The 72,089-nt window shown below is 39.9% G+C and overlaps 1 protein-coding gene and 1 non-coding gene across 8 annotated transcripts; both read left to right on the forward strand.

The window, feature by feature from the left end:
* Window positions 1–7,450: 7,450 nt before the first annotated feature.
* C1D (C1D nuclear receptor corepressor) lies at window positions 7,451–28,130 on the forward strand. 7 transcript variants are annotated; one of them, XM_055400341.2, is made up of 6 exons: window positions 7,513–7,553; window positions 9,065–9,164; window positions 22,116–22,262; window positions 23,017–23,083; window positions 23,393–23,448; window positions 26,278–28,130. In XM_055400341.2, exons 2-6 carry the CDS (start codon window positions 9,138–9,140, stop codon window positions 26,440–26,442), a joined length of 462 nt encoding a protein of 153 aa, XP_055256316.1. In that variant the 5' UTR covers window positions 7,513–7,553; window positions 9,065–9,137; the 3' UTR covers window positions 26,443–28,130. The 7 variants fall into 7 exon arrangements, with proteins under 7 accessions (XP_055256317.1, XP_055256316.1, XP_088697417.1 ...); XM_088841291.1 differs by lacking the exon at window positions 9,065–9,164 and adding an exon at window positions 16,759–16,831 and having other exon boundaries at window positions 7,538–7,553; XM_055400342.2 differs by lacking the exon at window positions 9,065–9,164 and having other exon boundaries at window positions 7,451–7,553.
* On the forward strand, window positions 21,546–21,617 carry TRNAC-GCA (transfer RNA cysteine (anticodon GCA)). Its single transcript has one exon. It is a non-coding gene; the product is annotated as a tRNA-Cys (tRNA).
* Window positions 28,131–72,089: the final 43,959 nt, after the last annotated feature.

The following is a 72,089-nucleotide window of genomic DNA, read 5'->3' on the forward strand; positions in this document are numbered from 1 at the left end:
TCTAGTTCCCCAACCAGGGATCGAACCTGGGCACTCTGCATTGGGAATGAGTAGTCTCTGGACCACCAGGGAAGTCCCCTAGTCTTTCTTTGGGAAAGGGCAGGACTCAGCACCTTTTCAAATATTCACTGTGATTTATAATCCTATAAAACAATCTGCTTGATTAGGGTGACTGTGGCAAAATTCCCCAATAAATGATTAAACACTTCGATGGGACACACTCCCAATCAAGGTATGTTTCAGTTCAGTTCAGTTCAGTTCAGTCGCTCAGTTTTGTTCGACTCTCTGGGACCCCATGAATCACAGCACGCCAGGCCTCCCTGTCCATCACCAACTCCCGGAGTTCACTCAAACTCATGTCCATCGAGTCGGTGATGCCATCCAGCCATCTCATTCTCTGTCGTCCCCTTCTCCTCCCGCCCCCAACCTTTCCCAGCATCAGAGTCTTTTCCAGTGAGTCAACTTGTCGCATGAGGTGGCCAAAGTATTGCAGTTTCAGCTTTAGCATCAGTCCTTCCAATGAATATCCAGGATTGATCTCCTTTAGAATGGACTGATTGGATCTCCTTGCAGTATAAGGGACTCTCAAGAGTCTTCTCCAACACCACAGTTCAAAAGCATCAATTTTTCAGCGATCAGCTTTCTTCACAGTCCAACTCTCACATCCATACATGACCACGGGAAAAACCATTGCCTTGACCTTGGTTGGCAAAATGTCTCTGCTTTTTAATATACTATCAAGTTGGTCATAACTTTCCTTCCAAGGAGCAAGCGTCTTTTAATTTCATGGCTGCAATCAGCATCTGCAGTGATTTTGGAGCCCAGAAAAACAAAGTCTGACACTGTTTCCACTGTTTTTCCATCTATTTCCCATGAAGTGATGGGACCAGATGCCATGATCTTTATTTTCTGAATGTTGAGCTTCAAGACAACCTTTTCACTCTCCTCTTTCACTTTCATCAAGAGGCTTTTGAGTTCCTCTTCACTTTCTGCCATAAGGGTGGTGTCATCTGCATATCTGAGGTTATTGATATTTCTCCCAGCAATCTTGATTCCAGCTTGTGCTTCTTCCAGCCCAGCGTTCCTCATGATGTACTCTGCATATAAGTTAAATAAGCAGGGTGACAATATACAACCTTCACGTACTCCTTTTCCTATTTGGAACCAGTCTGTTCCATGTCCAGTTCTGACTGTTGCTTCCTGACCTGCATACAGGTTTCTCAAGAGGCAGGTCAGGTGGTCTGGGATTCCCATCTCTTTCAGAATGTTCCACAGTTTATTGTGATCCACACAGTCAAAGGCTTTGGCATAGTCAATGAAGCAGAAATAGATGTTTTTCTGGAACTCTCTTGCTTTTTCCATGATCCAGCGGATGTTGGCAATTTGATCTCTGGTGCCTCTGCCTTTTCTAAAACCTGCTTGAACATCTGGGAGTTCACGGTTCACATATTGCTGAATCCTGGCTTGGAGAATTTTGAGCATGACTTTACTAGCGTGTGAGATGAGTGCAATTGTGCGGTCGTTTGAGCATTCTTTGGCATTGCCTTTCTTTGGGATTGGAATGAAGACTGACCTTTTCCAGTCCTGTGGCCACTGCTGAGTTTTCCAAATCTGCTGGCATATTGAGTGCAGCACTTTCACAGCATCATCTTTCAAGACTTGAAATAGCTCAACTGGAATTCCATCACCTCCACTAGCTTTGTTCATAGTGATGCTTTCTAAGGCCCACTTGACTTCACATTCCAAGATGTCTGGCTCTAGGTCAGTGATCACGTTATCATGACTATCTTGGTCGTGAAGATCTTTTTTGTACAGTTCTGCTGTGTATTCTTGCCACCTCTTCTTAATATCTTCTGCTTCTGTTAGGTCCCTACCATTTCTGTCCTTTATTGAGCCCATCTTTGCATGAAATGTTCCCTTGGAATCTCTAATTTTCTTGAAGAGGTCTCTTGTTTTTCCTATTCTGTTGTTTTCCTCTATTTCTTTGCATTGATCACTGAGGAAATCTTTCTTATCTCTCCTTGCTATTCTTTGGAACTCTGCATTCAGATGCTTATATCTTTCCTTTTCTCCTTTGCTTTTCGCCTCTCTTCTTTTCACAGCTATTTGTAAGGCCTCCTCAGACAGCCATTTCACTCTTTTGCATTTCTTTTCCATGGGGATGGTCTTGGTCCCTGTCTCCTGTATAATATCACAAACCTCCGTCCAGAGTTCATCAGGCACTCTATCAGATCTAGTCCCTTAAATCTATTTCTCACTTCCACTGTATAATCATAAGGGATTTGACTGAGGTCATATCTGAATGGTCTAGTGGTTTTCCCTACTTTCTTCAATTTAAGTCTGAATTTCACAATAAGGAGTTCATGATCTGAGCCACAGTCAGCTCCTGGTCTTGTTTTCGCTAACTGTATACAGCTTCTCCATCTTTGGCTGCAAAGAATATAATCAATCTGATTTCGGTGTTGACCATCTGGTGATGTCCATGTGTAGAGTCTTTTCTTGTGTTGTTGGAAGAGGGTGTTTGCTGTGACCAGTGCGTTCTCTTGGCAAAACTCTATTAGCCTTTGCCCTGCTTCATTCCGTGCTCCAAGGCCAAATTTGTCTGTGACTCCAGGTGTTTCTTGACTTCCTACTTTTGCATTCCAGTCCCCTATAATGAAAAGGACATCTTTTTTGGGTGTTAGTTCTAAAAGGTCTTGTAGGTCTTCATAGAACCATTCAACTTTGGCTTCTTCAGCATTACTGGTTGGGGCATAGGCCTGGATTACTGTAATATTGAATATTTTGCCTTGGAAACGAACAGAAATCATTCTGTCATTTTTAAGATTGCATCCAAGTACTGCATTTCGGACTCTTTTGTTGACCATGATGGCTACTCCATTTCTTCTAAGGGATTCCTGCCCACAGTAATAGATATAATGGTCATCCGAGTTAAATTCACCCATTCCAGTCCATTTTAATTCACCGATTCCTAGAATGTCGACGTTCACTCTTGCCATCTCCTGTTTGACCACTTCCAATTTGCCTTGATTCATGGACCTAACATTCCAGGTTCCTATGCAATATTGTTCTTTACAGCACCGGCCCTTGCTTCTATCACCGGTCACATCCACAACTGGGTATTGGTTTTGCTTTTGCTCCATCCCTTCATTCCTTCTAGAGTTATTTCTCCACTGATCTCCAGTAGCATACTGGGCACCTACCGACCTGGGGAATTCCTCCTTCAGTATCCTATCATTTTGCCCTTTGATACTGTTCATGGGGTTCTCAAGGCAAGTATACTGAAGCGGCGCAGACGCGAGAGACGCCGGGACGGCGCAACGAACCACACAAAGAGGCACGGCCGTGAGGAACTACCCCACGTCCAATAGGCGGTGGCTGCTCGGGTGCAGGGGGGCCAGAGGAGCTGCTCCACGTTCAAGGTCAGGGGTGCGGCCTTGAGGATACCCCTCACCCAAGGTAAGGTGCAGTGGCTGCACTTTGCTGGAGCGGCTGTGAAGAGATTTTCCACGACCAAGGTAAGAGAAACCCAAATAAGACGGTAGGTATTGCGAGGGGGCATCAGAGGGCAGACACACTGAAATCATAAACACAGGAAACTAGCCGATCTGATCACATGGACCACAGCCGAATGTGGTCCACTGGAGAAGGGAATGGCAAACCACTTCAGTATACTTTCACTGTATAGCACTTCAATATCTTGTAATAACCTATAATGGAAAAGAATATGAAAACGAATATATAGATCTGGAAGCTTGGTAGCTCAGTGGTAAAGAATCCGCTTGCCAATGCAGGAGACACAGGTTTGATCCCTAATCTGGGAAGATTCCACATGTTGTAGAGCAACCAAGCTCATGTGCCACAACTATTGAGCCTGTGCTCTAGAGCCTGGGAGTTATAACTACTGAGCCCAGGTGCTGAAACTACTGAAGCCCTCACCCTAGAGTCAGTGCTCTGCACCAAAAGAAGCCACTGGAATGGGAAGCATGGGCACCACAACTGGAGAAAAGCCCAAGCAGCAACAAAGACCCAGAACAGCCAAAAATAAATAAATAATAAAATTTAAAAAATTAAAGCCTTTAAAAAATATATAAACCTGAATCCTTGATCATAAATCAAGAAAACTCAGGTTATTCTTCACGTGGGAATGGCAGGAGATAGCTTTGAAATCAGAGAACAGAACTACATGCAATTCACAGGAAGGGTTCATTCTGAGTAATAAACAAATATATTTATATATATATTTTTCAGTATGTCTATAAACATTGATTTTTTTTTTGAAGAATGCTATTAAACAGCTAGGTTTAAAGGAATATGACAAGAATAAATTTTTTAAAATAAGCATTGCTTAGCACAATTATTTTTTCAAGTGGCTAATTCTAGGAAAGTTTCCAAATCCTGTCTTAGCCCATTTTTTGTGTGTAAATCTTTTAGGATAATAAAGCACAGAGAGATACAGATGAATGGTATGGTCTGGATGTTTACATATTCCCCAAATTCATACATTGAAAATCTAATGCTCAAGGTGAAGGTAATTAGGAGCTGGGGGGGCCTTTGGGAGATGATTGGGTCCTAAGGGTGGAGCCCTCATGATGGAGTTAGCTCCTTCATAAATAAGGCCCGAGAGATCTCCCTTCTTCCTTCCCCAAGTGATGATATTCATACAAGAAGTTGGAAGTCCTCAACTGGAAGATAATCCTCATCTGACCATACTGACACCCTGATCTTGGACTTCCAGCCTCCATAACGGTAAGAAACAGATGTCTGTTATTTTTAAGCCACTCAGTCTATAATATTTTGATGCTGGCATAAAGGGACTAAGACAATAATGGAACAACTATCATTCTTCTGTTTTTAGAATGCCTTATGAGCTGACAACCTATTTAGATATTCCGATCTCACCAGAATGTTTCTGATCAATGAAATACTCTAACACAGGGCATTAGGGTGGGGAGAAGGAAGGAAAGGGACCCGGCAATAGAAAGAAAAAGAGGAAGTGGCTTATATACTGAGGTCATTTAGGCAAACAGCAGAGATGGTGAAGTATCAATTCCTCATCCTCTAAAAACTTCTTTTGTTGGTTTCAAGGCAGAAAATCTCACCATCTGGGCGTTCTCTGGCAGCAATACTCAGCCATGACTTTGGAAATTTTAAATGTTGAAATCAGGAATTATAGGGGAAAAAAGTGTGGTGAAGGAAACGAAGAGGGAAGAAAAGTGGATGAAAAGGGAGGAAGAGAAGAGGGGGAGGTATTCCCAGCTGTAAACTTGAATCTAAGCTCCATACTGTGCAGGGTCTTTTCTTCACTGCTCTATTTATAAGATGTAGAATAGAGTCTGTCATTTAATAGAGATTCAGTAAATATTTGTTGAACAAATCATGGGATTGTGGTGCTACCGTGATATGGATGGTTGGGTGTACAGCAAGCAGTTCAGGAGGTGCACCCCTCAGATCTCCCTTTAAGAAAGAATTTATCATTAGGTTGTACAAGGGCACAACTTGTACAACTTAACTGAGAATCACCAATTGGCCGAATCTTTAGGCTCTGCTTCCGTTTTTAAGTTGAAGGCACAATCTTGCCAATGACAGACCAGAGAAGTGGGTGCCAGTTCCTGGACATCTCTGCCCAATGTGATCTCCTCTGGGGAGTTCTTTGCTCTGGAACTTATTGTTGTTGGGGTGGCTGAGACCCTATCAGATGTACATCACGGTCTGAGAATCTGCTCAATCCTGCTTCCTCCCTCTTTATCTTTCAGAGACATCCCTACTTACCCCAATCCCAAACCTCTTGTACTAACTGCATTTCAGTGTTTGCTTCCACGACTTAGACCTAAAAGTGTGACATTTTGCCTTGAAGTCTCATTATCACTTTGGTGCAGAATGAACTGTCAGGTTCTGAGTTATTCTGGGTGATGTTTCAGTTTTTCCAAATCTCAACAGTCTTCCTGGTAAGGTTATGTACCTAACTTTCAAGGATAGTGCTACTGAAAATGTGATTTCTGGACTGGTGCCAATCCCCAAACTATTTGCTATTACCTGTCCACAATAAGAGGAGGGCAAAAACTGATAATAATAGTTTAATTTTTTTTTTGACAATTTGGCATCCCTCCAGCAACCAAGATCAGAGAACTGGTTTTCTTGAGTACAGTATGGGTTAGTCTGGATGTTGTTGAACTCACACTGTGAGTTCCATGTTGTGTGAATTGTGTACTAGTCATGTGTTGTAGGACCACACTACAATTTGTGATATTTTAAGGTTAGTTTGTAATTATGACTCTAACAATATATAAAATCTGTAATCTTTCGAGATAATTCAAAAGATAAATTGTTTAAAGAATAAATTGTTGGAACTGGCAATAAATGAAGAATTGAAGGATTTTGAAAATGTCATAATTTGTTTTAGTTAAAAGTTAAAAATGAATATTCTTAGCTTGCATAAATTGATGTGAAAACTCTTTCTATTCCCATCAACTTATTTCTGTGAAACTAGTTTCCCTATTGAGTGTGAAAACAAAACAGAGTAACAGTTTGGATACTCAGCACCCTCAACCAGAAGCCTTTTTTTTTTTTTAATTTCTCCCACTAGATAGGAATAACAAATCAGAAGAAAGCTCATCTGAGACTTAAAAAACTTTAGATATTGATACACACCTCGTTTGTTCAAAGTTCCTTTATAGGCGTCTAAAATATGCAATCGCTCTTTCATACATAGTTAGTCATGATTGTGGAATAATGAAATCAGGAGTGTAAGAATGAACAATACGTACCGTCTTCGCAATTCCCCCTAGTCTCGTTTGATTGTATTCGTTGAAATGTAGTTCTCTGTTTATTGAAATAATTTGAAGTCTGGGCTTGTATTTTGCCTATCTTCCCCCCAACTCCCGCAATTTTTCAAATAACTTATTTTTACTGTATTTTACAAAAGTATCTCTGGGCGATGGATGGATTGGAAATCCGTCCTCTCACCACGGATAACTTGGGAAGCTGCTGTTGAAGCTAACAGAGGCGGAAAATAGGAATGTAATAAGACCCTATGCCCTGAAATGAGTTTCAGCAGACGTAAAATAAAAACCAGGACACAGCTTTAGTAACTAACACTTTTTTTCTGGTTAAATAGGCTCAGCTCGTGGTATGCGTTGAAAGTGTTAGTCGCTCAGACCTGTCCGACTCTGTGACCCCATGGGCTGTAGCCCACCAGGCTCCTCTGTCCATGGAATTCTCAAGGCAAGAATACTGGAGTGGGTTGCCACTTCTTTTCCAGGGGATCTTCCCCATCTAGGGATCCAACCAGGGTGTCCTACGTTGCAGGCAGATTCTCTACGGTAAACGGACCGACGCCCAGCACCCCGCTGCATACCCATTCCCTCCCACAGCTTCAGTCAGTGGGGCCTGAGAAGAGCGCCTTCGAGGGCGGAAGGGCAAGGGCTAAAGGGGTGTGGCGAGGCGCGTGAGGTCATGGGAGAGCGCCGCTCGCCCCGCTCGCAAAGTCGGCGCGCCACTGACGTCACCACCGCCGACTGCTTTCCGGAAGGCAGACGTGGAAGGCCCGCGAGGTATTATTCTGAAGTGGGGTTGGAATTTTTCTCGTGCTTCTGTCTAAGTCAGCTTCTCCTGGGAGCCCCCTGTCACGCTCCCGCTGACTGTGAGGAGCGGGGCCGTGCTGCGTGGCCTTCTGCGAGTGCGAGTGTTGGGGAAACCTGCACTTCCGCTTTCTTAAGGCCGCTTGCTGGCTTCGGCTTTTCTCGGCCCCTCTCGTTTCTTTGGGTCCGGCCTTTCGCTTTTCTTCGTTTGTTAGCTCCACCTCTCATATATTGGTGGGCGGAGAAATTAAAAGCTCGTGACCTCTCCGTTAATCTTCTGCTGCTTTCAAACCTGATTGAGAGGCAGGCCGAAGTGGAAGATGTAGGAGAGTAGCTTTCCCTTGTCATCCGCCTTTATCATTTAGGTACATGATCATGCCCTGCCTGCTGCTGCGATATTAACCCACCTGAGATGGGAAGCTAATTTTGATCCTAAGTTGAAATCTAATGGAATCTTTTAAAAGTGGTTTTTCTTTGTGGTCCAGGAATAGTGTGATTCAAACTTCTGTTTGATTATGTCTTTCGTGTCTTGCTGTTTGTTGACTGCAATTCATTTTTGGCTTGATAAAGATGTCTCTGTCCCAATGAGATGTTTGCTGCCCACCTTGTACTATCTGATAGTAGAGTGACCCGAACTTAGCCGAATGTTCACTTAGGATCCGGAAATAACCAGGTAGTCCCTGTTGAAACTCCGGGAACCGTTTGTGATGGATGGAGATGATATTTCTGAAAGAGAAAATAATGATAGTGTGAAGAGTGGGTTTTCAAAATAATCAAGACAGTTTATATGTCATATCTCAGTTGGTGGCTGTTTCCAAACTGTTGACCTTGCAAATATGGCTCGAAGTAGCCCCCAGTGGGTTGGGTGTTGGAATATTTTCACATTAGTAAAATAATAACTGTTCTGTTCTGTTCTGTTCTGTTCTGTCGCTCAGTCGTGTCCGACTCTATGCGACCCCGTGGACTGTAGCCTACCATGCTTCTCCATCCATGGGATTCTCCAGGCAAGAATACTGGAGTGGGTTACCGTTTCCTTCTCCAGGGGATCTTCCCGACCCAGGGATCGAACCCGGGTCTCCCGTATTGGAGGCAGAAGCTTTAACCTCCGAGCCACCAGGGAAGCCCATAATAATAACTAATATTACTAATTAACATATTGAGTCCTGAAACAGGCATTGTTCTAAAAACTTTACCTGTGTTGTTCATTTAACCTGCACAGTACACCTGCGATGAGCATCTTGTCATAAGCAAATTCCATAGTTTTGGAAGGTAATTTTGTTGCTTCACATGAATGATTTTGAAAACACTTCGAATGAAACTTTGGAATTAACAATAGAATTAATTTAATTGTAATCCGATTTAACTATTTGTCTCAATCTTAAGCAACATCTTTGTAATTTATATTTTTTTCTATTATGTGACCTTGGGATGATTTTGTTTTTAGAGGTTAGCGTCTCTATCTTTTCTCTGGGATTTTACTTTAGATATGAAGGAGAGTTACAAGTGACACTAGCATGGACTGTCTGCTAACGACAGTATTTTTGGAGAGATCGTTGTATGGACGTTTCACCGTTAATTTCTAAGGTAATGCTGTGCAAAAAGGTCACTATGTTAGTAGAATTCTGATGCAACAACATCTGCAGAGATCTCTCTAGTTTTCCCCCAAATAGTATATTGATTTGTTTCTGATTTAGTTCCTAATTGTATGTAACTCTGCTTGGCATAAGGATGGAAACAGCCCCGGGATGTACATTATTGTATATCTTCTTTTGACTCCCAATGGTGACTATCCTAATCTGGTATTGAGATTCTCCAAAATTTGGTTCCAGTTTACTTTCATTGTTTTTAGTTAGTGAACAGATAGTTGCTGCTGCTGCTGCTGCTAAGTCACTTCAGTCGTGTCCGACTCTGTGTGACCCCATAGACGGAAGCCCACCAGGCTCCCCCATCCCTGGGATTCTCCAGGCAAGAACACTGGAGTGGGTTGCCATTTCCCTCTCCAATGTGTGAAAGTGAAGTCGCTCAGTCATGTCCGACTCTTAGCGACCCCATGGACCGAAGCCCACCAGGCTCCTCCGTCCATGGGCTTTTTCAGGCAAGAGTACTGGAGTGGCTTGCCATTGCCTTCTCCGGAACAGATAGTTACCAAGTACTTAATATGTGGCAAGCCTTTCTGTTAATCATGTGGAGATACATTGGGAAATAACCAGTGGAGTATTGAGCAGAGGAGTGATATGATCTGATTTAGGTATTTAACAGGATCACTCTGCCTGCTGTGTTAAGAGCAACTTGTTGGAGAGAAGGGTAGGGCAAAGCCAGGAGACTAATTAGGAAGGTGTTGTAATAATTCAGATAAGAAGATAGTGTCTTCATAGCTGAAAGAAGTCACTGGTGAGTAGCAGTTCAATTTTGGATGTACTTCATTAGGTAAAGCTAACAGATTTGCTTATGGATTGAGTGTGGGGGGCTTCCCTGGTGGCTTAGAGGGTAAAGCATCTGCCTGCAATGCAGGAGACCCGGGTTCGATCCCTGGGTTGGGAAGATCCCCTGAAGAAGGAAATGGCAACCCACTCCAGTACTCTTGCCTGGAAAATCCCATGGACAGAGGAGCCTCGTAGGCTACAGTCCATGGGGTCACAAAGAGTTGGACACAACTGAGCGATGACACATTTTGTAAAAGAGCTGTCCAAGTTTGGGACTTTGAGCAACTAGAAGGGTTAATTCCCTTTAACTGAGAAGTGGAAAACGATGGGAACAGTGGGTTTGTGAGGCAGAATTGGGAGTTTATTATGATATGCTAAGTTTGAGATGTCTGTCATCCAAGTGGAGATGCTATAGGCAGTTGAGGTCTGGAATTCAATGGGAAGTCATTAGTGGAAAAGGTCAGTTGGGAGTAGTGAGGTGGTATTTAAAATTGTGAGACTAGAGGCAGTTGCCAAAGGATTGTAAACAGAAAAGCAGTAGATATGAGCCTTAGGAATTTTGGCCTTTATAGGTTTGGGGAGATAAGGACCCAGCAAAGTAGAAAGAACAGCCATCTGGGGACAAGGACAATTTTGAGAGTCTAGTGTTGTGTAATTTAGGGTGGAGTAATGTGTTTACTGTTGTCAGATGCAGGTATGGATCAGATAAGTGAGGACTGACATTTTCAGGTTTATCTTGATAAACATGAGGAGGAGTGTTATTGATGGATAAATGACAACAGGATGGTAAATGTTAGGAACAAAAAGGAAGAAGAGACTACTTTTGCTTAGGAGATGTGGAAACCTTTATAGAGAGGAGGGCATTTGACATGGGTTTTAAAAGATTAATAGGTTTTATTAGGCCCAGGGCTTCCCTGGTGGCTCAGACGGTAAAGTGTCTGCCTGCAATGCGGGAGGCCTGGGTTCAATCCCTGGGTCAGGAAGATCCCCTGGAGAAGGACATGGCAACCCACTCTAGTACTCTTGCCTGGAGAATCCCATGGATGGAGGAGCCTGGAGGACTACAGTCCACAGGGTCGCAAAGAGTCGGACATGACTGAACTACTTCACTTTCATTAGGCCCAGAAGACAGGGGAGGAATCAGGGGAGGAGGTATTCCAAGCAGAGGAAGAAGCCTTACTTCTCACCCTTCAAGGCCACACCTCCCAGTCTGCTGTTAAAGATGCTTTTGCAGGTCCTTTCTCTTGTGTCCATTAGCCAGTGCCTCATTTTGGATTACCATTCTTGCTCCAGGCCCACAGAACCCTGCTAAATAAATTCACAAAAGACCCAAATTAATGCTACCCTACTTCAACTGAGTCTTTCTCGGTTGCCTGACAGTTGCTTTATTTATCCCTATTTTCTCAGTAGTAAAGAATGCGCCTGCCAATATAGGGGACTTGGGTTTGATCCCTGGGTCAGGAAGCTCCCCTGGAGGAGGAAATGGCAACTCACTCGAGTATTCTTGCTGGGATAATCCCATGGACAGAGGAGCCTGACTCGCTACAGTCCATGGGCTTATAAAGAATTGGACATGACTGAGCACATAGGCACAAACATTTGTGCATGAACACACGAACTCTCTTCCCACCACATACTCCTCAGTGCCATGTAACTGTATAACATTTACTTAGCATTGACTGTGGGCTTCTCTGGTAGTTCAGGTGGTAAAGAATCTGCCTGCAATGCAGGAAACCCTGGTTTGATTCCTGAGTCGGGAAGATCCCCTGGAGATGGAAATGGCAACCCACTCCAGTGTTTTGCTTGGGAAATCCCATGGACAGAGGAGCCTGGTGGGTTACAGTCCATATGGTCGCAGAGTCGGACATGACTAAGCAGCTAAGCACAGCGCAGCATTGACTCTAAGCCAGATACTCAGGAGTCATTTATTTAATAGATATTTATTCAGCCTCTATGACATGCTGCCCTGATACTTAGAATGTATGTGAGCAGACTTGCCTTGCACCAAGGTGCTTACAGTCCAGTGTGGATAATGGGCATTAATCAAATCACAGAAATACAAAATAACAGCAATGATATGGAGAAATATATGGTGCTGTGAGACTGTATCAGCAGTGGATATAACAATCTAAGGCAAGAGAGAATGCTTTCTTGAGAAAGCATTGTTAATGAGGGAGCAGGCCAGACAGGGTGGTGGCCGGGAGTCCCCCAACAGGTCAGGGAAGAGTTTCTACAGAGAATGAGGCTAGAAAGGCTCTTGTACCTTGAAAACAAGGAGAAAGTGGTCTTACGGTAGCTAGAAAATATAGGTGTAGGGAAGGCAATCCATTCATATGGTTCTTTGAATATAACAGAGCTAAAGAACGTAGGTTTGATTGTAATTGATAAGCTGGGTGGAAATGACATTTTATCTGGCATATTTGGGACTAAAGTAAAATCAGAATTTCAGATAGTTGAAATTTTTGTTTATATACGTATGTACTGTATTACATTACAGATATTATTTAGAAATCTTAATTCTGAGAGTATAACATAAAATGTGCTCCTTCCCCGTACTGCTTTGTTTTCCCAGAAATAACCCTAGTTAAGGGTTTCTTTTGTATTTTTTAAGAAACTTGCATAAAGAACTATACCTCCACACTCATTTCTTCTTAAAAACAAATGGGTTGTACTATAAGTGCTGCTCCTCAATTTTTGCTCACTTAATATATTTCAGGAATTGAAGCTCGTTTTCTTATTTTTCTCTGCTACACAGTATTTTATTGAAGGAATATTTCATAAGTTATGTAGTCAGTTCTACTAATGAGCATGGAAGTTGTTTCTTGCTTTAAAGTGTATTTTAAGAAGTGTTGCAGTGGGCATCCTTAAATATTATCTTGTGTGAAAATGTACATTTTCAGAAGTAAAATTGCTGGGTCAAAGACTTTGTGCATATACAGTTTTAAAGCATATTGCCAAATTTGCCCCCAAAATGCTTGGTTTACACTCCAATTAATAGTGAATGAGAGGCTGTTTCTCCTCACCTTTGCCCATATTAAGTACTATCAATCTTTTTGATTTTTGCTTGTTTGACAGGTGAAAAATGGCGTCTTGTTCTGGTGATTTATGTTTCTTTAATTATGAGTAAGATTGAGTAGCTTTCTTTATGCCTCTTGGTCGTCTGGATTCCTTTATATGTGAACTGCTGATTTTCTTTGTTCATTTTTCTTTTGGGTTGAAGGTTTTTTTCCCCCTATTTTATTTATTTTTGTTGGTGTGTAGTTGCCTTAAAATTGCAGGTATTCTTGTGTGTTGTTGTTGTTTAGTTGATTTGCAGAGGCTTCTTTTATCTGTCTTTATGTTGCAAATATTTTCCCCTAGTTTTTCATTTGACTATAGGCTTGGTTTGCTTATTTTTGCATGCATACATTTTTGTAAGGGCCAGGTAAAATGTAAGGCATCAGGGTTTTTTTAAGAAGCAAATTTGTGACATTATGGAAGTAATAGATATTGGAACAAAGCCTTTGTTGGAAATGTTAGTAATACAAACCTCATTTGAGGCCACTAGCTCTTATTTTTTTTAAGTTGTTCAGCAACTATTACAGCTGGTGAACACCCAGTAACCTATGTTTTCCTGAGCCCAGATTATATTTGGAGTTGGAATGAGATTGTAGTCAAGTATTCTAGACTATACTTCCTATGTAGGTGTTCCCCAATTTATGGACTAGGTTATATTCAAAAAGTTAATTGATGGGTTGATTATCTAATATTTCTAATAGAAATATTGTACATGGGTTCTTTGTTCTCAAAGCATGATTAATCCATGAAGACTAACTTTTTTTTTTTAAGGTAAATTCAATTTGTTCTATAATTTCACCCTATATACGTTAGTGTGTTTGTGTGTGTGTGTGTGCTCAGTTGCTTAGTTGTGTGTGACTCTTTGCGACCTGTTGGACTGTAGCCTGCCAGACTCTTCTCTCCATGGGATTATCCAGGCAGGAATACAGTGTGAGTTGCTGTTTCCTCCTCCAGGGAATCTTCCTGACCCAGGGATCGAACCTGCATCTTTTGCATTGCAGTTGGATTCTTTACCCCAGCGCCACCTGGGAAGCCCGTGTGTATCAGTGTCCGTTCTTAAATGATAGGAGTATTTTCTTATGTAACTGTGATGCCATTTTTATAGTTGAATTCTAATTTCATGGCAAAATTCTCAATTTCTTAGTGTCATCCAATAGCTGATCCAGATTCAGGATTCTTTCTTTCAAAGATATCTTTTTACTCTCAGTTTATTTGAATCAAGATCCAAAAAAGGTCTGCACATTCCGTTTGATTGTTAAATCTAAAGGTAGATCTCTTCTTTCTGTCCCTTTTCTTAGTTTTTCTTCATGCCATTTACCTGATATGGAAATCAGGTCAGTTTTCCTGTACAATACTTCTCATTCTAGGTTTGTGTATTTGCTTTCTTGTGGTGTGAACTTCTCTATCTTCCATATTTCCTATAAATTGGAAGTTAGCTCCACAGGCTCAGTTATATTCAGATTCAGCTTTTCTGAGGGGAGTCGGAAATGCTACACAGATGGTGCTGTGTTTGTCCCATTGCTTCACATCAGGAGGTTCATGATATGTTTATGTCCTACTTGGAGTGGTGCAGACTCATCTGTGGGTTCAGGTATTGACAGTCTTACTCTTCTGTTGTAAGCTTCCCCTTTTATCTGTGATCATTACCTGAATCAGTAATTTCACTAGGGGTTAAAAATGATGATTTTTTTTTTTTTTAAGTTATCGTTTCTTCCACATTTGTTAACTGGAATTTGAACTCTAGTTTTGTTACTTGGGTATCTGATGGTCATCAATAATGTGGCTATTGTGGAAAAATGATGTCAGAGCAGCAATTTGTGATGCCAGGAATATACCTTTCCTGGCTGTAGTTCTGGAGGCTTACAGCAGTGCGATGGTCTTTTAGATGCATCAACTTGGCTAGTCTGCAGCCTCCAGACATTCAGTCCAGCACCACACTAGGTAGTGCTCTGCAGGTATTGTAGATATAATTGAAATACACAAACAGTTGACTTTAAATTAGGGAGATTATTCTAGATGATCTGAGTGGGCTTGATCCAGTTAATTGGAAGCCTTTAGAAGCAGAGCTGAGGCTTCCTTGACAAAAAAGTTCCACCTGTGGATAGCAATTTCGGCTTGCAGCCAAGAGTTCCAGCATGTTCTTTCTTGCTTGCCTGCCCTGCAGATTTCAGTGTTACTTAGCTAGCCTCCACAATTGCATGAACCAGTTTCTTGCAGTACATCTCTTCAAACCACATCCTACTGTTCTGCTGCTGTGGTTGAACCCCAGCTGGTATTGGGAGCCACTTCCTCAGCTCTCCTGTTTTCTGACAAAGTCGGGTGAGGAGTAGTGGCAGAGGACAGAGAATCTCCTTTTGTTTAGGGTGACCCTATAATTTGTTGCTCAAACTGGGACTTCTGAGAGAGAAATGGGGAGCAGAGCAGATGGTGAGCTGAAACAGCAGGCATAAACGAGGACTGTCTTGGGCAAGGTGAGACATAAAGCTATTCTGGTGACACATCAGTATGACCCCGCCTCCTCAGGGAGCTTGTAATCAAAGTGAAGTTAAGTAAATCAACACATGTCACCAGGTTGTGTTTTAGGTGACATGAGAACTTGTAGTTGTGCTCACCTAGACAGAGAGAATGGAAGGATGTCATTCAGAGAAGTCTTATCCACTAAAGGAAACCTGATCTTACCTGCAAAGATAAGCAGGGTTAGTCGAGAGTGAAGTGGGAAGGGTGGTTCCTGTGTCGAGAACCAGATGGGCAAAGAATATTTGGAAAGCTGCCATGCTGGCTGCAGCCGCAGGATTGGAAGAGGGGAGAAATGAAAGATGAGACTAGTCAGACAAATAGGGGCCACTGGAAATGAGCTTGAAACATCCATATAAGAGGTTTGGAATTTATCTTCAAGGTAGCCGGGAACTAATGCAATATTTGAAGCAGGTGTGTACCATGACCAGACTGTTGTTACAGAGAAGTCATGTTGTGCAGTATCTTAAAACTGAGATTGGAGAAAAACTGACAGTATGGAGACTACCTTAAATGACTTAGTGAAATTTAGTGAGAATGGAGGAGAGCTTGTGGCTCAAGGAGATTAAGAGGCCGAATTGACAGGACAGGTGGGAGTGGGGCCTGAGGAAGGGGTGAGGGACAACTCCCAGGTTCCTGGCTGCCCCGAGCTCCCTGAAGCAGAGGATGGAGGCGGGAGGTCAGGGATGATGTCCTGTCCCCTCCTTTTCTCTGGTGGGTGTTGCGGCTCTCATCACTGGCAGAGGAGGGAAGGAATGGCAGGTCCATGCTGTAGGAGTTGTTGGTAGGGATTCTCCCCTCTGTCCCTGTGTCTCGGCCAGACATTCCTGAGAGATGGAGAGAGGCAGCTTCTCTCCAGCCCTCTTCCGCTTCTCCACTTCTGCGGTCGACACTTTAGAAGGAAGGTGGAGGGGTGAGGAATGCCTGTGGCACCAGGCAGGGAGTGAGGAGCAGTGGGTGAGGTCTGGTTTTCTTTCTCTTCTTTGGAGTTTCACCATGCACAATCTTGGGCAAGTTACGGAACTTCACTGTAATGTGTGTGGATGCTTAGAGTAACGCCCGGTTCACAGGCAGTGGAGTTCAGATGTTGCGTGTTGCTCCTGATGCTGTCCACTCACAGCTTCATCATGGCATCCGAGTGACAAAGGGGACCGAGGGCAGTGACTGCAGCTTCTTCCTTGCAGTGCTTCCTGTGGAAGGAGCAGCTACTCAGGAACTGTCTGCGGAAAATGTTTGATGAAATCATTTGAATTGGAGGTAATTTCTGGTACTAGAACAATCTTTACTTTCCAGTCTACATTGCCTTGGTTTTTTAGTTAGGAAAAAGGCAAGTGGTTTGGTTTAGATTTAATGAGAGTCATTATTCTTACTTACTGCCTTGCTTTCAGTGTTCACCCTAACCCATTTCAACAATAAATAACTACTTGCTTATTGGGGCTTAGGGACGGGGAATAATTGCAGGAAAAATCTCCGTCATGATTCTTGAGGGGAAATATTTTCTAATAGAAAAATCAGATGAAAAATTTCACATTTAAATAAAGGTCTTTTCGTGTTTTTTATACTTACAGTATTTGTTAAAAGCCAAAATGTATTATTAAAGTATGACTTTTAAAGTTTAATGATTGTTTATTATGATTTTAATACATGCTTTTTGAAATAACAAAATTTAAACAATGAAGAATGAACAGTGAATAGCATGAGTCTGCGCTGATCCCATTCCCTAATTCCTACCCCTTCTGAGAGAGAATGTCTGATTTTGTGTGTCTCCTTCCAGAGGTTTTTCAACATTTGTTGTTGTTGTTCAGTCACTAAGTCACGTTCGACTCTTTGCCACTCCGTGGACTGCAGCATACCAGTCCTTCACTGTCTCCGGAGGTTTGCTCACATTGACATCCATTGGATCAGTAATGCTTTCTAACCATCTCATCCTCTGCTACCCCCTTCTCCTTTTGCCTTCCATCTTTCCCAGCATCAGGGTCTTTTCCAGTAAGTCAGCTCCTCACATCAGGTGGCCAAAGTATTGGAGCTTCAGCTTCAGCATCAGTCCTTCCAGTGAATATTTAGGGTTGATTTCCTATAGGATTGACTGACTTGATCTCCTTGCTGTCCAAAGGACTCTCAAGAGTCTTCTTCAGCACCACATAGCAGCTACATATATATAATGGCATCTGTGTTATGTGTTATGCTATGTTCTGTGACTTTTTTCACCACTTATTGTGTATTACTATATAAAGTTTGGGAAAGGAAATGGCAACCCACTCCAATATTCTTGCCTGGAGAATCCAAGGGACAGAGGAGCCTGGTGGGCTGCCATCTGTGGGGTCGCACAGAGTTGGACACGGCTGAAGTGACTTAGCATCAGCAGCAGCAGCAGCATATAAAGATTAACTTCTTTATTTTTACTATTATCTTGGATGGATGTGTAATTCACTTAACTCTTCCCCTGTTAATGACTATTTAGATTATTCTCAGTTTTTTTCTACATAGTTTCTTCATTCAACAAATGTGTATCGACTGCCTGGCAGTGGTAGTGAACAAGACACAAAAATTCCTGCTCTACTGTCTTTAGGAGGTAGACAGACAATAAATGAAATATGTCAGATGCTGTTGAGGACTGTAGGAGAAGGAGATAGGAAGCTCTGGAATGAGAGGAGGGGTGTGCATTTTAAATAGGGTGGTCAGGAAAGCTTTACGAGTAGACAGCATTTGAGTAGAGATGTAGCAAAGGTGAAGTTGTGAGCTCTGAAGCCACTGGTTCCGGAGAAACGTTTCTAGGAAGGAGAGGAGTCCAAAGACTCTGAGGTAGGGCTGAGCCCGATAAGAAGAGCAGTGAGGCCTTCATGGCTGGACTGGAGTGAGCTGGGGCAGAGTGAGAGGAGGTAAGTTCACAGAAGAAGTAGCAGAGTTAGGACTTTTTCAGTCAACATAAGGACTTCATCTCTTCCTGAGTGAAGCAGTAAGCCTTTAAAGGTTTCCAAGCAGAGGCTTGTGGGAGTCTGACTTAGATTTGGGATGATCATTTGCTTTCTTGATAATAGACTCTTGGAATAGAAACAAGGAGGCCATTTAGGAGGCTGTTGAAACAATCCCAGCAAGACACAATGATGGCTCAGACAAGTTTGGACCAGGTTGGAAGCAGTGAAGGTGATAGGACGTGGTTAGATTCTGAATATGTTTTAAAGATAGGGTGGGAGAGGAGTCAAGGATCATTCTCTAACTTTAGGCCTGAGCATTTGAAAAGGTGAAGTTGCCATGAAATGAAGTGGGGAAGACTGCGGTAAGCAAGATTAGTCTTTTTTTTTTTTAAATTGAAGTATATGTGTGCTCAATTGCTTCAGTAATGTCCAACTCTTATGTGAGCCTTTCCAACTCTTTTGTGAGCCTATGGACTGTAGCCCGTCAGGCTGCTCTGTCTTTGGGATTCTCCAGCAAGGATACTGGAGTGGGTTGCCATGCCCTCTTCCAAGGGATCTTCCTGACCCTGGGATTGAACCCTCGTCTCCTGTGTCTCCTGCATTGCAGGTGGATTCTTTACCCCCCTGAGCCACCTGGTATAGTTGATTTAAATTGTAGTAGTTTCAGGTATATATAGCAAAGTGATTTGATAAGAGTTTATTCCGAAAGGGAAATGGAATATGGGACTTTAGCTGGAGGGGGGATATGAAGTCAAGGTGTTTGTTTTTTGTTTAAGATGGAGGATGAAAGGTTTTAAGTTGATGGGTTATGACCCCACCAGGGAGAAAAATGGATGAGAGGCAGGGTTCCCACTTGAAAAGTTTGAGGAGTCCATTTTAATAATTTTTTTATGCATGTATACAAGGATTTCTGTAGGCTGCTTTCTAAAGGGAATTTCCTGAGTCAAATAGCTTGTGCATTTAAGAAATCTGTACCAATTTATATTCTGCCTGTAGTGTAAATCCTTGCTAATGCTGAACTTTGTCAGTCTTTAAAATTATTGCCAGTCTTATGAGTGAGATTTTCATTATTTTAATCTTTTGTGCTTTGTAGGAAGTTTTTATATCATCTAACTAATCTGTTGTTGTGTTTTCGCAAATATTTTTCTCCCAGACTGTTTCTTGCCTTTTAACTTTGCTTAAGGTATACTTTTACAATATAGATTTTTTTTTTTCAGTTTTTATGTAGTTAAGTCTGTCAGCCATTTCCTTTTATAGCATTTGGGTTTCATTTGGATCATGTAAATATTTTATGTAATCTTTTAATACATTTATACAGAATTTACCTTTAAATTCATCTGGAGTTTATTTTTGTGTATGTCATGAAATAGGTATCTAAGTTTTCTTAAACAGTTAAATACCATAAGAATTAACTGTTTTTTGAAGATTTGGAAGAAATTACCTGTAATATCTTCTAGACTTGGAACTTTTTAGGAGCATAGATTTTTGACTTCTTAAGATTTGTTTTGGTCTGTTAATGATCTGTTTGGTTTATATACTTCCTTTTAGGTTAGATTTGATAACTGGGTTTTTTTTTTTTTTCTGCTGGTACCTTATCTTTATTAGTCAGATTTTTCAAATCTATTGGTTTAAAATTCTATGTAAAAAAAAAAACTACCATCTGTGTATTTATGTCTTTTCCCTTTATCTGGACAGTAGATGCTGGAGCTGTCCTTTCACAGATCTAGAGGTTGGCTCAGCTGCTTTCAGCCCTCAGGGTTCAGCTCTTACTGTCCTTCATCTTGTGTTTGTTCCTGGGCTGTTTTGTTTGTAAGGGGTTGTATTCTCCTTGCTTCTGTTTCCTGTCAGTCTAATCTCATTTGCTGTTTAGTTTATAAAAATGTCTGCTGTTGAGGTCTGCTGATGGATAGGTGCCTTTCTTTGTTCCAGCATTACTGTGGATTTATTTTTGTACTTCTTCTATCATTTTGGAGAGATTTTTGGGGGGCGGGATGAGAGGCAAATCCATGGTTTTGGTTATTAGCCTTTTGAAAGAGGAAGTCACAACTCTCTCTTGTGTGGTTTTCTTTTCTCATAGTCCTTTGTTTAATTGCTGTTTGCACAGTAGTTGATGGTAATTTTATAGCATGTGTAGTGATAATCCCCTGGACTTCATCTTTTTTTTTTTTTTTTTAATTTTAAATGAAACCAGATGTCTCTGTGGACTTTACTTGTTGAATCAAAATGTTGATGTATTATGACTAAATAATCAAATAGTACTTTTAAAGCTTAAATGACATAGTCATAACATTTAGAACTATTAGGGACTTTACAGATCATTAGAGCAACTGCCTTTTTATATGAATGAGGTATTTGGGGCCTAGAGATATACAGTGATTTATCTAAGGTGAGAAAGCCAGTGACCAGGCAAGATGGAAAGCCTGAGTCTGTTTACTTCAAATTGGTTATGCTTTTTGCTATTTTACACATTCTTGATGTTTTCCGTAGTGATGTAATGAAGGAGGAATTTTCAGCTAATAAAATTTTTTTAACCTAAGGATGGTACATATGGCTTGGAATTGCTTCTGAAATTTGATCTTAGATAATGATATTAAATACACTGATGTGGAGTTTTATTTTTCTCATAAAGATATTAAATATTACAAGGTAAATATGAATTTTAAAGAATGGGCTGACAATGGCCTAAATAAAAACCATATAGTTTATTTCTCCTACGTTTCCTCTTTTCTGCTTATAGGCTTTATGTGATTTATGGCCTCTTGAATTTCTTATTAATATTTTAAGCTTAAGGAATGTGTATATATAAATATAAATATAGGCTTGACAAGTGATTTTAGTGATAAATGATTGTCAGGTACTTCAGACCCAAGATTTCTAATTTTTTGGTTTAATATACTGTTAGATCAATGCCTGAATTTAGAAGTGCTAAAATATGTTTTCCAAAAAAAAAGAGCTTTGCTTATCATTGTTTTCAACAAGCATTAGGGGGTAAGATATATTTACTTATCATACTTCCACTGCTTTGCTTAGTCTTTAACATCAGCCAGCCCTTGGCTTCCCTGGTGGCTCAGATGGTAGAGCATCTGCCTGCAATGCAGGAGACCCAGGTTCGATCCCTGGGTCGGGAAGATCCCCTGGAGAAGGAAATGGCAACTCATTCCAGTATTCTTGCCTGGAAAATTCCATGGACAGAGGAGCCTATTAGGCTACAGTCCATGGGGGTCACAGAGTTGGACATGACTGAGCGACTTCACTTTCTTTATTTTCTTTCATATCAACAAAAGTTTTTTAAAATGTAGAGTATTTATCATTGATATAACATTTGGTAGTCATGTCTCAGTTATTGAGAAGCATTGAGGGATTGATATGTGTAGCATTAATGAACTTGGGTGGGTCCCCTCCTGGGACTCCCCTCCTCACCCCCGCCCCCACCAGGCAACTTAAGAAGAGGATAAGTTTGAACATGGTTGCTCCAGAATTATATTCTAAGAAGATTTGTTAAATTATCTTCAGATTTTAACTTTTTTAGCAGTTTTGAGACACATGATATGACCTATTGATTTTTTTAATAACCTAGCTAGCAATCTGTCTCCAATATGAATTTTAAGAATTTAATTTTTTTCCAGTTGATCGTAATGGCAGGTGAAGGAATTAATGAAGACTATCCAGTAGAAATTCATGAATATTTATCAACATTTGAGAATTCCATTGGTGCTGTGGATGAAATGCTGAAGACCATGATGTCTGTTTCTAGAAATGAGTTGTTGCAGAAGGTATTTTAAGTAATTTCTAAAAATGTAATTCCTAATACTGAGTGCTGTGTTGTGAAACATACAGAAGAAGCAGATATGTGATTTATGCCCCTTTCCCCCCACGTCCCCCCTCCATGTTTTTAAGTGTTTAGATATCTTTAGGGGGAAAATACAACAGAATTCCAACCTAAGGAAATGCCTCCTGACTATATTTTTATTTTGACTTGGTTTTGACTTAAAAAAACCACTCCCCACATTCTTTCTGACAGACTCTTATCTTTGACCTTTTAAGTATTACTATGATGTTATCAGGGTTTCTGGAAACTCTATAGGACAGAAAGAGTAAATTGACTCTGACAGTCTAAAACAAATCTCATTATGTTTCTTCTGTCTTTGGTATTGCCTAAGCATTTTAGCCTGCTTCTTATACATAAATGCATCATGTACAATGTTTATATTGACAAATTACTTTTGACATACAAAGCCCAGATTGTAACTCCTGAAATTAAGGTAATTCAAAAGAACTTTTTTTTTGTTTTTGAATTTTACACATTTCTTGTTTAACTAAAGATGATACCCTGAAGTGAAAATTTGTGTGCAAAAATCACCAGTTAACAAAACTTTACTTTCTCAAATTATTTCCAGATTATTTGGTTATTGGATTATAGAAAGTGAAAAAAACATTTCTTTGATACATTGTGCTTGGTGAAAGTTTAAAATATTTGATGGTACTCAAAGTTTATACTTCTTTTTTCTTTCTCTTTTTTTTTAATAGTTGGACCCACTTGAACAGGCAAAAGTGGATTTAGTTTCTGCTTACACATTAAATTCAATGTTTTGGGGTATGTATATTACTTTGGAATTAATTACAAAGCAGATTATTTATTGTGTTAAAGGTGACGTTTAAAAAATGCTAACAATTTATATACAGTTATATTTTTATGGCAGTTTTAATTGTCAAGTATTTATTTCTTTTAAATCAGAATACCAGATGCCTCTGAGCCACACATACATTTACAATTACAAAGAGGTTGAATAATTTAAGATTTAATTAATCATTTGTGTGACATTTCTTTTTTGTAACAAGTTTCTTTAATTAATGCCTTTATTAATATATACCCATTTCATTCTATGAAATCTTTCTCTTGCAGTTTATTTGGCAACTCAAGGAGTCAATCCCAAGGAACATCCAGTAAAGCAGGAATTGGTAAGATTGCCGTGGATTGATTTCTTTTATTTCACGTATATATCTGTTGTAGTGTTCTTGCAGTTAAAATTAGAGTACCTTTATCACACTAATTGTGGAGAACAAAATTATTTAGGGTTGAAATTACGAAAGTGACCCAAATTTCATTGTGTCTTTAGTTTCTCTTTCTCTCACCTTTGTCAGAGAATGGTGTTCCATATATTATATAAATCTCTGGATGGGAAAATGTTACAATTCTAGTAATTATTTATAACTTCTATATTATTTTTCCTATAAATTCTTGAAATCCTGTTCATCTCTACAACTGCCTTTTTTTAAAAAAAAAATCTCTTACACAATTCTTAAAAGTATATTCTAGTTGATTTACTAGCAAAGACGGGAAAGTTTCTCCTCCACCTTTTCAATTCTTCCATTAATTCATTTTCTCAGCAGTAAAGAATCCAGTTCAGCAACAAAGCTAAAAGCTTTTTTGGCACCAGTTGTATGTGTACTGTCCAGTAATTCTGCATTAGTGACATATTTACAACCTGTAATAAATCTTCTAGGTTTGTCTTTGTATTCCATTTAGATGTATAAGTACAGTATATAAGGTCTGGTATCTTGGAGTTTTTGCTGACTTCAAAAATTAAATCATTCAATTTGAAAGAAAGGATTTAGAAATCAAACTTAAGGTTACCTTCTTGACTTGGCTTTATGAATAAGAATATTAATAAATTTATTCTTTGGGTTTATAAAATATAAGGTAAATATATATGTGAAATACACTTGACACTGTATTATTGTTCTAAAGTCCTAAGGTGTTTGATATGTATGTATTTTATAACTTAGTAAAGCACTTGGTCATTTATTAAAAAAAAATGAGTAAAGCCAGATATGTTGTCTTCAATTTTTAAATGTATAGACTGGACCTTTTTTTCTTTTAAATTTCTTGGAGGGGAAGTAAAAAAGTAAATTTTTTTTAAAATACAGAAATTGTGAAAAATACTTAAAGCAAAATACATAAAGCAATATGGTCCATAGATCTTGATTTGACAAATGAGATTGGCCTTAAATCTTAGGAAGAATGCATTGTATCATCTGTGTTCAACTTTCTAATGTAGCCTTTATGTTTATAAAATTCCTCTTTTTTCTCTTAAAAACAAGTTATTTGGAGTAGTTTAGTACTTGATTCTGTCATCTCTCTTCTTTTTTCCTCAGAATCCACTCTACTGAGGAGTGCATTCATATTTTGGACAAGGGTTGACAAATGAACAGCATCCATAAACCTGTTCCCCTTTTCTGACTTTGTGACAGATGTCACTAATTGATCACAGAGTTAGGCTGTGAGAGGAAGCCTATTTGCTGTCTATATCATGAATGGGGAAAGGCATTGAAAATTGTCAATTCATTCATTCAAGAAATATCTAAGTGCCCACTAGAAGCCAGGCTTTATTTCCAAGCGAGATAGTTCCTCAGTGAATAAAGCCACTAAAATATCCTTGCCTTTGTGGCAGGTACCACACTATCTAGTGGTGGGAAACAAGCAACAAATAATACATATGTATGAATATATGGAGCTTCCCTGGTGGCTCAGGTGGTAAAGCATCTGCCTTTATTGCAGGAGACCCGGGTTCAATCCCTGGGTCAGGAAGATTCCCCTGGAGAAGGAAATGGTAACCCACTCCAGTCTTCTTGCCTGGAAAATCCCATGGTCAGAGGAGCCTGGCGGGTTACAGTCCATGGGGTCGCAAAGAGTCGGACACGACTAAGTGACTTCACTATGAATATATATTAGAAAGTTATATTGTGGGAATAAAGAAAAAATAGCACGGGGTAAGGGGCATTGGAGTACTTGAGTAGATTTGCCATTTTCAGTCATTACTATTGGACTATTAGCAAGGTGAACATTTGATAGGATTGGAAGGAAGAGAGGGTGTGGGCTTGTGAGGGATGATCAGTTTGGGGAGGGCTGGGCTGGGTGTGTGTTGTAAGGACTTTAACTCATGAGAGGGTTTTGAGTAGAGTTGTTAGTTTTTTAAACTTAAAAAATCCTAAGGTTCTGCATTTTTATGTGTATGTTTATAAAACTGTTTTGATGATTTAATGAAACTTGCTTTTAAGCGGTGATCAATCATTTACTATTTTGTGGCTCTCATACCTTTATTTCTGTAATTGACGTAGAGAAATAAGCCTTTATTCTGATTAGTGGCCTCAGAAGACTCAAAGTGGTACAGAAACCTAGTATATTTCTCACTGTGTAAAGTCTGATAAGAGCTGTAGATGTCATTAGAAAATATCACTTATCTGCTTATCACTCAGAACTATGACACTGGCTAAAAAGATCTTGTATTTTCATTCTACTTAGTTTAATTGCGACACTAAAAGGTAACACAAAAAAACAAATATTTAAAATGCTGCCTTAGCCATTTCCTGTTTCATATAATTTCTGGAGAATTTAGTTTGTATATTGTAAGCCTGTGAAAGTTCTATTTTAGATTATAGACTTCAGATACAAGACAGTATGTGGATTTAGGTAAATTAAAAAATTTAGTGTAACCACATATAAACAATTCAGTGTTTATCTCTGTAGTGTCTAGGTTTTCCTCTTTTGAAACACTCAGAACACTTCTGAGATGACTTTCTACTGTCTGTGTTTCCCCTAGACTGAGACTCCAGGAGAACGTGGAGTGCATTTATCCTGTTCACTCTGCACTTAACTAGCACCACTCAATAGGCAATAAATACATAGCTGTTGAATTTAACTGAGGTATAGTATAATACAGCTTAGTGGTGGTGAACAGCTTGGTAAATCTATTGCCTTTCTTTTTTTTTTTTTTCCTTATCTTTAAGGAGAGAATCAGAGTATACATGAACAGAGTCAAGGAAATAACAGACAAGAAAAAGGCTGGCAAGCTGGACAGGGGTGCGGCTTCAAGATTTGTGAAAAATGCTCTCTGGGAACCGAAACCTAAAAATGCATCCAAAGTTGCCAATAAAGGAAAAAGTAAAAATTAACCTTTCGGTTTTGATGTACACATGTTTAAAAAGTACATAATTTTTATTGTTTTCCACAAAATGGATGATGGTTATGTGGCACTGTAAGGTTTAAATGTGTTCCTTACTGAATTCACGTATAAAACATGCATTTGAAACTTGTAATGCTGAAAACTTTTTCCCGCAGAAAGATTGTTATCTTTATTGGTTTTCCTATAGAACACTGTGATGTTTTTAACATTGTAGTATATATATATTTAAATATTTTATTTTATATGGGAGTATAGCTTATTAATAATGTGATAGTTTCAGGTGAACGGCAAAAGGACTCAGCCCTACATATACATGTATCGATTCTCCCCCAAACTCCTCTCCCATCCAGGCTGCCACATAACATTGAACGGAGTTCCACTTGCTATACAGTTGGTTATGCATTTTACATTTATGCATACATTTACATCAGTGTGTATATGTAATCTCAGGCAACATTGTAGTATATTTTATATTTATACTTTACTGTCTCTTGACCAGACTCATATTTGCTTAGGTCAGTCTTTAAGGTGCCATTTTATAAGCAGCTATGAAGTTTAAGTTAAATGTTCCTTGTAAACATTTGTCTGTTTCGATGAATAATGATTTTATGAAGTATGCTGAAGTTATAAATACATCTGTTCTCACTATATAATATTGAGAAAGAGTGAAATGACTTAAATGTCCATTTTTTCTGTGTAGTTATTTCATTATGCTTTCATGATTTTGGGAATTACTGCTTTATGTGATATTTGAAGTATGAAATTAAGACTTTAAGGTTATTCTTTAATTCTTGGCACTTTGCCACTATGTCCCATTTAAAGTAAAATACATTCTCATTAACTTTAGATGGGAAATGAGGTTGTATGTTGATGGCTGAATTTTGGCATAATAGCTATACCCTATCAAAGCTGTTAATGCATGGCTGACCTGTTTTTTATTTTTCTCTTTTGAGTAAATTTTTCCTTGAAATTAGGAAGGTAGGTTTTAGAAGTCCTTAGAAATGGAGGAATTCATGAGTTTTTGTTCCTTGTGCATAGTGCCCTTAGTTCTCTTGGCCTCAATTTTTTCAGATGTTTTTAATATTTATGAGACTATAACAAGTATGTACAAGTATTTTGGAACAACTTTGTATGTTATATAATGTCACTTAATCAGAGGATAAATCTGAAGGAGAGTACATTGTATTTATATTCTGATTTATTTTTCTGTAATATTTGTTACTGAGAATTCTAAATATTAAAACTTTTAAAATACATAAGCCCATGAATTTTAATTATATATCCTTAATGCTTTCAGTCTTTGAATTCACATCATTATGTATAGGAATGCCAAATATAGTAAAGTACTTGTACTTTAATTTTTGAAAAAGAAGTTGTTGAAATTTTCTGTGTGATTAATTCTGTAACCTTGAATAAATGGATTTCTTGATTTATGATAGCAGATATTGGAAATGGTCTTAAAATATAATGGATTTTGTAAAGCATGTTGAACTCTTTCTATGACACATGAAGAGGAAATCACCGATAGATGCAGAAAGTCTTCTGGCTCAGATGTCAGCCAATTTTTGAAGTAGAACATTTATAGTTATTTCACTCCTTGTTTTACTTATATCTCTTCTAAATTCGAGTTGTTTTTTTTTTATACTTCATGAGAGAAATAAATGTTATTAAGAGCAAGTGTAGTGGCTTTGTTATTTATTGCAAAGAAGGTTATAACTTGCATTTCTGTATGTTTTCTCATTTCATCAAGAGAAAAAGGTTAAATGAAAAATGTCATAGAGTTGCAGAAAATCATTGGCCAAATTATTGGCTTGTGAAAGTCCAGCTCTTCATTCTCTTATTTTTTTTTAACTGTTTTATATTGAAGTATAGTTGATTAACAGTATTGTGATAGTTTCAGGTCTGCTTTTTATTCTCTTAAACTGGAGATTCTTTAGTGAATAATTCTTTTAAGTGTTTATCAGAAGTAAAAGCAATTAGATTGTATTCCATTTTATTAGTTATGATTTTAAATACTATTGCTTAGCACATGGTAAAGAGCTGAATGATAGTAAGTGCATTGGGTTGCTTATTTTCTATTTATTCATTTCACAGATATTATACCTAATGACATTTACGTTGATAAATATTGTGTTAGGTTCCAGATAAGACAACTCCAGCCTTTATTCTATTTTAAGAAAGTATTACAAAAAAACTAATCTTTCATTAAATTCAGTTTTTCAGAGTTACTGGAAAATTTATGACAAGTTGTGCTCATTAAACTAGTCAGACTCATAAAGGGTGATGGGTTGATCTATTTGACCATGAAACAGTTATTGTTAACATAGTTTGTTCCAAATGACAGTCTGCTCTAAGTTTAGATGTTAATTACATCTTATATTAATCTCTTTGAGAATTAGCAAGTTGGAGAGGTTATAGCTATGGATATTTTTCAGATTAGAATTATGGACTATTAATCTAATACTAAATAATGAGATTTGGTCTTTTAATATTTTAAGTACAATTTTCTTGTTCATGATTGCAAGATGGGAAGTCATTTTGGTAAAGTAGAATATGTTAAGAGGAATATCAAAGCTTGAATTATGGTTTACATTCCTGGAATATAAGGTTATGTCAACTTGATTGGTTTTTAAGATACCCTGCAGATTAAAAAATTGTTCTACTTGGCAATTAGAAATGGATTAGTGTTATTTCTAAATAAAACTCTAAAAATTGACTAGAAGTGTAGAAAGTACTTAAAAATGGACAGTATATTGAATATAGGTACTTTTTCTCAGATACAGGTTATTGGATAAAAAGCTGTTTTAGGAAGCAGTTTATGATATAGTTAGACCATACTTTTACACATTTAAATTATCAGAAATTCTGGCTTAAGTGAATGACATTAACTGAGAAAAGTTTGAATAGTGATTCTGAACTAAGTTTGATAAAGTGGAGAAAAAGAGGCACTGGCATCTCATTTTCTCACTGCATAGCATAGTTAGTAAACTTGCTCTGATAAAGTCACAGGTGCTTTAAACTTAATAGTAACCTAATTTTGTATAAATGTGACCTGAATGTACTTAACTAACATTTTCCTGGTCTAAGGCTCATCAGTTTTGGAAATACAAACCATATTTTTTTTTTTGTATATTAGCATTTTATAGTTGTCATTAACAATTATGTTGGCGGTAAAATATACAGGGTTTTATTATATTCTGTTGATTTATTCTATTTGATTAATTTGCTATTATGTTGCTTGTGAGTAGGATTTCAAGAAAATGCTTTGAATGATTTTGGTTTGCAGATTTATTTTATTTTCCTTTCAGAGAGCAGCCACCCTCTGACTTGACATGCCCTTTTCAAGTATTTATTTTATGGTAGAGTTTCAATATAACCAGCTTTAGTTAAAGCTGTCCAGGAAAGGGAGTAGCTATAGTGATATCTATTGGCAATTGAGGCTTAATCTTAACTCTGTTACCTCCTACCGCCCCCCCTCCCCCATAAGCCAGAAAGCAAAACCAGCCAACTCTTTATTCCGTTCCCTTCCATTGCTCAGTCGTGTCCGACTCTTTGCGACCCCGTGGACTGTAGCCTACCAGGCTTCTCCGTCCATGGGATTCTCCAGGCAAGAATACTGGAGTGGGTTACCGTTTCCTTCTCCAGGGGATCTTCCCGACCCAGGGATCGAACCCGGGTCTCCCGCATTGGAGGCAGACGCTTTAACCTCTGAGCCACCAGGGAAGCTCTTTATTACTCATCTGTTATAAAAGGTTGAGAAAAGATGCCAGTCCTCCCCCCGACCCCCCACCCCTGATAAACCTTGAGGTCTGGCAAATGTGTCATGGCAGAATAATTGCAGGCAAGATGTCAGTTTTGTAAAGTGATATATTTCAGATAGTACACAAAATTTGATGGCAGGAAAGATAAGCTTTCATAAATGAAACATTTAAGAGACTCTTTTTATTATTTGCTTTCAGTTTAGTGTTGCCTTTAAGGTGTGCCATTTCAGTTTGGCAGCTACAATAAATGACTGAAAGAAATTGAAAATGATAATTCAGCATTTCAAGATGCTCCTGCTGAAGTGAATGTAGACCTATCCAGGGCTTGAATTTAAAGTTTATAGTAACACAATATTTTAAAGCCAAGTACCCAGGAAATTCATGGTGATAGGATTTGAATGAGATGATTAGGAGAAATAGAAAAGAATTCCTTCACTTCCTTATTAGGTGGGTATTAGCGATTGAGAGGCTGTGTTGAAAAATGTTATTGTAAAAAGGATAGAGGCTTTTTATATGCAATTTACTGTGGAATACAATGCATTGTGGACCTTGTCCAGAAATGTTGGGTTATTAAAATAACAAAAGAATGCTTATAGTAAGGACTCACTTCTGATTTAGTGCGGTGGCATTTTGTTGCCTGTCAACCAGGTTGTATCATATTTGGTGGGTCCTCATTCATTGAGTCACTTGCTTTCTCTAGTAACACATTCCTTAACTTATCTAAATTGAAATTATTTACCACACCTTTTCTGGTCCTTCTTTATTATTCTTCCTTTGAGACGGTAATCATTATTAAAAGTATATAGAAACATTTGGGGTGCATGCTTCTTTTCAGATCAGTGTTTTAGTTTTTATCAAGTATGGAATCCCTGGGTCATATGGTAATTCCATTTTTAAGTTTTTCAAAGTCTACAGCAGCATTATTTACAATTGCCAAGGTATGGGAGGAACCTAAGTGTCCATCAGCAGATAAATGGATAAAGATGTGGTGTATATATATACAGTGGAATACTACTCAGCCATAAAAAGAATGAAATTTTGCCATTTGCAGCAACATGACTGGATTTAGAGGATTTTATGCTAAGTGAGATAGGGAAAGACAAATCCTGTGTGATGTTACTTAAATGTGGAATCTAAAAAATGCAATAAACTAGTGAATAAAAAAAGCAGATACAGAGAACAAATCAGTGGTTGACGGGGTAGAGGGAAGGGGGAAGGGCATTATAGGATGGGGGAAAGCATGTATAGTTGTTGCTGGGTTTTATGGGTTTTGACATTTGTGAGTTTCAGCATTTATGATTTTGACTATAGGTGAGTGACTTTAGATGTCCGTGGAGTCTATAGTATTTTGAAGTTTTGCCAAGGCATAATCTTAATTCTTGCTAACTTCCATACAGGAAGGCCTTGTTCAGTTAATGATTTAGCTTAGCTAATCTCTCAGAGGAGAGTGAAAAAGTTGGCTTAAAACTCAACATTCAGAAAACTAAGATCATGGCATCTGGTCCCATCACTTCATGGGAAATAGATGGGGAAATAGTGGAAACAGTGTCAGACTTTATTTTTCTGGGCTCCAAAATCACTGCAGATGCTGATTGCAGCCATGAAATTAAAAGACGCTTACTCCTTGGAAGGAAGGTTATGACCAACCTAGATAGCATATTAAAAAGCAGAGACATTACTTTGCCACCAAAGGTCGGTCTAGTCAAGGCTTTGGTTTTTCCAGTGATCATATAAGGATGTGAGAGTTGGACTGTGAATAAAGCTGATCGCCGAAGAATTGATGCTTTTGAACTGTGGTGTTGGAGAAGACTCTTGAGAGTTCCTTGGACTGCACGGAGATCCAACCAGGCCATCCTAAGGGAGATCAGCCCTGGGTGTTCATTGGAAGGACTGATGCTAAAGCTGAAACTCCAATACTTTGGCCACCTCATGCGAAGACTCACTGGAAAAGACTCTGATGCTGGGAGGGATTGAGGGCAGGAGGAGAAGGGGACCACAGAGGATGAGATGGCTGGATGGCATCACCGACTCTGTGGACATGAGTTTGAGTGAACTCCGGGAGCTGGTGATGGACAGGGAGGCCTGGCGTGCTGCGATTCATGGGGTTGCAGAGTCGGACACGACTGAGAGACTGAACTGAACCTCTCATCATCCGAAGTTGTTTTTCCTCACTTGCACTCACGTTCATTTAGTCACTCATTCGGTCAGCAAATAAATATATTGAGCTCCTCACGTGTGCCAAGTTCCGTTATAGGCATGGGAAGTTCAGCAGTTATCCCAGCAATATTTTGCGACCCCATGGACTATAGCCTGTAGTCCACCAGGCGCCTTGGTCCGTGGAATTCCCCAGGCAAGAATACTGAAGTGGGTTGCCATCCCCTCCTCCAGGGGATCCTCCCAACCCAGGGATCGAACCCAGGTCTCCTACATTGCTGGCAGATTCTTTACTGTCTGTGCCACCAGGGAAGCCCAAGAATACTGGAGTGGGTAGTCTGTCTCTTCTCCAGGGGATCTTCCCAACCCAGGAATAGAACCAGGGTCTCCTACATTGCAGGTGGATTCTATATCAGCTGAGGTACCAGGGAAGGTCAGTTCAGTTCAGTTCAGTTGCTCAGTCGTGTCCGACTCTCTGCGACCCCATGAATTACAGCACGCCAGGCCTCCCTGTCCATCACCAACTCCCGGAGTTCACTCAAACTCATGTCCACAGAGTCGGTGATGCCATCCAGCCATCTCATTCTCTGTCGTCCCCTTCTCCTCCCGCCCCCAACCTTTCGCAGCATCAGAGTCTTTTCCAGTGAGTCAACTCGTCACATGAGGTGGCCAAAGTATTGCAGTTTCAGCTTTAGCATCAGTCCTTCCAATGAACACCCAGGATCGATCTCCCTTAGAATGGACTGGTTGGATCTCCTTGCGGTACAAGGGACTCTCAAGAGTCTTCTCCAGCACCACAGTTCAAAAGTATCAATTCTTCGGCGATCAGCTTTCTTCATAGTCCAACTCTCACATCCATACTTGACCACGGGAAAAACCATAGCCTTGACTAGACGGACCTTTGTTGGCAAAGTAATGTCTCTGCTTTTCAATATCTTATCAAGGTTGGTCATAACTTTCCTTTCAAGGAGCAAGCGTCTTTTAATTTCATGGCTGCAATCAGCATCTGCAGTGATTTTGGAGCCCAGAAAAATAAAGTCTGACACTGTTTCCACTGTTTTTCCATCTATTTCCCATGAAGTGATGGGACCAGATGCCATAATCTTTGTTTTCTGAATGTTGAGCTTCAAGCCAACCTTTTCACTCTCCTCTTTCACTTTCATCAAGAGGCTTTTGAGTTCCTCTTCACTTTCTGCCATAAGGGTAGTGTCATCAGCATATCTGAGATTATTGATATTTCTCCCGGCAATCTTGATTCCAGCTTGTGCTTCTTCCAGCCCAGCGTTCCTCATGATGTACTCTGCATATAAGTTAAATGAACAAGGTGACAATATACAGCAGGTAGGCGATATTAAACTTTATATGAAAAGTAGCCACTCTGGATTGAATTGTGTTCCCACAAAATGAGTATATGGAAGTCCTAACCTTAATACCTCATAATATAACCCAGAAATAGGGTTGCTGTGGATGTAGTTTGTGAAGAGCAGATAATAGAGTGAGCCCTAATCCAATATGGTGAATGTAGACTCACCTGGCAAAAACACCACGTGAAGAAGAAGGCAGAGAGATAAGGGTGTTGCTTGTATAAGCCAAGGAACACCAAAGGTTGCTTGCAGGGCACCAGAAGCAAAGTGAGAGGCATGGAATAGATTCACAGCTCTCAGAGGGAACCAATCTTGCCAACAGTGATGTTGGACTTTTATTAGCTTCCAGAATTGTGAGGCAAATATATTTCTGTTTTGTAAACTACTCATTTTGTGGCACTTTGTTATGGCAGCTCTAGCAAACAAATGGCCACTTCAGTTGCTCAGACGTGTCTGACTCTTCACGACCCCATGAACCACAGCATGCCACTAGATTAATTTAAAAGGTTAAAGGGGTGGGATGGGGTGGGAGGTGGGAGGAAGGTTCAAGAGGGAAGGGACGTGTACCTATGGCTGATTCATGTTGATGTATGGCCCAAACCAACATAATATTGGAAAGCAATTATCCTCCAATTAAACTTTAAAAAATAACTTGGATGTGAAAGTATGTGTAAGAACTTCATGATGCAAAATGAAAATGTAATTCTTAAGAAAAACAGGAAACTGTAGACTTAACTAGGACTGTCTTTGCATATGAACAAAGTTCTCAAAATTTAGAACTTGAAATTTCAAGGGTCTGTTATACTCTTTCTAAAGCCAAAATGTTCAGATCTGTAGCAGACATTGTTAGTTTTGATGGAGTGTACCATCTTTTTTTTTTAGCCGCACCGCAGGGCATGTGCGATCTTAGTTCCCAGACCAGGGATCAAGCCCACACCCCCTGCATTGGAAGGGTGGAGTCTTGACCACTGGACCCCTAGGGAAGCCCCTTGAGTGTACCTTTTTTAAACTTGATCTTGGTTTGAAAAAACTCATTTCCCTGCAGGAAAGAAAACCCTATCAGGTTTCCACGGAGGAGAGATTTTCACTAAGACTATTATGTGCCATGCGGTCTTTTCCTAATATAACACAGCAGTCAGGTTCAAATAATGAAAATAAATACATAAAACATCTTACACAAGTTGTATGTAATTTGTGCTCATCCAAGAGTACAAACCACTTAAAAAATCGCTTATTGAATTCATGTGGATACAGACATTTTTAAAGCCCTAAAACTTTTTTTTTCTGCCTGCAAATTCTTAACTCTATAGTGTACTATTCATCTTGTTGTTGTTGTTTTCTTTAAAGTTAGGAATTAGAGAACTCTAATACCTAACTCTAAAGTTAGGGATTAGAGAAGTGGGTTTTTACTCTTTTTTTTTTTTAATTTTAATTTTTAAATTTTTATTGGAGGCTAATTATTTTACAATATTATATTGGTTTTTACTCTTAAAGATTTGGGACCAATCAAAAAAAAGTGTAGATGTTACTTACTGATTTTCAGCTTTTACAATCAACCAGTAGATTAAACAGAAGACGAGAATATAAAGGAAGACAACCTTGATGATGTAAAAGTGAAGGTATGATAGACTAAAGCAAGTTATAAACGGCCAGAAACCCAGATTCTACACAGCACTGCTGGGTGAATATGCTTTTAAACAAGTTGTAAAGGTTATAACCCTTACAATTGCCCTCATCTCACACGCTAGCAAAGTCATGCTCAAAATTCTCCAAGCCAGACTTCAGCAATATGTAAACCGTGAACTCCCAGATGTTCAAGCAGGTTTTAGAAAAGGCAGAGGCACCAGAGATCAAATTGCCAACATCCGCTGGATCATGGAGAAAGCAAGAGAGTTTCAGAAAAACATCTATTTCTGCTTCATTGACTATGCCAAAGCCCTTGACTGTGTGGATCACAATAAACTGTGGAACATTCTGAAAGAGATGGGAATCCCAGACCACCTGACCTGCCTCTTGAGAAACCTGTATGCAGGTCAGGAAGCCACAGTTAGAACTGGACATGGAACAACAGACTGGTTCCAAATAGGAAAAGGTGTACATCAAGGTTGTATATTGTCACCTTGCTTATTTAACTTATATGCAGAGTACATCATGAGGAACGCTGGGCTGGAAGAAGCACAAGCTGGAATCAAGATTGCTGGGAGAAATATCAATAACCTCAGATATGCAGATGACACTACCCTTATGGCAGAAAGTGAAGAGGAACTCAAAAGCCTCTTGATGAAAGTGAAAGAGGAGAGTGAAAAGGTTGGCTTGAAGCTCAACATTCAGAAAACAAAGATCATGGCACCTGGTCCCATCACTTCATGGGAAATAGATGGAAAAACAGTGGAAACAGTGTCAGACTTTGTTTTTCTGGGCTCCAAAATCACTGCAGATGCTGATTGCAGCCATGAAATTAAAAGACGCTTGCTCCTTGGAAGGAAAGTTATGATCAACCTTGATAGTATATTAAAAAGCAGAGACATTACTTTGCCAACCGAGGTCCGTCTAGTCAAGGCAATGGTTTTTCCCGTGGTCATGTATGGATGTGAGAGTTGGACTGTGAAGAAGGCTGATCGCCGAAGAATTGATGCTTTTGAACTGTGGTGTTGGAGAAGACTCTTGAGAGTCCCTTATACTGCAAGGAGATCCAACCAGGCCATTCTAAAGGAGATCAATCCTGGATGTTCATTGGAGGGACTGATGCTGAAGCTGAAGCTGCAATACTTTGGCCACCTCATGCGATGAGTTGACTCACTGGAAAAGACTCTGATGCTGGGAAAGGTTGGGGGCGGGAGGAGAAGGGGACGATGGAGAGTGAGATGGCTGGATGGCATCACCGACTCTGTGGACATGAGTTTGAGTGAACTCCGGGAGTTGGTGATGGACAGGGAGGCCTGGCGTGCTGTGATTCATGGGGTCGCAGAGAGTCGGACACGACTGAGCGACTGAACTGAACTGAAAGGTTATAACTGTATTTTTTTGTTCTTTTTTAAAAGTTGAAGTATAGTTGATTTACAATATTGTGTTTCTGGTGTACATGCAAAGTGATACACATGCCTATATATATATATGCACACATATATATTCATTCTCTTTAACTCTTCTGTCAAAATTTGGAAGGAGTAAGGTCAGGGGAGTAGTATAAACAAAATTCTCATTTTTAGGATGCAGAGTCAATAGATGAGGGCCAGCAAATCGGTGATGTAGGTGTGTGTTGTGAAGGTAATCAGCAGAATTAAAGACCAGTTATTTAAAAGATATAGTCCCTTGCATGATTAGAAGTAAAGTGAGCGAAGATTTTTCTTTTTTGTTGTGTACATGATTTACTTGGTAAAAAGAAATGAGGCAAAAAAGGTATGCTGATCAACATTTGCTCAAAGAAACAGCACGAGAATCAGATAATCTAGAAAGCACTAGTTATTCAGCTTGTATAAGTAAGTATACAATAAGTAAATAAGCCAATAAGTAAAATCCTTCCATGACAAGGAAGTAACATAAGAATGCTGGAGTGTAATAGCAGATATTTCATTGTCTTTAAAAAAAAACATTGAATATATAAAAATGTCTACCGGCATTTAATAATTTTCCTACATGTGGGCCCATTTATTTTTAATTGTAATGTTAGACAAATTACATTCAGATATAGTCAGAAAAACGAGAATTCTTATTTGAAAGGGGCTCATTTTCTAGCCTGTTTCTATACTCTTTTGAAACTTTTACGTTTATTTATGATAAAGTTATATGCCACAAAAATAGGGTTATATGCAAGTGATAGTGTGTGATCTTTGCTTGACTGTCTTAATGCTGACTTGAAAAAGGGAGCTTATTGCACCTATTTTTGTAAGGAGAGGTCAGCTTATAGGAAGCATGCTTATAAGTTTTTAAAGATCTGTTTTCTCACTGCAGTCTAACTGGATTGTAATTGAAATTAATTGTTCAGTATCAGCAGTTATACACGTCAAGTGTAGCAAGGTATAAGACCTGTTTTACAATTTGTTCTAAACACAATTTAAAGGAAGCCTTAAGGAATTGCAATTGCTAGATTTTTATCTATCACTTTTTAGATTTGTAAAGACAGTAATAAAGACCAACATAATAGTATTTCCTTAATTATTGACTACATAAATTTTTATTTTAGTGTAAGTTATTATTTGAGCTATATGATTGTAACCTCCAGGCTGCTTTGTCCGTGAGATTTTACAGGCAAGAATTCTGGAGCAGGTTGCCATTTCCTTCTCTTGGGGATCTTCCCAGTCAGGTCATCAAACCCACGTCTCCTGCATCTGGTGCATTAGCAGGTAGATTCTTTACCACTGAGCCAACTGGGAAGTCCCACATTATATATACTTAGCTATATTATACTGAAATACATAATATTGGAAATATTCATGATTAAATTTCATTCACCTACTTAGCTAGGCATTTAAAGTAACTTGAAATAATTTAAATATATAACATTGAAAAGAAATGTTAAAAGCAGCTTTTGGGAATAGTGTTAATGTGTGTTTTAATCCTTTAAGGGAAGTACTATGTTCAGCTTAATACCTTCTTAGACTGTGACTTGTTAGGCTTAGTTTTTATGTGTTGCCTTGAAATTTACAGAAACATTTGAAATAATCATCTTAAGGCAAATAGATGGAGAAATAATGAAAACAGTGAGAGACTATTTTTTTTTTGGGGCTCAAAAATCACTGCAGACTGAAGCCATGAAATTAAGAAACACTTGCTCCTTGGAAGAAAAGTTATGACCAACCCAGACAGCATATTAAAAAGCAGAGACATTACTTTGCCAACAAAGGTCTGTCTAGTCAAAGCTATGGTTTTTCCAGTAGTCATATATGGATGTGAGAGTTGGACTATAAAGAAAGCTGAGCACCGAAGAATTGATACTTTTGAACTATGGTGTTGGAGAAGACTCTTGAGAGTCCGTTGGACTGCAGGGAGATCTAACTAGTCTATCCTAAAGGAAATCAAACCTGAATATTCATTGGAAGAACTGATGCTGAAGCTGAAACTCCAATACTTTGGCCACCTGATGGAAGAACCGACTCATTTGAAAAGACCCAGATGCTGGGAAAGATTGAAGACGGGAGGAGAAGGGGACGACAGAGGATGAGGTGGTTGGATGGCATCACCGACTCAATGGACATGAGTTTGAGTAGGCTGCAGGAGTTGGTGATGGACAGGAAGCCTGGCATGCTGCAGTCCATGGGGTTGCAAATAGTTGGACACGACTGAGTGACTGAATTGACTGATGGACTGAAGCTATAATTATATGAGATGTGCTTGTTGCTTTGTACTCTCCTTTCCTCTTATTTGTAATTTTAATAGATTAATTAATGTGCTTTAATGTTTAGGGTAGTTTTAGGTTCAAAAATTTTCCATATACCTCATTTTCCCTCCCCTCCCCCAGCCTACTGCACTAAGGATGTCTACCACCAGAGTGTACCACCAGAGTGGTACATTTGTAACACTGGATGAACCTACGTCATTATCACCCAGCGTTCGTAGTTAACATTAGAGTTCACTCTGAGTGCTCTACATTCTTTGGGTTTGGGTAAACCATCATAATAGTATTGTATAAAATAGTTTTAACTGCCCTGAAAATCCTCTCTGTACATCTGTTCCTCCCCCAACCTCTGGCCACCACTGATCTTTTTACTGTCTTAAGAGTTTTGCTTTTTCTGGAATGTCTTATTATTAGAATCATGCAGCATGTAGCCTTTTCAGCTTGGCTTCCTTCACTTAGTAATATGCATTTTAATTTCTCCATGTCTTTTCAAGGCTTGATGCTCACTTCTTTTTTTGTGCCAAATAATATTCCATTGCCTGAATGTCCCAGTTTATTTATCCAGTCATCTACTGAAGGACATCTTGGTTGCTTTCAAGTTTTGACAGTCATGAATCAAGCTGGCATAGCCATCCATGTGCTGATTTTTGTGTGAACACACATTTTCAATTCCTGTCCAGAGTGTATGACTGCAGTAAGTAAGTATCTATCTTTCTTAAATACTTACTTTCTAAGATAGATATTTACTTACTTCAGTAAGATAGTAAAAGTATCTTCAGTTTTGTAAGAAACTGCCAAACTTTTCCAAAGTGGCTGTACTGTACTGTTGTATGTATTCTCACCAGCAATGAATAAGAAGAGTTCCTGTTTTTTTTACATCTTTGGCAGCATCTGGTGATGGTGTAATTTATTTTTGAAGCTTTTATTTGTAGATTCTGCTGTACAGTTTTGTAGAGGTCTGATGCAACAGTATTTAAATGATCAAAGGAAATGTAAAACATCTTGAATTTTTTTAATGATAAAATTGAAATGTACTTAGGGTCTGTTTCCTGAGAAGCTGCAACTAGAACATTTCATTCTGAGTAAGACTTGGGCTTTCATTTCCAATGCATCTTAAAATTCCTTGAATTTCCTAACTCATTGGAAGATAGCTTCAATATATTCAAATTTCTATGAGGCCAAAGCATTAGAATTCTCTTCCCCAAACATATATTTTTGTCAAAGGGAAATAAGATACGTACATGTTGATATGTGGGTTGGAAAGCACAATTGAATTTATTAGGGCTTTGTTTTTAATGCTGTGCTTTCTAACGTTTTAAATATTTTTGCCTTTTATCAAGACAAAGTAGAATAACTGATATCCTGAAATTCCCGCTGGATTGACATTTTCACTGCTGGAATCTGGGTCTATGTTTACTCTTTTTATACTCCTGTCCATAGTTAAAGCAGAGTATTCCACTTAAAAAATGATTTACAAATGAATAGAAAGATTCTCCAATCATCCCTTCCTCTCTGAATATTGATTGTTTTATGAGTGTGTATATTAAGGTCATGTCTGGTCCTTGTCTGATGGTCTGGGCATTTATGGCAGCTAACCTCAGGTCTTGGCTGCCAGTGGGCCAGACCTGTGTTATCTCATCTGTGATCTATACAAGCCAACTTGAAGTTGGTATTTATGTCTAAGAGCACACAATTAGGCTGGGATGTGAGTTCACTCTGGAGACTACACCTCCAGCACTCTCCCTGCCCTAAGTTCTATAGCAGTGCCTGTCGGCCCAGGAACTACACAGAGGGAGGGGCTTCGCAGGAGGAGAAGCTGGGTCAGACATGGATGCTGTTCGGTGGTTGGCGAAACCTGCACTGAAGTTTCAAACATTGGAAAGCGGGCTTCAGTTTTGGTTTATGTAGTGTGGATGTTTAATTTGCACACCAACTTTGGAGCTGTATAACGTCTCTGATCCTGTGCTTTATCGCTTGTGTTGGTGACAGGAAAATCATCCTGAATTTCTGACCAAGTTGTGTCAGACTCTTGTGACCCCATGAACTGTAGCCCGCCAGGCTCCTCTGTCTGTTGGATTTCCCAGACAATAGTGGAGCAGCTGTTGCTGCTGGTGTCACGTCAGTCTTGTCCGACTCTGTGTGACCCCATAGACGGCAGCCCACCAGGCTCCCGTCCCTGGGATTCTCCAGGCAAGAACACTGGAGTGGGTTGCCATTTCCTTCTCCAATGCATGGAAGTGAAAAGTGAAAGTGAAGTCGCTCAGTCGTGTCCGACTCTTAGCGACCCCATGGACTGCAGCCCACCAGGCTCCTCTGTCCATGGGATTTTCTAGGCAAGAGTGCTGGAGTGGGTTGCCATTGCCTTCTCCATAGTGGAGAAGGGACCATCTTAAAACAATTCAAGAAACATTCTATTGATACCCTTGGCATAGTCTTCAAAAACAATTCTTTCTTTAAATTAATTAGTTGAATTTATTGATTCCCCAGCCCTCTTGGCCATAAACCATGTTCTTTATAGAAAACAAGCAGAAAATCTTCCACCCTCACTGAAAAAATTGACTTATATTCAGCATATTTTTTAAGCCTATTTTCCATTTACATTTAAATGCAAGCATAGCTTTTTCATTGTGTTTTTATTTTCCCACTTGATTATGATAAGCATTGTTTTTCTTTTTTTTGGCCTCTTTGAATCTTATTCCCCCCATGGCGAGGTGGAACTGTGCTCTCTGCAGTGAAAGTGCTGAGTCTTAACCACTGGACTGCCAGGGAAATCCCTACAATAAGCATTTTAATGAGACGGATTAAACATGTAGTTGGTTAGGCTTAACAGGTGTTGAATAAGTTCCTACTGTGCATTCACTTCCAGTCAGCTTTGGAGTCTAGGAAGAATGAAGCACCGAGTTCCCACTCTTGCTTGAATTTATAATCTGGGGGAGGTTTTTTATTGCAAAATAAAGGGACCCTTGTTCATGTAACTGCCTGCTTCAACATTTATCCCTTTTCAGAATGTGCATTTTCCTGCTTTGGATTTTCTTGAAGATGTGAGATGTGTTTTTGTCTCTTTAAATTTGTCATCCTTGCACTTGCTGTTCAGAGTCACTGGGTGGCAGCAAAAGAACACAGAAGAGCTGTTTTGCTTTTGTGGTCACAAAAGTGAGCAGAAAGCTATTTGAATTTCATGGGTGATGTGAAAATAAAGTGATTAAAACTTGACACGTAACTAAAGCAGATGAGACCCCAACAGGCCTCATCACTGAATGTATGTTACTGTAGTAACATAAAAGATTAAATTTATGCTTTATCATTTATTATTTTCTTATTAAATATTAAACAATATTATTAAATATTATTTATTAATTTATTATGACCAAAACCAGATTGTAAATTTCTTTTCCAGTTTCCTTTAGTCACAAAAATATCTTTCAAAATTCCTCTGCCATTACTTTTGTATTTATAAAAGTGAAGAATAAGAGCCAAACTAGATACTAATAAAAACTTGTTTAGCAAGAAACTTGTGAACAGAGAATGTCAAAGAACAATGGAAAGGGGTCATTTTCTTGATAGCCTGTTTTAAAGATCATTCTTGGAGAAAGATTCATTGAGTTTGGGGATCTCGTTTGTGGACAATTTGTTTTCCTTTTTCTTTTAAAAAATTGCTTACCAAGCATATTTAAAGTAATGAGTCTCTGAAGATTTCATTCCATATCTATAAAATTATAGTGGCTTTAGTTCTGAGCTGAATATACCTTATAAATGATAGATAGCTCCAACTGAAAATGTAAAATGAAGTTGAGGCAGTGACAAGGTAACAAACACTTGTTTGTTTTATTTTATTGTATGATTTTGTACACATATATGAAATTTGCTTAGGTAGAAATATAGCTGTCCCCTTTTCCCAAACGTTTTTCAGCAAATACTTTAAAAGAATTTTTAAATTTTTAGACAAAAATATGTTTTCCACCTATCTGAGAGCTTCAGTAAGTTGCACTCAAATATTAAGTGCAGAATAGAAAGATTACTTTTGTCCAGAAAGCTGAGAGTATCCAGTGAAGCCAGGGTATCCTGGGGCTTGTTCTCAGAGGATCATGGAAGATCAGATTATGTGTTTCTTCCCCTATTGAACTTGGGACCTTCCAGTTGTGCTTGGAACCTGAACCCTTCTTGATTTTATTTCTTATTGGCACATTATCATTGCCTTTTGATGTGTGTATGATATGGATCAAGTTGAACCTTATGTTACTTCACTCTTAGTGGAAATTAAGTTTTGGAAAAATGGTAAAGTTTTCTCTCCATAATGAGCTTTATTGCCACCAGATTCTCAATGCCACCTTCCCTTCACAGTATTCAAATAAGAGGTTCCAGCAGTATTTACAGGTACTGAGATCTGAAACCCCAACCTGAAACTATAGCTGATAATCTAACCAAGTCTAGGCTCTGGCTGTCAGTGTCTGCTGTAAACTGAGACCAAGAAGAGAGAAATAATTCTTATTTTCATCATTCCCTCCTTTTGGAGCTATTTGTGTGTGTGTGTCAGGGGAAGGGGCAGCATTGAAGCATGTGTATTATCTTGATGCAAGACAATTTTGTGCAGGATGTATTTAGTTTCTTTAGAAACTATGTAGACTCACTACACTGAAAGAGTCTTGGTTGCTCTATTTGGGGGCTGAGGGTTTTGTAAATTTTCTTGGAAAATTTCTAGGGAAAAATGTTCTACATACTTTTTCAGTAATAGTCACCTATACATTTCCCCTGTATCTATCTTTGGCCACTTGATTTTCATTTATTTGTATTGGCTATCAAGATATTAAAGGAAGTTATAAATATAATGACTAGTGGTAAAGAATCCACTTCCCAGTGCAGGAGACAAAAGACACGTGAGTTCAACTCCTGGGTTGGGAAGATCCCCTGGAGTAGGAAATGGCAACCCACTCCAGTATTCTTGCCTGGAGAATTCCATGGACAGGGGAGCCTGGCAGGCTACAGTCCATGGAACTGCAGAGTCAGACATGACCGAGTGACTGAACAACAACAAATAAATATAATGAAACAAAGTTTGTAAACAAAGGTAAAAGTAAAGATCAAACTAAATATAATTTGTAGCTGTCATTAAAACGATAGGAACCTAGTTTTCAAATTTGAGAATTTATTCTATTCGACTTACTTTTATGGCTATTTTAAATTTCATGGAATTGCTTACCTGGCCTTAAACCACTGGTTCTTAACATGTATCTTGGGGTAAATATCTCAATAGAGTATTTTCGGTATAAATTATAGAACTTCATAAAAGCATTACAACAGCTTTCATTTTCTTAATTTTGTCAGTGACTGCTAGCTTTGAAATAAGTCACCAAAATTTTGCCTACATTTCTCCATCTATAAGGTGGGCACAACCATGCCCACTTTTCCCCATGAAGTATAAAAATTCAAATAAAAAGGAGTAGGGGTTTTGGAATAAAAGACTATTTAAAATGCTATGTTGATGGTATTAAAATGAATAGGACTTACATTAACACTGGACAGATTTTTCTTTTTTTTTTTTTAATTAATTTTTTATTGGAGGCAAATTATTTTACAATATTATATTGGTTGGTTTTGCCATACATTGACATGAATTTGCCCCGGGTTTACATAAGTTCCCCCTCCTGAACCCCCCTCCCACCTCCCTCCTCCCTTTATCCTCCCTCTGGGTCATCCCCCCATGCCAGCCCCGAGCATCCTATAACATGCATTGACCCTGAACTAGTGATTCGTTTCACATATGACAACATACGTGTTTCAATGCCATTCTCCCAAATCATCCCACCCTCACCCTCTCCCCTAAAGTCCCAAAGACTGTTCTATACATCTGTGTCTCTTTTGCTGTCTCGTATACAGGGTTATCATTTGCATCTTTCTAAATTCCATATATATGTGTTAGTATACTGTATTGGTGTTTTTCTTTCTGGCTTACTTCACTCTGTATAATAGGCTCCAGTTTCATCCACCTTATTAGAACTGATTCAAATGTATTCTTTTTAATGGCTGAATAATACTCCATTGTGTATATGTACCAAAGCTTTCTTATCCATTCGTCTGCAGATGGACATCTAGGTTGCTTCCATGTCCTGGCTATTATAAACAGTGCTGCAATAAACATTGGAGTACACGTGTCTCTTTCAATTCTGGTTTCCTCGGTGTGTATGCCCAGGAGTGCGATTGCTGGATCATATGGCAGTTCTATTTCCAATTTTTTGAGGAATCTCCACACTGTTCTCCAAAGTGGCTGTACTAGTTTGCATTCCCACCAACAGTGTAAGAGGGTTCCTTTCTCTCCACATCCTCTCCAGCATTTATTGCATGTAGACTTTTGGATAGCAGCCATTCTGACTGGTGTGAAATGGTATCTCATTGTGGTTTTGATTTGCATCTCTCTGATTATGAGGGATGTTGAGCATTTTTTCATGTGTTTGTTAGCCATCTTTATGTCTTCTTTGGAGAAATGTCTGTTTAGTTCTTTGGCCCATTTTTTGATTGGGTCATTTATTTTTCTGGAATTGAGCTGCAGGAGCTGCTTGTATAATTTGGAGATTAATCCTTTATCAGTTGCTTCATTTGCTACACTGGACAGATTTAATGGAAAGTTTGTTTGTCTTTTATTTTCTTTGTCCCAAATAAAGTTTCTAAGGTAACAGTTGAAGAGTTGCTATTGGGATGTTAGTGTTCTCAGACCTCCATACGTATGAGTGCCTGAAAATGTGGCCCTGGAGTCTTTGGCACTCTGTATAGCAAAGGTTTTCCTAGATTGTTTAAAATCATAGGTTGATCCTTGAAGGAGTCAAGCAGTGAACAGTTTCTAACAAAGGAAAAGATACTATATTATATGAGAAAGTGTCAGCCCTTCTCTAATTTGGAGAAAGAAGGCCACACCCCAAAGAACAGATTCTCTTGCATTTGTCATAAGTGGGAATTGTTCGTTGACTTCAGAGCTGCATCTAGACCAGTGTTTCTGAGTTTTGGCTCCACATCACTCGAAGCTTAAAAAAATTCCTCAGGCCCAGGAAGAACAAATCAGACTTCCTAGGCACGGGGGCCCAGGCATTGATGTTGTCTGAAGGTTCACGGGATATGTAATGACTATCCAAAGTTGAGAAGCATTGATCTAGGACTGCAGCGGAGAATAAAAATTTTGTAAAAGGCTTAAAAAGAGAACAAGGACTCCCCTGGTAGTTCAGAGGCTAAGAATCTGCCTGCCAATGCAGGGGGCACAGGTTTGATACCTGGTCTGGGAATATCCCCCATGCTGTGGAGCAGCTAAGTCTGTGCATCACAATTTCTGAAGGCTGTGCACCTAGAGCCCGTGTTCCACAACAAGACAGGCTCCCGCAATGAGAAGCCCATGCACTGTGAGGAGGAGTAGCTCCCCACTGGCCGCAACTACAGAAAGCCCCGTGTGCAGCAATGAAGTCTCCTCGCAGCCTTCAACATCCATTACTTGTTCTTGCTTTGGTTGTCTTACTTTTCCAAAGAGAACCTGTAACTTGAAGACAAACAACATATTACAAAGATGTGGTCAAAGTCAGACAGCAAATCTTGTTAGCTAACCACGGGCCTTCCTGAGACAATTCTAACTCAGCTGCACTACTGTGAGTGAAGGGGCTCATTCCTCGCAGCCTATCTACTCATTCTTCTATTAAAACCAACTGAAAAATGAACATGAAATTCATCTAAGCCATCTCAGATACTGCTGAAATTCTTAGATATTGACACAGAATGAAAGATTTTCCCCAACTCGAACTTGAGCCATTTAAAAAGAAAGAATAAAATAAATGTTACTACTCAAAACATTCAAATAATGATGTAAAATAATTTGTATATACTCATAAATAAAAACACATGCAGGAGATATCCGGTGTGGGAACACAGCTCTTGATTTCATCTTGTGGTATGAAGAAGATCCACCTGGAGGATAGACAGAGATTCCAGACTTGGGTTGGTCCTGGCTAGGACATTAAACATTTCTTTTATTCTCACTCAACTTTAATTTCCTCACTTATTAAAGGGGGTTGCATTTGTGATTCTGGCAAGCCAGAGAGTTTATCTGCTACTTCTATGATCCTTATCGACTTCTCAAATTAACCCAGCTTATAGAGATATGAAGTCCCAATTAGCTGGAGACATGCTTTAGAGAAATTCCAACCACAGGTGATAATTTTTGCTGGGTGAGTAGAAAAGAATGTTGATGTCATTTACTATCAATTGCGTTTGTCCCTTTTTATGAGTAAGATAATGCAGACGTCGGATTAAATTTCAAGGCTGTCTTAGAAAGACACATTACACTGAGAACTGGGAGACAGTCTTTTCACTGATTATGTTACAGACACTAATGTTTCATATGACACATAAATCAGCAAAGGACATGAGCAAGAGTCTGACATATTTTTAAAAGGAACCTAGCAATATACTTATGTGTTTGATACATAGTTGCTGCTGCTGCTGCTGCTAAGTCACTTCAGTCGTGTCCGACTGTGACCCCATAGACGGAAGCCCACCAGGCTCCCCCGTCCCTGGGATTCTCCAGGCAAGAACACTGAAGTGGGTTGCCATACATAGTTAGTGCTCAACAAATACTTGCTAAATGGTGAATGAAAGATAGAAAGGCAATTTCTCAATCTCAAATGCTGATCTGAAGATGTTCTAAAAATCAGTGTGTTTGATACATACTTAGTGCTCAACAAATACTTGCTAAATGGTGAATGAAAGATAGAAAGGCAATTTCTCAATCTCAAACGCTGATCTGAAGAGGTTCTAAAAATCAGTGGTTTGGGGTCATAATTTATACTTTTGATTTAAATCAAATTTTCTGAAATGGTTAAAATTTGAATAAAGTTGGAAAACTTGAGACAAGAATGACAGTCATTAATTTGATAGTGCTTGGGATAACATACTTTTTCATTTTGAAAAATTCATGAAAGTTGAAGCAAGCTTTGAAATAGCTTTAACCGATTTTTATCAAAACCGTAGTCTCAATGAACAACTCTCAGGAAGCTTTTCTTGTGGGGCATACTCCTGTTAATAGTTATTCCTATGGTTACTTCAACTATGATAAACTTTGTCTCTCTGAAGCACAGTTTTATTAAGATGTTGAAGAAATTGGAGGTAAAATTAGTATTCTGATATAACCTATATCTTAAACTTGTACAGGGCTGTATGTCAAATATATCTCAATAAAATTGAAAGAAAAAATATTCTGATATAGCCATAATATTTATATGGCTATAATTATTATTAATTATTAATGTCTTCTTCAGTTCAGTTCAGTTCAGTCGCTCAGTCGTGTCCGACTCTTTGCGACCCCATGAATCACAGCACGGCAGGCCTCCCTGTCCATCACCAACTCCCGGAGTTCACTCAAACTCATGTCCATCGAGTCGGTGATGCCATCCAGCCATCTCATTCTCTGTCGTCCCCTTCTCCTCCCGCCCCCAATCCTTCCCAGCATCAGAGTCTTTTCCAGTGAGTCAACTCGTCGCATGAGGTGGCCAAAGTATTGGAGTTTCAGCTTTAGCCTCTGTCCCTAAAGTGAACACCCAGGATTAATTTGGTCAAATGAATATTTGTTTTTTTTTTTTTTCTGCATGCGTGTGCTCAGTCATTTACGCCCTACTCTTTGTGACTTCTATGGACTGTAACCCACCAGGCTCCCCTGGGCTCCATGGGATTTTCCAGGCAAGAATACTGGAGTGGGTTGTCATTTCCTTCTCGAGGAGGTCTTCCCAACCCAGGGATTAAACTTGCCTCTCTTGCGTCTTCTACATTGGCAGGCAGATTCTTTACCACTGAGCTATCAGGGAAGCCCAAATATTTGATTACTTCAGATTAAATAATTATAAATAGATGAAATGCTTGAAAATAGGAAGACTTAGAAAGCTTCTTGTTTTCCTAGCTCCTCTTATTTAAGATTAAAAAGGAAGGATGAATTTAGGTATAAGTGTCTTCTGCTTTTAATAATGGTGGACAGAAGTACTTAGACTCATCCCCCAAGCCGATGATCTAAGCTTGTACCTCAAGATGTTAGAAGAAAACATCAATTTTTATTTAGAGAAGGAGAAAAAGAATAATAAAGAGTAGAAATTGATGAAATAAGAAATAAATGTATAATAAGGAAAATCAATGAAATAAAAATTAATAAAATCTTTAACATTAAAGACTAAGAAGACATTAGATAAGATACAGACCACCAATGCTAGGAATGGTAAAGGGGATATTATCATAGATCTTCTCAATAGATGCAGAATAAGCATTTGAGGAAATTCAGCATCCATGCATGGTAAAGTCTCTGGGTAAACTAAAAGTAGATAGGAACTTTCTCTGTCTGATAAAGGGTAACTGCAAAAGCCTAAGGCCGACATCAGAATTCCCCTTTGAGTTTCGGAACAAGGTAAGAAAAAAGTGAAAGGTATAAGGACTGAAAAATAAGAAAAGTGCCTTTATTTGAAGATAGGATTATGTACATAGAAAATTTAAAAGAATCTACAAATAAATTTTTATAATTTATAAATCAGTTGAGAATGCTAATTACCCAGGAATAAAAGCCAAAAACTTGACCCAACACCTCTGTTAATATACTGAATGTGTACCTCCAAAATTTTTATGTGTAAACCTTGACCCCCAGTGTGGCTGTATTTGGAGATGGGGACTCTAAGGAAGTAACTGAGTTTAAATAAAGTCAAGGGTGGGGCCCTGATCTGATAGAATTAGTGTCCTTATAGGAAGAGACATGAGAACTCTCTTGCTCTCTCTGCTCATTCTCAGAAGAAAGGCTTTGTGAGGATAAACAGGCCATCCACAACCAAGGAAGTGACACTCAGTAGGAACTGAATCAATTGACACCTTGATCAAGACTTTCAGCCTCCAGAACTGTGAGAAAATAAATTTCTATTGTTAAGTCACCCAGCTTGTGGTATTTTGTTATGGCAGGCTACATTGAATAATAAACCCCTCTACGGAAAACTATAAAAAATTACTGAGAACAATTAGGATGGACCTAAATAAATTGAATAAGGTAGGTGTTAATGGGTTGGAAGATAACCATTCTCTTCCAAGTGGTCTACAAAAGTACTTCTCAAAGTTTACCATGTACACAAATTACCAAGGGGATCTTATTCCGTGTGGTTTCTGATTCAGGAGATCTGGTGTGTGCCTGAGAGTCCCCGTTTCTAACAAGCTGGTAGGTGATGCTGGTCTTTGAGCAACACGTTGGCTACTAAAGGTCTACAGATTCTAGTGAAATCTCACTAGTGCTCTAGCACCTTCTCCCTTCTCTCTTTCTGAAGTATTATTAATAACTAGTGAGGTAGCTTTCACAATTCTCAACAAAAGGTCAGTCGTATATCCTCAAATTCCCCTCCTTTCCTGCAGTGAATTATTCTGAAGTAAAAGTAGACATTGTATCATTTCATCAGTAAATACTTCAGTGGGAATCTTTTTAAAGCACAGTTATCAAGTCTAAAAAAATTGACACTACTTTAAAAAAATCATCAAATATATAAAAAGTTTTCAATTTTACCCTCTTATTTTCTTATAATTATTAAGAAAACTAATGTAGTTTCTTCATGATGCAGTTTATATATACCTCATGTCCTCCCTTGTCCATAAAATGGTAATAGATCTAGATGAAGCTTGACGAGATTTGACTTTTTTCTTTTTCCAAGAATACTTCAGAGGCGGTAGTGTATACCTCCCAGAACATCTAAGAGAAGGCACATAACATCTGTTTCTGTTTTTTATAACATTAAGATTGATCAGCTTTTCACTTACTAGTTTTAAGTCATTAGTGGCATCTGCCCACATCCATTATTTCATAGGGGTTGTAAAGTGATGATATTCCAGTTATATCGTTTCTTATTTATTAAGTGGAATTCTTTAAGAAGTATTTTCCCTCATCATCTATTGTTACTCTGAGGTATAGTTCATATAGGGAAGGCAGAGTAAATACTTGATTAATTTCATTTGCCAGTGTTCAGAATAATGAGTTGATTCTCTGATATTCTTAAAAGGTGACTCATTTTTTTTTAAATGTCAGTATCAACTCTGGATTTCTCACTTTTACAGTGTTTCAATTTTTTTGATAGATATCATTCTTTTTGGTATTTAATTTTTCCATCTCAGGTCAGTGGGAACCTTTTCAAGCTGTCTGCAACTTTTTGACACAACCCCAGTGAGTCTATAGCTTCGGCCCCATTCACTGCTTAGCATCTCCATTCTTTTCTGATTCAGAGAGATTTTTATCTGGTTTTTGAGCCCAAGTTTGTCTCTTTGTCTATGTATCATTGCTTTTTTTTTTTGCTTTTAATGGAGCAGAGTGGTGAATCACTGTACCAACTTGAGTGAAAAGCCTGAAAATTTTTTGAAATGATCATCCATTTGTAAGATACCTTAAGATAAGCTGAAATTCAGTGCATGATGACATGGAACAAAAGTTTTATGATTATGAGATATACATAGGGAGAGGAAAAGTCCAGAAAGGGTCAGGTGAAGATGTGTGGTCTTGACCACAGGTTGGAAGGAGGAACAGGATGTTAGAACTCCAAGTTTGCTGTGTACATTTTCCACTAGGTCAGCCCTAGCAAAATGTTTATCATTCCTGTTCTAGAATGTAGAGTAGCCACTCTTAGCAAGTTATTTTGCCTTAAGCTTTAGCTCAAAGGAATTCTTCGAAGTACTGTTTATCCTTAGATCCTTGGCTACATACCTGGTGTCAAGAATAAGTACAAGCAGGTAGAATACCCTCCCAAAGAGCTGTGCTACGAGGTATATTTTTGTTGAACTGGACTTTTCCTCTACAATGACATATTCAATATTTTAAGTTCTCAAATTGATACTGTAGAAATAATCTGTTCATGTTTTATTTCTAAAGAATCCTTTTATTTAATTTATATTAATTTTTGAGTATTTCAAAAGGATGTGTGTTTCTAGTTAAAATGATTTATACTATGCTGAATGAAACTGCCTGAATATGTTTATTAATTTAAAAGACAAATGTGTATGTGTCTTTAAAGCATTGTTTTGGGTTTTAATGCTATTATCCTTATCTGGCATCACAAAAATCTCTGTCCTTTCTCCTTCCCAAAGGTTCATGATTAATCTTTTGAACTGGAGCTAAGTAGCAAAACAAACAAACAAAAATCAAATATAGTAATTATTATTTCCTGAGGTACTCTTGAAATCTGAAAATTTTCTTTAAATTTACTCTAAATTATCTTTAAGTTTAGAATGATTGAGCATTTCTTTTGGTAGGAAAGATATTAAAATTAATCCTAAGCTGGTATTTCATTTTTCTGAGGAGTATTATAATTTAAATTAATTCACCTTATATTAATTAGTTAATGTAATCGAAACAAGTTGTTTCTTTTATGTGTATTAATGTGAGTGGAGTTTCAGACTGTGAAGAAAAGTGAAAGTGTGAAAGTGTTAGTCACTCAGTCATGTCTGACTCTTTGCAACCCTATGGACTACTGTATACCGACAGGCTCCTCTGTCCATAGAATTCTCCAGACAGGACTACTGGAGTGGGTAAACATTCCCTTCTCCAGGGGATCTTCCCAACTCAGGGATCAAATCCGGGTCTCCTACACTGCAGGCAAACTCTTTATCATCTGAGCTATTGGACATTAAACAATAACATGAAAAAAAAAGCGCTAACGAATATAGTATCTGATGGTTGATAAGGCTAAGACTTCCTAGTTTTGTTGTGTATGAATCCACAAACACCCGACTTTGGAAACTGAGGCCTCGCTAAACAGACTGGGTGGTTTTAATGTTCCAGTGTCGATTGCAATGAATTTCCTCATAACATTCTTATCTCTGCTGGGTTGCTAGTATACGTATATAAGTTTTTAGTTTGAACTTAGGGTAATACTTTTTATAAATCTTTGAATTTTCAAATTTTGAAGACAGGTGATCCAAAGCCAGGCATGAAGTTTCAGAAACCAGTGTCTGTTCTGGCTTCTCTTCTGTCCCCTCCAGGAGCTTGCTGCACCAGGAATATGACTGAGAAGACCCTCTGATTCAGAGCTTAGTGGCACATGAGATGACAGATCTGTAGTGACTGTGACGCCACACCACACAGTGGGCCACCTCATTCATACTGGGTAAATATGGCTCTGCATTGTCTTGTTCTCATTTTGAATCAGACAGTTTAGCTGCTTGCAAGAGCTACATCTAATCTCATCTTTTAAGTTTGATTTTTGCATTTTTCCTCTAGTGTGTGCATGTGTGCTAAGTCACTTCAGTCATGTCCCACTCTTTGCGACCCTAAGGACTGTAGCCTGACAGGCTCCTCTGTCCGTGGGGATTCTCCTATAATCCCCTACTAGAGTGCCCTCCTCTCGGGCATCTAATGGACCCAGTAATCGAACCCGCGGTTCTTATGTCTCCTGCGTTGGCAGGTGGGTTCTTTACCACTAGGGCCACCTGGAAAACCCTTCTTTCTGGCATTTTTAGCTATATTTGTATTAGTATTCCTGCTACTAATGTAATAAATGTTTACTGAAATATTCAACATGAAAGAAGTACAATGTAAAAATTAATGAGTTCAGCAATCTCATTGTCCACAACCAGTCACACTCGTCAGTTTCATACACTTGTCAGTTTCGTGCATGACTACCAGCACCAGAGATTCTTTATCTGCAGACTTTGCTTGAGGGCCTGTTCCTCCTGTGTTTGGGATGGTTGGAAGTGTTGGGGAATTAATAGCCCTTGGGATCTCTTAACCAATGACTGACAGGATGTGTGAGTAAATACCTCAGCCTCCTTGTCTCTTGGTTGGGCTAACTGAAGATAATGAATGTTCTGCAGTCTCTTCTGGCATTCCCTGGTGGGATTAAGCTGCAATTGCCCTCAGCAACTTGCTGGAAAACACACCTTCTATTGGCTTTCTTCCCTTCCTGGTTTCAGATCTGCATTCTCCTACTGAGGTATCCAGGGATCACTTCCCAAATGAACCACTTGTACTTGTACCTCCTGAGAGGACCAATCTAAGGTGCCCAGCACTCAAGGATGACACCATGGCTTTAAATTCTAGAAACTTTCTTGAATGCTTTTAGTCTGGAAATTTAACCAGAGATCCTGTTTATTATTTAGGTACTGAATTGGGTTGCCTGTTCCCCTTTGTTGCTGTTCAGTCGCTCAGTTGTGTTTGACTCTTTTTGACCCCATGGACTGCAGCAGCACACCAGGCTTCCCTGTCCTTCAGCATCTCCCAGAGCTTGCTCAAACTCATGTTCATTGAGTTGGTAATGTCACCCAACCATCTCATCCTCTGTCGTCCCCCTCTGCTCCTGCCCTCAATCTTTCCCAGCATCGGGGTCTTTTCCAGTCAGTTAGTTCTTGGCATCAGGTGGCCAAAGTATTGGAGTTTCAGCTTCAGCATCAGTCCTTCCAATGTTCCCTATAGGCATTCATTTATCAGGGTTTCTCCAGCTTGGCACCACTGACATTTTGAGGTTAGCAACTTTGTTGTGGGGGCTGTCTTGTGCACTGTAGGATGGTTGGCACCATCCCTGGTTTCCATACATTAGATGTCAGGAGCATCCCTCACCCTAGTTATGACAACCCCAAATATCTTCAGACGTGGCCCAAAGTCCCAGGGGCCAGAGTTACCCCCAGCTGAGGACCACTGACTTAAATCAAGTGTTCATGGGTCTAATGGGATGAGCTTGCTTAGGGCAGGGGTCCCTAACCTGTGGGCCACAGGCTGGTACATCCTGTCAGATCAGCATCAGTATTAGGTTAGAAATAAAGTGCACAGTAAATATAATGTGCTTGAATCGTCCCCAAACCATCCCTCTCCTGCCCTTGGTCTGTGGAAAAATTGTCTTCCCGTGAAACTGGTTTCTGGTGCCAAAAAGGCTGGGGATTGCTGGTGTAGGGTACCTGAAGGCTTTCTGATTACCCAACAGGAAGGAACAGACAGATTGAAGATGATCTGAAAAAATCTTTCAGGTTATCCTCTTGCATTGGAGCTACTCCTCCCAATAAAATAGACATAAAAGGTATATATCAGAAGAGTTCTTGTATGGCAGTAAGGGTTCTTGGGTAGTGTTACTTAATCTGAGAGAAAGTGGCAGCTGGCTGGTGTAACTCCTGAAGTAACTTGGGAAGTTGCTATTGAGTTTTGTAGAGAGCACAGTGGATGGAATTCTTTAATAAGAGGGAGTCCATGAAGACCTGGGTTCTGGATTGAACAATCCAAGCTATGAGCTGAGGAAAGGGTCTCATGCTGTAGTTATGCCTTTGTATTGAAGGCTATGGGTCAAGCCTCCCTGAGAGGGAAGGGAACAAACCACTGTCAGGCGTGGTGGTGACATGGCCTCATTTTCCATAAAGAGCAAGCAAAGAGGAAATGCTTGGAGGGTGTCTAGGAGACAACTGCTCTGACTTAGTGTACTTAGAGAAATGAAACTGATGGCAAAGGGCTCCATAAACCTGCCCCCAAGGATGATCCCTGGGAGTGGCAAAATCTGGGGATGCACTGTGCAGCAATGGTATGCAGAAATGATATAGACCTAACAGAAGCAGAAGATATTAAGAAGAGGTGGCAAGAATACACAGAAGAACTATATGAAAAAGATCTTCACGACCCAGATAATCACGATGGTGTGATCACTCACCTAGAGCCTGGAATGTGAAGTCAAGTGGGCCTTAGGAAGCATCACTATGAACAAAGCTAGTGGAGGTGATGGAATTCCAGTTGAGCTATTTCAAATCCTGGAAGATGATGCTGTGAAAGTGCTGCACTCAATATGCCAGCAAATTTGGAAAACTCAGCAGTGGCCACAGGGCTGGAAAAGGTCAGTCTTCATTCCAGTCCCAAAGAAAGGCAATGCCCAAGAATGCTCAAACTACCGCACAACTGCACTCATCTCACACACTAGTAAAATCATGCTCAAAATTCTCCAAGCCAGGCTTGAATAATATGTGAACCGTGAACTTCCAGATGTTCAAGCTGGTTTTAGAAAAGGCAGAGGAACCAGAGATCAAATTGCCAACATCTGTTGGATCATCGAAAAAGCAAGAAATTTCCAGAAAAACATCTATTTCTGCTTCATTGACTATGCCAAAGCCTTTGACTGTGTGGATCACAACAAACTCTGTGAAAAATTCTGAAAGAGATGGGAATACAAGACCATCTTACTTGCCTCCTGAGAAATCTTTATACAGGTCAAGAAGCAACAGTTAGAAATGGACATGGGATGACAGACTGGTTCCAGATTGGAAAAGGAGTGTCAAAGCTGTATACTGTCACCCTGATTATTTAACCTCTTTGCAGAGTACATCATGAGAAATGCTGGGCTGGGTGAAGCACAAACTGGAATCAAGATTGCTGGGAGAAATATCAATAACCTCAGATATGCAGATGACACCAGCCTTATGGCAGAAAGTGAAGAACTAATGAGCCTTTTGATGAAAATGAAAGAGGAGGGTGAAAAAAGTTGGCTTGAAACTCAACATTCAGAAAACTAAGATCATAGCATCTGCTTCCATCACTTCATGGCAAATAGATGGGGAAACAGTGGAAACAGTGACAGACTTTACTTTCTTGGGCTCCAAAATCACTGCAGATGGTGATTTCAGCCATGAAATTAAAAGACACTTACTTCTTGGAAGAAAAGTTATGACCAACCTAGACAGCATATTAAAAAGCAGAGACATCACTTTGCCAACAAAGATCCATCAGGTCAAATCTATGGCTTTTCCAGTAGTCATGTATGGATGTGAGAGTTGAACTATAAAGAAAGCTGAGTGCCGAAGAAGTGATGCTTTTGAACTATGGTGTTGGAGAAGACTCTTGAGAGTCCGTTGGACTGCAAGGAGATCCAACCAGTCCATCCTAAAGGAAATCAGTCCTGCGTATTCATTGGAAAGACTGATGCTGAAGCTGAAACTCCAATACTTTGGCCACCTGATGCGAAGAAGTAACTCATTTGAAAAGACTCTGATGCTGGGAAAGATTGAAGGTGGGAGGAGAAGGTGACAACAGAGGATGAGATGGTTGGATGGCATCACTGACTCAATGGACATGAGTTTGAGTAAACTCAGAGTTGATGATGGAAAGGGAGGCCTGGCGTGCTGCAGTCCATGGGATCGCAAAGAGCTGGGCACTGCTGAGCAACTGAACTGAACTGAACTGAACTGTGCAGCAGGAATTCCCCGGGGGTTGCTTCAAGAATGCAGGTGGATCAAGAGCACTGGATGTTTCTACCTGCTGCTCTTCCTGTTTGCTGAAGGGGAAGCTTTATCCCTGATGAAGACAGGAAGCCAAGAATTCTTTCCACAAACAAGAATCAATTAAGTTACATCCTAGGGTGGGAATCAGACAAGTATTTGACATAGTTTGTTTTCATGCTAGGTGTCGGAGATGATAAGACTGTTTAATGCCAGGGAAATTGCTGGGGAAAAGAGTTGATGGTTGAGAATTCTGAACCCTCCCTCAGTTCTAGTTTCCAAAGTCTTGACTAATCCCTTTTGTACACCCTGGGGACATAGTCCAGACTTATCTGAGCTGTATTTTAACTCCCCTCAAATATGAGATATTACTTCTCCTTTCTGAAGTGACTTCACATTTTCCTGTGTTGAGAACTTCAGTGGTTGATTCTATCCTCTATTTGGAATCTTGAAGGAAGGCATAGGTGTTCCTGGAATGTCAGTCTATTCTAAAAATTGTCAGATTGGCATAAGAAACAAGCTACTGCAGCCTCTGGTTCATGGTCTACAATGGTGATTCTCAAAGTGTAGTTCCAAAGCCAGCAGCAGCTCCAACATCTGGAAAGTAGTGAGAAATGCAGATTCTGAGGCCCATCCCAAATCTGTTGAATTAGGAACTCTGGAGAGGGGACCCAGCAATTTGTGTAATAACAGCTCCTGGGGTGGTGCTGGTTTGAGATTATTGGTCCATGTCGTAGGGGAAAAGGCAAAGTGAGAATGTGACTTTCAGTCACATACTGCCTTGTTGGAAATGACATTGTAACTGCCTACTGAACACAGTACTGCATGGACAGTGGTGCTGGCCCATGGAAATGCTTCCTCTGTCCATTTCCTAAAACATATAAGAGCAATGGCCATCTTTATGTGATGATGTGCTGGGCAACATGTTAAAACAGCTCTCTCTGTGGTGGGTACTTGCTACAGATTGAGTGTCTGTGCCCCTCAAATTCGTATCTTGAAGCCTCACACCTTCAGTTCAGTTCAGTTCAGTCACTCAGTCATGTCCGACTCTTTGTGACCCCATGGACTGGAGCACACCAGGCCTCCCTGTCCATCGCCAACTCTCAGAGTTTACTCAAACTCTTTGAGTCAGTGATGCCATCCAACCATCTCATCCTCTGTCATCCCCTTCTCCTCCCACCTTCAATCTTTCCCAACATCAGGGTCTTTTCAAATGAGTCAGTTCTTTGCATCAGGTGGCCAAAGTATTGGAGTTTCAGCTTCAACATCAGTCCTTCCAGTGAATATTCAGGACTGATTTCCTTTAGAATGGACTGGTTGGATCTCCTTTCAGTCCAAGGGACTCTCAAGAGTCTTCTCTAACACCATAGTTCAAAAGCATCACTTCTTCGGCACTCAGCTTTCTTTATAGTTCAACTCTCACATCCATACATGACTACTGGAAAAACCATAGATTTGACCTGATGGACCTTTGTTGGCAAAGTAATGTCTCTGCTTTTTAATGTGCTGTCTAGGTTGGTCATAACTTTTCTTCCAAGGAGTAAGTGTCTTTTAATTTCATGGCTGAAGTCACCATCTGCAGTGATTTTGGAGCCCAAGAAAGTAAAGTCTGTCACTGTTTCCACTGTTTCCCCATCTATTTGCCATGAAGTGGTGGAAGCAGATGCCATGATCTTAGTTTTCTGAATGTTGAGTTATAAGTCAACTTTTTCACTCTCCTCTTTCACGTTCATCAAGAGGTTCTTTAGTTCTTCTTCACTTTCTGCCATAAGGGTGGTGTCATCTGTATACCTAAGATTATTGTTATTTCTCCTGGCAATCTTGATTCCAGCTTGTGCTTCATCCAGCCTAGCATTTCTCATGATGTACTCTGCATAGAAGTTATATAAGCAGAGTGACAATATACAGACTTGACATACTCCTTTCCTGATTTGGAACCAGTCTGTCATTCCATGTCCAGTTCTAACTGTTGCTTCTTGACCTGCATAAAGGTTTCTCAAGAGGCAGGTCAGGTGGTTTGGCATTCCCATCTCTTTCAGAATTTTTCACAGAGTTTGTTGTGATCCACACAGTCAAAGGCTTTGGCTTAGTCAATAAAGCAGAAATAGATGTTTTTCTGGAACTCTCTTGCTTTTTTGATGATCCAACAGATGTTGGCAATTTGATCTCTGCTTCCCCACCCCCTAAAGTGATGGTATTGGGAGGTGGGGCCTTGGGGCAGTGATTAGGTTCAGATGAGGGTGTCTTGAGGATGGATCACTCCTGTGCTATCGATGTAGCCGCAAAATTAAAAGATGCTTGCTTCTTGGAAGAAAAACCGTGACAAACCTAGACAAAACGTATTAAAAAGCAGAGACATCACTTTGCTGACAAAGGTCTAGATTGTCAAAGCTATGGTTTTTCCAGTAGTCATGAATGGATGTGAGAGTTGGACCATAAAGAAGGCTGAGAGCTGAAGAACTGATGCCTTTAAACTTTGGTTCTGGAGAAGACTCTTGAGAGTCCCTGGGACAGCAAAGAGATCAAACCAGTCAATCCTAAAGGAAATCAACCCTGAATATTCATTGGAAGAACTGATGGTGAAGCTGAAGGTCCAATACTTTGGTCACCTGATGGGAAGAGCTGACTTATCAGAAAAGACCCTGATTCTGGGAAAGATTGAGGGAAAGAGGAGAAGGGGACAACAGAGGATGAGATGGTTGGATGGCATCACTGACTCAATGGACATGAATTTAAGCAAATTTCAGGAGATAGTGAAGGACAGGGAGGCCTGGCATGCTGCAGTCCTTGGGGTTGCAAAGAGTTGGACGCAACTGGGCAACTAAACAACAACAAAGAAGAGGACTTGACCAGAGCCCCTCACAGTCTCCAACCTGTGAGGACACAGTGGGGAGGGGATATTTGAAAGCTAGGGAAAGCAACCTCACCAGAACCTGACGCTGCTGGCACCCTGATCTCAGGTTTCCAGTCTCCCAATGCGAGAAATAAGTTTATGTTATTTAAGCCAGTCAGCCTATGGTATTTTGTTATGACAGCCAGAGCTAATGAAGTGCTCTTATTATTCCACTTTATAAATGAGAAAAGAGGTTCAAAAAGACTGAGTTACCTGTCTTGGTTCACCCAGCTGGTAAACAGCAGAGTTGTTTTGGTTATGGCCTTTGATTCTGTCCTTGTCAACCTGAAGGTCCCCAACTGAGGGTGACTTCTGGGTGACTGAGAAAATACCTGCTTCTAGTTGAAACTTTAATGACAGGCCCTTTTGCCTCATTCATCCCTCATGCCCGACCTTTGGGTCTTTATCAGTGATCCAGGCCTCAATTTTCCTGAATGCTTCCTCCTGACTCCACAAAGTTGTCCAATTTGGGAAAGAGATATATTAACCTGTTCTGCTCAAAATCACTCTGAGGATGGTGCACAGGCCTCCTCTCTCTTGCTACCTCCTCCTCTCTTGCCCCTCCCCCATGAACCCACCCCCTCCTCCTGTGACTTGTTCAGGTACCACATGGCAGACTCTGAGAAGGCAGTTCTCTGTCTCAAGACTCTGGTCTCTGACTTGAGGCTGCTTTTATTCACTCTAAGCAGACTGAGGCCTGGGCTGCCCATAGAAGGAGGATCCCCCATATCTTTGCATGTATTGTCTGTGTTTGCCGTGCTTCTTTGTCACACTTTTTCCTGGGACCCCTGTATATTGTCACTCAGTGAGACTAATGCAGAAATTTTTTTTTTCACTATGAAGCTTTTTTTTTTTAACTTTTATTTCAAAAAAGCTGATTAACAATGTTTTGATAGATTCACAATTTTTCATAGATTCAGGTGGATAGCAAAGGGCTCAGCCATACATGTGCATGTATCCATTCTCCCCCAAACTCCTCTCTCATCCTGGCAGCCATATAACATTGAGCAGTGTCCCCCATGCCATGTGTGTGCTCAGTCGCTTCAGCTGTGTCTGACTCTTTGCGACCCTGTGTACTGTAGCCTCCCAGGCTCCTCTGTCCATGGGATTCTTCAGGCAAGAATACTGGAGTGGGTTGCCATGCCCTCCTTCAGGGGATCTTCCCGACCCAGGAATCAAACCCACGTCTCTTACACTGCCTGCATTGGCAGGTGGGTTCTTTACCACTAGGGCCCTCGGAAACTCTCCTTGTACTATAAAGCAGAATTCTGAGGAGAAGGGCCCAACTGGATAGTTTCTTTGTGACTGAGGAAAGATGATGTGTGTGTGTGTGTTGATTAGAGGGTTCTATTGGCAGAGAGGGAACGCTGCTATTCTGGATGTATCTGTGTTTGTGTTGACATTTCATGTTTGCAAAACCTCACAGCTTGATGTGTTGATCCAATAAAATCATCCAGGGAATGAAATAAAAATACCCAGAAGATTGGTGGGAAGGAGACCTGACTGTGTATGAAAGACACCAGAAAATTTTTTTTGTCACCCAAAGCATATCTAGAAGTGGCGGGGGGCGGGGGAGGAAGCAGTCAAGGAAAAAAGACCTAGAAGGGAATAGAGGGATGGTGGCCCTGTGTTTGCCTGGAGTCTCTCATGATAGAATTTATCCTGTGAGAACTGATTGGCACAGAGCTTATTAGCAAATTAAGCAGTGTTCATTCCTTGAAATATTTTGGACATTATATCAACTTCTTCTAGTGGGTTGTTGAAAGGACTCTATTATGTCGGGTTGGCTTGGAACCCAGGAAATGAGCTGGCACTCTTCAAAGTTAATAAAACATCATCTGTCATAGGATTTGCAGGTATGACTCAGTTCCTGCATAATATATACAATAGGAGGCCAGGGCTGAAGAGCCAGCCCTTTGGCAGGCCTCATGAGTGTGCTCCGAGCAGCCTGAAATCTTCTGTACACTGTCTGGGTTTGAAATGATTTGTTTGTGGGAGGATCAGACCTGCTACCCTCAGCACCACTCAGGCCACCCTTGCCCCTGGGAAGCTCAGAAGAACCTCTTGTTTCTCTGGGGCTGCAGATGTGCTTTGAAGTCATGAATGACTTTTATCTTTCAAAAGAGGGGAATTTTATTGACAACCTCATGGCAGTGGTGGTGGCCACACTGGAGAAAATCTGAATCTTTTTTGTTTTTTTTTTTTCTAGATGAAGTGGGTTCCAAGGGTGACTGGGAATATTGACGTCAATATTGATTCCTGTTGTGTTCAGAATCTCACCTACCCAGATCATTTGTTGCCTACAGGACCTGCCCCCCAGGGAGCCAGGCAGACTGGTTGACATCCTGGATGAAGGGCTCTCCCCTTGGCATATCTCCTCTGGCCTTTCTCTTATATGAGATTCCTTTTGAAGAAGATAATGTGTTCATTCTTCAGGTAGAACAGTGATTTTTCAATCTTTTTGGTCACAGGGCCTCTTTACACTTCTAAATTATTGAGGATGCCAAAGAGCTTTGGTTTCAGCTGGTTATATCTTTTCATATTTATCATATGACAGAGATCAGTAAACTCTGGCCTATGAGCCAAATCTAGCCCATGACTGTTTTTTTGTAAAAAAAAAAATTTAGTGGGACACAGTCAGGTACATTTTTTTATGTATTGTCTATGGTTCTTTAGGGCTTCCCTGGTGGCTCAGATGGTAAAGACTCAGGAGACCTGGGTTCGATCTCTGGTTTGGGAAGATTCCCGAGGAGGAGGGCATGGCAATCCACTCCAGTATTCTTGCTTGGAGAATCCCCATGTTTAGAGGAGCCTGGCGAGCTACACAGTCTATGAGGTTGCACAGAGTCAGACACGACTGAGCGACTAAGCACATGGTTCTTTAATGCTCTACTGATAGAGTTGATTAGTTGCACTAGAGACTGACTGATGAAGTCTAAAGTATTTATTATCTGTACCTTTATAGAAAAAGTTTGCTGATCCCTAATATTTGAACTGTGGTGTTGGAGAAGACTCTTGAGAGTTCCTTGGACTGCAAGGAGATCCAACCAGTCCATTCTGAAGGAGATCAATCCTGGGTGTTCATTGGAAGGACTGATGCTAAAGCTGAAACTGCAATACTTTGGCCACCTCATGCGACGAGTTGATTCACTGGAAAAGACTCTGATGCTGGGAAAGGTTGGGGGCGGGAGGAGAAGGGGGCGACAGAGAATGAGATGGCTGGATGGCATCACTGACTTGATGGACATGAGTTTAAGTGAACTCCGGGAGTTGGTGATGGACAGGAAGGCCTGGCGTGCTGTGATTCATGGGGTCGCAAAGAGTTGGTCACGACTGAGCAACTGAACTGAATATAAAAAATAAAGGGAGAAATCTGTAAAATATTTATTTATTCATTTAAAAATCAATAAAAAACCATGACAAGAAAAAATATGACTTTTTTAAATTGAAAAATGTTCCTACTTTCCAAAACAAAACAAAAAACACTTAGTGAAACTCAGAGTGGCATTGTTTTCCAGGTCTGCAAATTCCTTTGATGTGTGTCTTAATAGAAGCAGCTCAATTCTCATCTGCTTCTGCATTTAATCTGGTGTGGTATGTTGCTTTGTTTGAAGTGGGCAAAGAACACCCAGCCCCGTAAAGGTATGTAGTTAGAAAAGGGAGGGGCATTTCAGTAGTCATTTCAGATATTTATGGATATTTCCCTTTGACTACAACAAATCTTGACAAGTGGTAATTTCTAGGTGACTGCATGTAGAATCTGAAACCATAGCAATGAAAATTTCATACTTTGTTATGTTAAAATCCACTGGTCTAAATTGCACTTTGAATGGTTCTTATACTCATGTAAGATTTTTGTAACATCATGCATTAATTATTTTGAAAATATTAGTTCACTGAGTTATTCATATCTTCCAAATGTTGACATATTTCATTTTGCATCATATCAAAACATCACATTTGTTAATATCACCATTGAGCTCATTAAAAAAGTCTTTAAGCTGTCGAACACATGATGGTTTATACAGTTTTCTAAAATTCTAATTTTTGCTTGAAAGCTCAAATTTTATAATTGACATCAAACTCTGACAGTTGTTTTCCTTGTCAAGATCCTCTCATTTCATTCATTTTCAAGAAAATGTCTGCCAAATACTCAAATCTTGTAACCATAGTTTGTCAGTCAAGTGAAGTGGTGTCCCAGTTTAAAAAAGACTAATTCAGTTTGAAACTGTAACAATTCAAGAGCTTTCCCAGACACAGCCTTTCAAAACGTGCCGTAGAAGTGCTTTATGTATATTTTTTATGTATTCACACAACATATTATATGTGTGTGTATATATATATATATATACTCAAAGGTTGCAATTGCAATCTAATAATACTTCTTACAACTTCATAAAGGAAATTTTTAAAGTAGAAGTGTTTTTCCTTTCTTGTGAGTGTGCAAGGCCACTCCCTTGACATATATTTAGGTATCACCAGTTTCACCTTCCCTGCCCCTTGTTTTTGGATCATCTGTGTTTTTGTCAAAATAGTGAAGAAGACAAATAACATTTTACTATTATTATGAACATAGATTTGACCTTGTGGATCTTTTTTTTTTTTTGATTGAGGTATAATTGACTTATAATGTTGTGTTGATTTCTGTTGTGTGGCAAAATGATTCAGTTATATGCATGCTTTCTTTGGTTTTCTCCGTTGGCTCAGCATCAAGAATTGCCTGTAATGCAGGAGATGTATGAGACTTGAGTTCGATCCCTGAGTGGGGAAGATCCCCTGGAGAAGGAAATGGCAACCAACCCTAGTATTCTTGCCTGGAAAATCCCATGGACAAAGGAGCCTGGTGGGCTGCAGTCCATGGGGTTGCAAAGAATCTGGCACAACTGAAGCGACGGAGCATGCCCACATGCATATGTTCTTTGGTGGGAATGTAAGTTGGTGCAGCCACTATAGAAAATGTCATAGAGGTTTCTCAGAAAACTTAAAAAAAAAATTAAAAAGAGACTTCCTTGTCAGTGCAATGATTAAGACTTTACCTTCCAATGCATGGGATATGGGCTCAATCCTTGGTCAGGGAACTTTGTTTTGCAGCCAAAAAACCAAAAGTTAGAACAGAATATTGTAACAAATTCAATAAAAACTTTAAAAATAATCCACATTAAAAATATCTGAAAAAAAAGAGAGAATTACCATATGACCCAGCAATTCCATTCCTGGACAAAACTCTAATTCAAAAAGATATATGCACCCCTCTGTTCATACCAGCACTATTCACATTAGCCAAGACATAGAAACAACTTAAATGCCCATTGACAGATGAATGAATAAAACAGCCATGGATCTTTGAAAGTGTGTCCCTGGACCACACTTGGAGAACCTGCTGAGGTAGAAATGGAACAAACTGAATTAAATTCTGCTGGTTCTAGGGGATGCCACTGGGGATAAGGTGATTAAGTCCTGTTGGGAATGCACAATGTATTGTATCACGTTGTTGAAATTTCCCAGGGCTTATTAAGTTTTAAAGGCTCTGAGAAGTCCTTGAGAAAATAAATGTCTTTGAATTTGGAATTTTTCTAAACCTTTTGGGCAAAACATCCAGTTCCCTTTTTTTAACATATGTGAATATCCTTTGGGAAACCATGCCCTTCAGGGCATACACATGTCCATTGGAATTCCTGAAAGTAGGCTTCGATGGGCTAGGAAGTGATGTGTTGAGCGCTGAGGGCTCAGAGAACATACAGACTCTGGCCTGAGACCATCTCTGGAGCATCTTCTCTTTCTTCCTAGGCTGAGGTCCTGAGCACAATGGTAGCGGCTGAACCCTTGGAGAGGATGAAATGATGAGAATCCTCCCGCCCGCCTAAATTTGGGCCCCGTTGCCTCCTCCTCATGGAGGAAGCCAGCAGGTCTGCAGAACTGCATTTTTCATGTTGCTTAGTGGATCTTGAAGAGCTGAGTCAAGGCAGGAATGCCCAGACGTCTGCTCTGAAGGGGGCAGGTATTTCTCAGGGGTGCTTGACAGTGAGGTATCTGTTTCGTTCTTCCTGCCTCTGTGTTTGTAAGTTGAGAACCTCAGCAGCCTGCCTCTGGGGTTCTTGTGATAATTGGGTGCAGCCCCTTATTAACTGGGACTAGGTGGGGCCCTCCAAGAGGGCACAGGTCCTTCTAGGGGCTATTCTTCTGAGGATTGACTCTGTGCAGCCCATCTTCTGAGAAAAATATTCCCCTTCTAAGGAAAAACACTGAATGTGATGGTTCATCCTCAGTGAAGTTGAACTTCAGAGGTTTCTTCCCTCACGACAAATACCTCCATCAATCTGTATACACACCCCTTGGTTGTGGCTTCTCCAAACTGTCCCAAGGCTCTGTGCCTGCATAGTTTAATCAGATTTGTGAGATGGTTTTTCCTACAGATAGTGACAAATCTACAAATGGAGTGTGTGCTCTTTCTGTACAGTCTTCCCAAATGCCCAGCCAGGCCCAGGTATTCCATCCTGTCCATGGGTCCCCTCTCTGGTTGATGCCACCAATGTCAAGCTGTGATTATGGGCAATCACTTTGAGAAAATTTTGTTGGCCATTCACTGTGGGCAAGGTTCTCCACTATGGGTGTGTGAGTGGGGGAAATACAACCAATTAAACCTCCTAATGTGGAAAGATGAGATGTTCACGAATATCCTAAGTGCAGGGGGAAGTGAAGCAGGAGCCAAGAGGGCAAGGCATGGGCACTTTTGACTGGGAAGATCCCAGGAGGCTGCCTGGAGGAGGTGGCATTTCTGGTGGCCCTTGAAGGCTCATTAGAAGGCTACTGGGACAGGGTTTGTGTGGGAGGTGCAGAGTAGGAAGACCAAGCAGACAGTGAAGTGTGGGTCAGGTGGGAGGAGGTGTGGACAGGAATGGGTGTGGACAGCAGGAGGTGTGGACAGCAAGACAAGTGAGAGGGAATCAGGGCACTGGTAATGCAAAGGCAAGGGAGGGCGATCTATGTGTCATCCTCTGTGAATGAGTAGGGCATCTGCCTGGATCCTGGGGATGGAGAAGGCGGGGGGTTGTGGTCACAGTGCTCTCGGTTCTCATCTCCTTTCTTTTAAACACACCTGCTTTTACCTGTTCTAGACCCTGCATTTTGGCATCTGACTCATTCAAACCAAAGATTCTGCTGCTTAAACAATACACTGAAAATCACTAGGCAGCATGCCTGTGAAGGCTCCTCCTATTTCTAAATGGAGCCCACACTTCTTGATAACCCCAATTTCCTGATGCTTTTGGGGTAGTTTCTTCTGATTCTCATGCATCTGGTCTTTTGTCCATGCTCAGGGATGAGCTTCAAGAAGGCGGGGAGCATTTATATACTGCTGTTGGTAAAGCACCCAGTATGGGTGTGTACATAAACTTTCCATTACTGTTCCTGGGGTGCTGCCACTGGTGCTGTAAGCAGGCTTCTGAGTTCCCACTATTTCCCTTTGTCTGAAAAGTGGCCAGTGGGCATCTAAAAGGTGTGATGAAAATGACACTGAACTGGGTAGCAGACCTGAGTTCTAATTCTGCTCGTCACTCCTTAGCCTTGGGGCTGGGGCCATTTGCAAAGACTCCTGTTCTTGGTTTTGCTTTCAGTGAAATAAGAGAATTTTTTAAAAGCTGTGTTTCCTAAATGTGGCCATGGGGAACTATGACGACTGGACAGTGTGTCCAGACTGTCCCAAATTTTATAGGCTCAAGACATACTGTACACACTTGTGTGTGTGTATGCCTGCATGCTCAGTAGCTTCAGCCATGTCTGACTCTTTGCGACCCTATGGATTGTAGTCCACCAGGCTCCTCTGTCCTTGGGATTCACCAGGCAATAATACTAGAGTGAGTTGCCATGCACTCCTCCAGGGGATCTTCCTGACCCAGGAATCAAATCCGTGTCCCTTACATCTCCCGCATTGGCAGACAGGTTCTTTACTGCTAGTGCCACCTGGGAAGACCCAGTGTCTTGTACATATGTTATTATTTTTTAGATATATTTAGAAGTGGTTGGGACTTACAAAATGCACGTCCATTTAAAAATGTTACTGAGTTCATGTTACCTGTTAATGGCAAATGTAATAAAGACTAATGTTTATTAAATGCTTGCTCATTGTGAATTATGGTAAGTGGCTGTCTCATGTTGGACTTGCAGGCCCAGAGAAGGGAATTTGTATACAGGGGACTCTTGTAGGATTTCTCTGAGAATGGCACAATCAGGGCCGAGGAAGAGAAGAAACCACGCCGGGCTGTGAGTTCAGGGAAAGCCCCAGTCTCAGCCTGATCACATGTGGAGGCTCTGGAGTGTAAGTTACATCATGGAGTTTGTCCTAACTGATGATGAGGAAACCTGTACTTTTGTATACTCACCCCAGTCTGTCATGGGCTCAGGATCACCACTGTGGGGTAATGGTGGTGCTGGGGGCCAGAAACTCCCAGGTACTTCTTTTTTGTGCCACACACCATGGAGCAGCTTCACCAGGCTTCAGGAGTAAGAAGATGAAGGGAAAAAAATCCAAACAACCTCAACCAGGAGTGGCCAGAGGACAGGTGCATAGAAACCATGCAAGTGCTCTAGAGGTTCTGGTGGAGTGTTCACAGGATCTACTTGCTCATTCTCAGCTCACTCAATCTGATAAAAGAAATTTTCACATATTGAGATATAGGGAAATTATTCTCACTTTTCCATAAATTATTAACTTGAGTCTCTTGCTAACTAAAAGAGCCTGTTTGTGGCCAGTTAAACATGAAGGCTTCCCTGGTGGCTCAGACGCTAAAGTGTCTGCCTGCAATGCGGAAGACCTAGGTTCAATCCCTGGGTTGGGCAGATCCCCTGGAAAAGGAAATGGCAACCCACTCCAGTACTCTTGCCTGGAAAATCCCATGGATGGAGGAGCCTGATAGGCTACAGTCCATGGGGTTGCAAAGAGTCGGACACGACTAAGCGACTTCACTTTCACTTTCCTTTCCTAAACATACACTGGACATCTGCTTTAATTATTAGAGAAAAATAAAAGTAAAAATTATTGACCCAAAGTAAAGAAAGTCCATGTTAAAAATAAGGATTAAATGCCTCTCTTCCTAGGATGCTGATTCTGGTCCCCGTTTAATGATAAGACTCCCTTCCCAGGCACCAAAGCCATACTGATTTGCTGCCTACAGGCTGGTCTGTTCTTTCTTTTTTTTTGAAACCTTGAAGAAATGTAACCCTGATTTGTATAATGTTCTCTGGTTTTTTTTTTTGTTGTTGTTCAGTTGCTAAGTTGTGTCCAACTCTTTGAGACTCCATGGACTGCAGCACACCCGGCTTCCTTGTCTTTTACCATCTCCCAGAGTTTGCCAAAACTCATGTTCATTGAGTCAGGATGCAATCTTTGTCCTGACAAGATATAAATATAAAACTGTGCTGGAAATCCTACTTTTCTGGAGCAGCTCCTCAGAGACATTTGGAAAGTGGGCTTTCCGGCTAGTCTTCAGTTTCACTCAAATAAAACTCTTTTCCATTCTTATTATTGACTGTGCATTGATTATTTTCATTTACAAATCCTTACAACAACCTTGAGAATTAAGTATTATTGTTTCCATTTTACAGGAAAGCGAGGCACAGAGAGGTAAACAAATCTGCCTGTGGTCACACAGCTGCTAAGTGGCAGACCCAAGACTCACAGCAAGAAGCCCATGCTTTTCCACCATATGGCACAGTGCTCACTGCTTCCCCAAACACAGCAGCTGTCATGTGTGTAATCAAGAAAATTTGAGGAATGGGTGAACAAGATATTGGAGGTTCTGGGTGGTGGTCTAACATTTGATGACATCATAATCTCTCACCAGTTCGTGCTCTGATTTCAAAGCAATTTTAGGGCAATTTAGATTTCAATTATTTTCTGTCTTAATAGTCACTCTGACTGAAGCAATTTAAATCAAAATCAAAAGGTCCAGCCGTAGTTGGTTAATAGCTACGAAAACAATGGCCAGAGGTGAAAGATTTTTAGAGAACTACAAGGTACTTCTGTTGGCAGAATAATTGAGAGATGGCTATTTGGGTGGGAAACAAGGTGATCTGGATTTCTGGTTTCAGCAAAATTACTTAATTGACAACATATGCTTCCCAATTACCATAGCAGACTGGGAGGGTGGCTTTTAAGTGGGGGACATGTAGAACAGTGCAAGATGGACGATTTCTAAATACAGCAAGGGGAAAGACTACCTTCTAGTAAAATACTTGGCATTAATTGTCTCTTTCCCTCTGTAATCCTGCGTTCATGAGGACAGTGACACAAAGTTCCTGTCATGGGCCACTTTGAGAATTCCATGGGTGGTGAAGCACTCTACAACTGAGCCATGGGCAGTAGCCAATGATTGAGGGCACTCAGGGCAGGGGGAGGGCTGACCTAGATTAACAGTGGTTTTCAGTCAGGGATAGTATCCTTGCCCTCCCCAAGGGTTTTTGGAAATATGGGAGGATGTTTTGTTGTCACATGATGAGTGTATGTGAGCTACTGGAATTTAGTTCCCAGGGGAACGAAATATCTTGCAATGCACAGGACAGGCCCACTTGAAGAAGAAGAATCACTCTAAATGCTAATGATACCAGCACTGAGTAACTCCGGGAGAAGTGATTTGAAGAAAACAAATAAATCATCTTCAGGTATGAGACACAATGGCCTTGGAAATGACTTACACTTTCCCAGTGCCTCTGGAAAAACACATGTGAAATTAGAGGGAAACAGCATCTCAGCAGTTAAGGCTGCTCAGGCTGGACTTGCCCTTATATTTGGTAGTGAGCTCCCTATCACTGGAGGTATTCAAAAAGAGACTAGGTGACCTCATCTAAGGGATATTGTAAAAGGGATACCCATCAAAAGCAGGATGGATTAGATGATCACTGAGAGGTATCTTAGTACCAAGATACTGGGATTCTTCTTATGGTTTATTCTCAGAATTCCAGGTGAGGTTGGGAAGAAAAGAGTTAAAACTGAAAATCATACATGGTGTGAGGTCTAGTCTGAGACAAGAAGGTTCGACTGAAGGAACGTGACTGTAGCATTAGGAGATAAAGCAGAAAGCACATCATGTTGGGAAGATCTCTGGGTTAGGAGTCAGCCAACCCTGATCCCTGCCTCCATGGCAAGCTCCCTGGTGAGTGTAGTGCTGGACTCATCACATTTTCTTTGCATCTGTCAGGTGGTGGTGCTCAATGGTTCAAAGCTCAGAATCTGTGATTCTATGGTAGACTTTGATATAATTCTACTGTAGTCTGAGACAAATGCTTTATTATTCTTTCCCAATATGTGAAATAAAAATGTCTATTTGTTTTTTTTAATTCATAAGGAAATAAAATTGAGTAAGCATGAAGGCTAGACTATCTACCTTAATATTAAAAGTATTAAGTAACTTGTCATTTTGAAATTTTTCTTCTCTAACACCAGCCTATGAATTCTAGTACCAGTAGGTAAATGAATCTCACAAAATTGCTTGCTTCCTTTACATATCCTTGATACCCTTATTTTGGGAGCCCAGTGCCTCATCACTGAAAACATATTATAATATTCTCACATCCCCATTAAATAAAATTTACACATATTAATATGTTTTTTATTCTGATAAAATGTTTTATGAGCATTCATTAAATTATGATGAGTTTTATATTTTGGAGATGATAATTTTTTTTATTTCAAACTTTTTTGGTAGAACTTTTAAAGACTCAGAGTTACTCATCACTTTTAATAATTCATCATAAATGTCTTTAGAGAAAGTCAGGAACAAGACAAGGGTGCCCACTCTCACTACTACAATTCAACATAGCTTTGGAATTTTTAGCCACAGCAATCAGAGAAGAAAAAGAAATAAAAGGAATCCAGATTGGAAAAGAAGAAGTAAAACTCTGACTGTTTGCAGATGACATGATCCTCCACAT

The sequence above is a fragment of the Moschus berezovskii genome, chromosome 11 (genome assembly GCF_049115385.1).
Source record: "Moschus berezovskii isolate FMDL1 chromosome 11, NW_MosBer_1.0, whole genome shotgun sequence".
Classification (NCBI taxonomy): Eukaryota; Metazoa; Chordata; class Mammalia; order Artiodactyla; family Moschidae; genus Moschus; species Moschus berezovskii.

Excerpts from the sequence above, each read along its gene's own strand:
- C1D (XM_055400340.2), top strand. The coding sequence starts at position 15,911 with ATGAGCTTGAAACATCCATATAAGAGGTTTGGAATTTATCTTCAAGGT. Across the intron at positions 15,989-22,115 it reads TAATGCAATATTTGAAGCAG|TTGATCGTAATGGCAGGTGA; the intron begins GTGTGTACCATG and ends ATTTTTTTCCAG. Across the intron at positions 23,084-23,392 it reads ATTAAATTCAATGTTTTGGG|TTTATTTGGCAACTCAAGGA; the intron begins GTATGTATATTA and ends TTTCTCTTGCAG.